At 38.3% G+C, this 72,089-nt stretch overlaps 3 protein-coding genes across 5 annotated transcripts in view; all 3 read right to left on the bottom strand.

The window, feature by feature from the left end:
• The window catches only part of LOC127420546 (cytochrome P450 2B4-like), a 13,114-nt gene extending 8,067 nt beyond the window's left edge, over positions 1-5,047 (bottom strand). Inside the window, exons 1-8 of one of the 2 annotated variants that reach the window (XM_051662918.1) lie at positions 4,734-5,008; positions 4,386-4,545; positions 3,661-3,813; positions 2,221-2,381; positions 1,722-1,895; positions 1,469-1,610; positions 181-368; positions 1-18 (exon numbers count right to left, since the gene is read on the bottom strand). The exon at positions 1-18 is cut by the window's left edge and continues 124 nt beyond it. In XM_051662918.1, the coding sequence (XP_051518878.1) occupies positions 1-18; positions 181-368; positions 1,469-1,610; positions 1,722-1,895; positions 2,221-2,381; positions 3,661-3,813; positions 4,386-4,545; positions 4,734-4,928 (1,191 nt within the window). In that variant the 5' untranslated portion in view covers positions 4,929-5,008. Of the gene's footprint in view, positions 19-180; positions 369-1,468; positions 1,611-1,721; positions 1,896-2,220; positions 2,382-3,660; positions 3,814-4,385; positions 4,546-4,733 lie in introns of both variants that reach the window. The other variant, XM_051662920.1, reaches the window with a different exon arrangement.
• A 7,937-nt stretch (positions 5,048-12,984) lies between these two features.
• Positions 12,985-22,966, bottom strand: LOC127420547 (cytochrome P450 2B4-like). 2 transcript variants are annotated; one of them, XM_051662922.1, is made up of 10 exons: positions 22,829-22,966; positions 21,068-21,153; positions 20,264-20,423; positions 17,518-17,670; positions 16,805-16,965; positions 16,517-16,690; positions 14,629-14,770; positions 14,194-14,381; positions 13,913-14,054; positions 12,985-13,822 (listed from the first exon to the last, which is right to left on the bottom strand). In XM_051662922.1, exons 1-10 carry the CDS (start codon positions 22,833-22,835, stop codon positions 13,632-13,634), a joined length of 1,404 nt encoding a protein of 467 aa, XP_051518882.1. In that variant the 5' UTR covers positions 22,836-22,966; the 3' UTR covers positions 12,985-13,631. The 2 variants fall into 2 exon arrangements, with proteins under 2 accessions (XP_051518882.1, XP_051518881.1); XM_051662921.1 differs by lacking the exon at positions 22,829-22,966 and having other exon boundaries at positions 21,068-22,331.
• LOC127420536 (terminal uridylyltransferase 4-like) lies at positions 22,565-71,584 on the bottom strand. The gene is made up of 30 exons (XM_051662900.1): positions 71,394-71,584; positions 62,250-62,721; positions 60,306-60,451; positions 59,326-59,442; positions 56,738-56,915; positions 54,918-55,006; positions 54,758-54,809; positions 52,562-52,631; positions 51,963-52,089; positions 51,747-51,866; positions 49,092-49,277; positions 48,841-49,015; positions 47,470-47,987; positions 47,098-47,248; positions 46,855-46,941; positions 43,005-43,108; positions 42,105-42,162; positions 41,903-42,006; positions 39,905-39,994; positions 39,549-39,662; positions 38,608-38,685; positions 35,308-35,485; positions 34,661-34,708; positions 32,766-32,848; positions 32,422-32,537; positions 31,858-32,012; positions 30,473-30,576; positions 27,340-27,916; positions 24,036-24,188; positions 22,565-23,526 (listed from the first exon to the last, which is right to left on the bottom strand). The coding sequence occupies exons 2-30, from the start codon at positions 62,656-62,658 to the stop codon at positions 23,444-23,446; spliced, it is 4,470 nt and encodes a 1,489-aa protein (XP_051518860.1). The 5' UTR covers positions 62,659-62,721; positions 71,394-71,584; the 3' UTR covers positions 22,565-23,443.
• Between the last annotated feature and the right edge of the window lie 505 nt (positions 71,585-72,089).

The raw sequence follows: 72,089 nt of genomic DNA, 5'->3' as shown, positions 1-72,089 counted from the left end.
GGTCATAATCTGAGTTTCCTGGAAGGACAAAGGAGTTTGTTGTCGGAACATATTTTTAAATAAAGGAAAGAACTTAAGGTCATACCAAATTTAGAGACAGTTTTCAATCTAGACAAACAGCACAGGCCACTAACATTACTTATATTGGATTTATCAATCCATTCATGCTCCATTTATTACCTTAGGAATGTTGTATCCTCGTAGTTTTGTGGGCTGAGTAGTTTCATGAACCACCCCAAGAGGTACAATGTTACTACAGCGCTGAATCTCATAAACAGTGGCGTACGTGTACGGTAGTTTGTCGCGGTCATCCATGCTGGGCAAGCGGTCATAACCCAGTACCCCTACAATCTCTTGATGACATCGCTCTGTATTTTATAAACAGACAGGTTGTGTGAGAAAAAGGGAAGTAAAAGAACATTTTGGTTAAAAACAACTTCTGCACTATGACGTCCTCGTTTACCACAGAAAATAGTTTTCAACTTGTCCCTGGGACACAAAAATGCACTCCCAAAGAAAATCCAGGGAGCAATTGGTTCAAAGTTGGCATGAAATGTAAATTGCGACCAACTTTTTCATCGTATTTTATTCATCGGTTGTTGATTGGACTGTGAAAAGTGGTAGTTGTATACCAGAATGGAGGCAGACCTGAATGCGTGATTGCAGTCAGCACACACATACAGTATACACCCTGTCCACCGTGCTGCTCGCGCCAGAGCCAGGTAAACTGAGCAGCAATCTCAATACTCGCCAGCTTTTTCAATGACTTATCCGAACGATGATCTAACTGACAAAATTAATTCATAACCGTCTTTGCTTAAGAGGCTTCAGCTGTTGTGGAAGTCCAATGCAGATGAATGAGAAACAAGCAAGTAAAAGTTCACAGTATTTCAATGTTTTGAATCACAATACACTATATATAAAGGGAAAAAAAGAACACTTACTCGTGTTGAACATCCCAAGATACCTGCATTAAAAATTATGAATAAACTCCAGACGCATCCGACTCGTGCTAGTTGTGATCAACTCTGGAAACATTCAGGCGTGAAATGTCTTGATCCCAATGGCAAATTCGGCATAATTCCTCAATCCTTCGAAATGTAAATTAAAGCTAGCGGGCCCGTACCAAGGTAGTTTGGGGTAGGGAACAGGATTTTGAGAGGGAAACAGCTGAAAATACAACTATTCATCTCTGGACTAGTTGACCATCGTGACCCATCTTAATTTTATAGCTAGATGAATTTCTGGTTATGTGGTATCTAACTAATTTCTGTGGGTGGGGTTTTCTCTATGTTAAAAGTGCTTTGTGGGTAGTTACTAGGTTTTACTGGTCATGACAAGATGAGTTTGAAAGACTGGAAATAACTTTGCACAGACAAGGTTGGAAAATGAATAGTAGTGTCATGCTAGCATGTGTTCATGTTAAGTCTAATGGCTATACTATTAAGCACTCACACTTTTATTTCACCTTGTACATCTTGGTTTTCCATCAAGAAGATGAGTCCCCAACTGATGCTGGTCCCCGTAGTGTCGGTCCCAGCCAAGAACAGGTCAGCTGTAGATATCAGCATGTTCTCCTCATGAAATGTAGAGTCCTCATTGGACTTTTGCTGTTTCAAGGAAAAAATGCATCTCAAATGTATGGAAGAGTGTCCTTTCAAGAAAACGTCTACCAGTCAACTGAATGGTTTCTAAAGAGGTTTATCATGGTGATATCTCACTTTTTCAATCTCCAGCAGGTAGGCATCTATGAAGTCTCGAGGACTGTCTGGATCCAGAGTTTCCCTGTGTTCGTTAACTGCTTCTCTGATAAAACCCTTTAACTTTTCAGCATTCTGGTAGATTTTTTGGTGTGGTCCAGGAAAGTGCTTGATGAAGGGAAGTAAGTTAAAAATCTAAAAGAAAGGGAAAAAAGGCTTTGGCTATGTTTTCACACAGCAGAATACAGATTCCATTCATGTTTAGGAGTGCTACATACACCTGTTCACACAAAGTTCAGTTGAGAACAAGAGTGATAACCACTCTCTTTAACCAAAGTGACTCTCTTAAATTACTCAACAGAATTTTGAGTGCAAGTTTGGTAAACCGTGCAGTATGAATAGAACAGCACAAGACAACTATATTCATAAAGTACATTACTTTTCTTGTGTGTATGTTCATATGTGTATGGCCATATATCAGATTTCTGTGTAGGAAGTCATATTTGGAGCTTGTTTGTACCTGTGCAATAAGTGACCCTGTCTCAATGATGTGTTTTTTCAGGATTTTCAGAAGGTATGCAAAGCGCTTGTTATTGTAGTCAAAGCGATCTCCAAAGATGATGGAACAGATTATGTTAGAAACTGCATTGTGAATGGCATGTTGTGGATCAAATGGCTTTCCTTCAACAAAGAAGAAAAAAAAAGTGTTAGTTTCTGTCAAAATTTGTTTTGAGATTTTTGCTTAACAAGAATACCAGTGAATCCCGATCCCTCATTTTTCAAGATATCTTTTCCAAAAACATTAGGTAGGCTTTTAGTTTTGTAAAGAAGATTAAGGTTAAATGAGCATTAGGGGTCAAACAATGCATAGCTCCTATTCAAACAAGGTGCAATCCTCTGTTGTATTTGTTAATATTCTTGTGGCACGGAGTCTCAAGCAGAAGCGTATGGTAAAAAGTTATGAAATTTGGCACACTGATTAGGGAAGGTCAGAACGTTCCTGATGCCAATTTTGGGGTCGGTCACGCAAACACTCTAGCGGCACCAACAGGTCAAATTTTGACTTGCAATTTTGTTTAGTATTTTGTACCGTGCGGTCAAGAAAGCTGCCATCTGATCTGTCATCTGTGGAAAAACACTGTTTCAGTATGGATGTGAGGCATACATGTTGTAAACACAATGTGTTTTCAACTGAAAACATATTAGTGTGGATAATCCAACAAACATTTGAAGCTGGAGTTTGTTGCCATTGTTTGGGGCAGTGTGAATTAGCCATAAAGAATTATTCCGGGTTCAATACAAGTTATGGTCAATCGTCAGCATTTGTAACATAATATTGATTACAACAAACATTCATTTTGATTTGCCCCTACTTTTCTTTTTTTTCTTTTAAATAAATAAATAAATATCTGGGTAACAGTGAAGCACTTACAATGGAAGTGCAATGGGGCCAATCCTTAAACTTTCAAATACTCACTGTTTCAAAAGTATAGCCACAAGACATAAACAGTATGCAAGTTAACATGATTTTAGTGTGATAAAATCACTTACTAACCTTTTCTCTGTAAAGTTATAGGCAATTTTACAACTTTATTGCCATGATGATGTAATGTCAACAAACCCTAAAATTACTGTAAAAAAGGATGATTTAAACAACTTTATAGCTGAAATAACACATGGGGTTTAACAGAAGAATTAATGTAAGTGTTTTAAGAAAATTATAAGCTTCACATTTCTGCCTTTTAACCCTCCAAAAATTGGTCCCATTCACTTCCATTCTAAGTGCCTCACTGAAACCTCAATTTTAATTTTTGTTTTTAAGAAAAAGAGGGATGGGTCGAAATAATTTTTTGTGGTAATCAACATTATGCCACAAATGCTGTCGATTGAGCTTAACTTGTATTGGACTCTGAATATTCCTTTAACGCATCAACAAATTTGAATGAAATCCAACTGAAACCTTCTGCTTTGAGCATTTCTGCAACCAAGTAACGTCCTTCCTCTGACACGCGTTCTTCTACCGACTTCTTCCCCAGGCCAAAGTTTCTGAGCGTGTGGAGAGCAAACCGTCTCTGTTGCCTCCAAGAGTGACCAAATGAGGTAAATATTATACCTGAGAGAGAAAATATATGAGAACAGATGTATATTTTTAAAGGTTGTATCTTCATTTCTTAAAGAGATGTTCTGGGTTAAATACAAGTCAAGTTTACAACAGAAAATAATTTAGGCTCGTGCCTCAAAGTTTTAATATTGGACATACTGTAACTTTACACTTAAAGGATAATAAAATCATGTGCACATCTACAATGTGTATGTTTTGTAGCTATATTTTTTAAAACAATGTGTATTTTGGCATTTATAGACTGGCCCCATTCACTTTGATTTTAAGTACCGTACTGCAGCTGCAACTTTTGTGTGTTTTTCTATTTTTCATTATAAAAGTGGGACAAGTTGAATTTTTTTTTTTTTTTTTTTTTTTTGAGGAAATCAACATTATGCCACAAATTCTGTTAATTGAGCTTTACTTGTATTGAACACAGAATATTCCTTTAAATGTGTGATTAGTAACGTGCTTGGTCTATGGGGCGAATGCACTAAAGACTTTAAAAGCTGTAATGTGAATATATTTAATTTTAGATTGAAGTACAGTATCTTAAATACATTTTTAAACAATGCTTTACTGACCATATCCACCAGTAACCCAGTCTATAAGTGGTACAGGTGGCCTTCCAGAAAAAGATGAAGCATTCTGGACCAGGGCTTCCTTAGTGATCTGGATTGTATTCAGGACTATCGTTGGCTTCCTCCCAAGATACAAAGTGGTCATCTCTCCATACTGTGACATCTGCACTTAAAAGTGTTTACAATACTTCAATGCAACTAATTGGCATTACACTAAAACATCTCTCCACACTGATATAATATTGTAAACTTTACAGTCAAGAGTACATAAAGCAATTTTTCACAATACTGCACATGAAATAAGACCTAAGACCTGTGCCCCTATATAGTATGACCACAGCAAAGACTCACCGATCTGATAAATTCCATTGGCTTCATCATAAAATATGGTAAACTTCCCACAAAAGGTAGAGGTGTTGGACCAGGTGGAGTTTTGGCTCCAGAGGAAATAATCCTGATTATCTCATACAGAACCAGTATGATCAAGCCCAAAGAGAGGGACAGACCCACAGAGTTCAGGTCTAAATTCTTCAGAGTAGTCCACATGGTGACAGGTTCACTCCAGAATAATCAAGAACACACCACACGGCTGGTGTGCTTTATAAAGCCAGAGCACAAGAGGAGAAGAAAAGGAAAGGGGATCAATTTGGATTAAAGTTCGCCAGTTCACTCATTGCAAAGAACAACAAACATGCGACTGGGTGACTTCAGTAAATGCATGACTGATTATTCCTGAACAGCCAATGGAAATGGACAATTCTAATCCCTAATCTCTTCTTTATTCATAATGATACCACAGGATTTGTAAAGGTGTATAAAGGTGAAAAACATAGTACAATTATGCCAAAGGTAGAGCATGAAAGAATTCACTTAATATGCAACCTCATGCAATACCTGACCTCCTATTTTATGTGCAGTTACATGAATTCCTTGAGGCACTTTGTTTATTCTCCTTGACAATTGTACCATTTTACAGTGCTGAATAATTGTAACTAAATCGAATGAAAATGGAACATAAGAATGCCGCGATCATGATGAGACTGAAGTCATTAAAATATTATTTGGCCATAGACCAATCACTCCACGAAATGAAGGCATCACAGAGGCACATTTTTTATTTATTTATTCTTGATTTGGTCTGCTCCTTTTTGTCTTTTCCCTTGGTTTGGTAAGGGGAAGATTTAAAAAATGTCTAACCAAAGCATTTGATCTCAAGCACAATATAACCAATTGAAGATCAACAGAATATATTTTAAATTTTAGTGAAATGTAGGAACATTATGCTAAAATCTGTTTTATGGAGTTTTGGAACAAAATAATGCACATCCCTTCTGAATGTAGTTCAACTGTGGGAGAAATATTGTTATGGTGTGGAGGACATAGCCTGCAGGAATATGGAAGGGAAGGTCTCAAACAAGTTTATTAGTTTGCTTTAAATCCTAAATCATCCATACTAGTTTGTGTCTCTGGATAAAAATAAAAGTCGATGTTAAAGGAATTTTTCAGGGTCAATACAAGTTAGGCTCAATCAACAGCATTTGTGGCATAGTGTTGATTACCACAAAAATCATTTTGACACATCCCTCCTATACAATGGAAGTGAATGGAGCCAATTTTCGAGGGGTTTAAAAGACAATGTAAAGATTATAATTTTATGAAAGCACTTACACCGATGAGACAAAACATAATGACAACTCACAGGTGAAGCAAATAATGTTGATTATTTCCTAACAAGGCCACATGTCAAGGTCTGGGTACATTAGATGGTAAGTGAACAATCAGTTCTAGTCAGCGTGTTGCATGCAGAAGAAATGGGCAGGAGTAAAGACCTGACAACTGGGTCAGAGCATCTCTGAAACGGCAAGGCTTGTGGGGTGCTCCCGGTCAGCAGTGGTGAGTACCTATTGACAGTGGTCCGAGGGGGCACAAACCACAAATTGGTGACAAGGTGTTGGGCACCCTAGGATCATCGATAAGCGAGGGCAACAAAGGCTATCCTATCTGGTCCAAACCGACAGAAGGTTTACTGTTACACAAGTCACAGAAAATGTTATTGATGGTTACGGGAGGAATGTGTCACAACACACAGTGCATCGAACCCTGCTGCGTATGGGGCTGCATAGCCGCAGAATGGTCAGAGTGCCCATGATGACCCCTGTCCACCATCAAATGTGCCATGCGATGTGTCAGAACTAGACCATGGAGCAGTGGAAGAAGGTCACCTGGTCCGATGAATCCTGTTTTCTTTTACATCACTTGGACAGCTGTGTACATGTGCGCTATTTACCTGGGGAAGTGATGGCACCAGGATGCACTGTGGGAAGAAGACAAGCCGGTGGAGGGAGTGTGATGTGATGCTCTGGGCAATGTTCTGCTGGGAAACCCTGGGTCCGGCCATTCATGTGGATGTCAGTTTGACACGTGCCACCAGCCTAAACATCGTTGCAGACCAGGTATACCCCTTCATGCCAATGGTATTCCCTGATGGCAGTGGCCTCTTTCAGCAGGATAATGGGCCCTGCCACACTGCACACATTGTTCGGGAATGGTTTGAGGAACATGATGAAGAGTTCAAGGTGTTGCCTTGGCCTCCAAATTCCCCAGATCTCAGTCCAATTGAGCATCTGTGGGATGTGCTTGATAACAAATTTCACCTCGCAAATTTCAGGACTTGAATGATCTGCTGCTAATGTCTTGGTGCCAGATACCACAAGACACCTTCAGGGTTCTTGTAGAGTCCATGCCCCTTGGGGTCGGCGCTGTTTTGGCGGCACGTGGAGGACCAACAGCATATTAAGCAGGTGGTCATAATGTTTTGGCTCATCAGTGTACATAAATTATTTGGTTAAAACTTGTGTATTATTTGAGATGTAAAGTTGTTTAAATATTACATTTTATATTTTTGTAGGGTTTACAGCATTACATCATTGTAAGTTGTAAAATTGGATATAACTGTACACAGAAAAAGTTAGTAAGCAATTTTATCACACTAAAATCATATTGTTTAAGTCTTGAGGCTAAACCTTTTAAACAGTGTGTATTTTAACATTTATGGATTGGCACCATTCACTTCCATTGTACTCACTAAAACAGATTTTTTTTTTGTAAGAATTTTAATTTTAATTTTTTGTGGTAATCAACATTTTGCTATAAATGCTGTGGATTGAGCTTAACATGTAGTCTATTGAAATATTCCTTGAACAGTAGCTACATTTGGTGTAAACAAACATGAGTTTTAGATAGCTTACAATGTGACTTCCATGTTGTTAAACTGGAAAGGGTGTTGTTTGTATGAAAGACAACATATTGAAGTAAAAAATGGCTAGTAGTGTTGTTCTTAGAAACAAAGGGAAAATGAAAGTGTTATGTTTTATTCACACATGATTTATTTCTTTGAATCGGTTCTTTTAAGAGTATTCTCTCACAAGCCAGTGGTTAGGATGTGGTAAGTGTTGATACGATTAAATACTAGAAGGGCTTATTCTATCGTTCTTCACAGTGAGCTCACATTTTACCGGCTGTTCCAATACAGGTTTGTCATCTCAGACGAGTCAGTGTTTAGGTTGATTTGCTTTCACAACTTTCGTAGTAATCACTTAGAAGATATCACTTTAAAGTCATTAAAGATGACACAGAACTGGATCGGATCGGACAAGGTGACACTGTACAGTGAAGTAGACTCTTCTGGACTACCACCATCATTCAATATGTGTGAGTTGGCCATTTATATCACTAATTACTCGTTTAGTTCATGTTTTTGTCCAAAGGGACTTCAGATTGACTTATTGGTGGGACAGTTAAATTCCGGGTTCAGTACAATTTAAGAGATAATTTGACAGCATTTGAGGCATTATATTGATTACCACAAAACTTTCAATGCATCCCTCCTTTTCTTAAAAAAAAAAAGTAGGAAAAAAAGAAGAGTAAAAAAAAAAAAAAGATGTTAAAGTCCCTGTGAAATCAAAATGAAAGTTTTGCTGCTTTTAGTCTATATTTATTCCTTTAAGGTCATCAATATTCTAGTGTACTTCCAAATGCTGACAAAATTCATTTTTAGGAGATATAAGCATTTTAAATCAGCAGTCTCTCTCTTCCGGCTTGACAGACCGAGGCATAGTCATGACGACACGAAGCGCCTGAGAAACTCTGTCCAATCAAATGCTTTCTAGAACGAGAACACTCCCTCCCCCTAGCATGTCTGGCTGTGTTCTAACTGGTGCTGATCATGCCTTCGCAGGGCACTTCGAAAAGAGCACAATCCATACAGTAGGGTCAATTCCAAACAGAATTTCTGATAAGAATCGCTTAAAAATTAGTTTTGACTTACCACTTTCAGCCTTCTGAAGCTCTCACAATGGAGGGTAATTGTCTTCGTATAGAATAGGGAATAGGAACATATAAGACACACTGACGCTGAAGCTGGACGAAAGGAAACTCGCTGGTGTATATTGATATTTTTCTGCAAACTGAGGTTTCTTGGATATACCGCTCGAGTAAGTGTTCTTTATTCTTTATGCTTAGTGTATTGAGATTCAAAACATTAATTAGAAATTAGCTTCTACTTGCTTATTTCACATTCATCTGTATTTGCACAAAGGCTCCAGCCTTGTCCTAATGTAAACAAAGTCCCCGCCCTACATTTTTTTCTCGTTCGATAAGCCGTTTCACTCAGAAATACATACGGTGGCCAGACATCCAGTTTTTCCCGGGACAGTCCCGTATTTAAGCACTTTTTCTAGTGTCCCAACTTATTCTGAAAAAATCGTGTTTTGTCGTGTATTTCCTATCTCCAAAAAACACTCTATCACCTATGCGGCTTTCTTAGTCACGTGAGTATTCTAATCAAAGGTAACCAAGGATACGGCTTGTAAAAACAATAATATCACACTGTGTTTTTGAAGTACATTATTGGATTAAACTATCCAATCACAATCCCCTATCAATAGACATACAGTTAGTGAAGTGATTGAAGAGTCAGATTGAAAGAGCACAGATGAAATTGCAGCTGGAAAAATGACAAGGAAGCGTGCATGTACAGTACATTTAATAAGGATCCTCAAAAAGAGTTTACATTTCTAAAAAAAGTCACAGACAGAGCCTAGTAAAGTGAGGTGAGATTTGTGGCGCTCGCTTTTCCATCGCCATGGAGGCCACACCGACATTGTGCAGCATGTTCATACAAAAAAGCATGTGGATGCTGCTAAAAGTAAATGTGCCACACCAAGTTGTAGAGCCGAGGAGGGCGGGGCCGGGCTGGAATGAGACACACCCGGTCCCCAGTCAGCCTGATGGGGTGCGTGAGGGATAAAGGCGGCCGGGGACAACAGTTCGAAAGAGAGAGAATTGCAGGCAGCTGTACTGTGTGTTTTTGGTTGTGTGTTTTGTTTAAATTGTTTATTAAATTATTATTTATATTATTAAGCCGGTTCTCGCCTCCTCCTTTCCACTGAACCCCCTTACACTGGTGCCGAAACCCGAGAGGAGGAGGGATTCCCGTCGCAGGGTCCTTGACACTGCCGTCCACCCAGGGGAGCGCCGCTGCCATCCGACGGGGGACGGAGTAGCCCGACCACCCGGACGCGGGGAACGGCCGCCTTCCGCGAGGCGAGTGGGGACGGGACTCCCCGACCGCCTGGAGCGAGGGAGCCGCTGCCGGGGGCGGAGGAGTGCCCTGCCGTCCCCCAGGGAACGCGGAGGGGTCGAGAGAAGACCGCCGTCCGCGGGGGGGGGGGGGAGGGAAGCGACTTCCTGACCGCCTGGAGTGGTAGGGCCGCTGCCAGGGGCGGAGGAGTGTCCCCACGGGACGCCGGGAACACGGAGGGGCGTTCTGTCCGCTGGGGGTCGGAGGTCTGACTCCGGTCCGCCCGGGGAGGAGCGGCTGCGGTCCGCCTGAGAGGGTGGAGTAGTGATCGAGGACCATGCGACGGCGCATCAGAGAACCGGTGAGTTTCTTTCTCTCTCTCCTCTCTCTCTCTCTCTGTCGCTCCGTGTTGGCCTTTCCCTCGCCATTTTGTTTTGTTGTTTTTCCCCTCCTGTCTCCTCCCAGGTCGGGGAAGGCGGGGATGACCCGCCGGCAGTCAGAGCATAAGGCACGCCCCCCCCGGAGAGGAAGGGTGGGGGATGTACGTCATGCCAGGGGCTCCCCGGCCTGAGGCAACGCCGGGAGGAGTGTAGAGCCGAGGAGGGTGGGGCCGGGCTGGAATGAGACACACCCGGTCCCCAATCAGCCTGATAGGGCGCGCGAGGGATAAAGGCGGCCGGGTACGACAGTTCGAGAGAGAGAGAGAATTGCAGGCAGCTGTACTGTGTATTTTTGGTTGTGTGTTTTGTTTAAATTGTTTATTAAATTATTATTTATATTATTAAGCCGGTTCTCGCCTCCTCCTTTCCACTGAACCCCCTTACACAAGTGTTAGCGATTTTTTTGTGAAGCAAAGTGCCGAATCTGACAAGGTGAATAAAAGTGAAGAACATTTTGCTTATCATTCTGTTGTGCACAGCCATAGCTTTGCACATTCATGACCTTAGAAAAGTCTTGCAGGCCAGGCTGGAGGAAGCATTCATACCCTCTGACATTAAAAAGCAGTTGGATGCCCTGGTTGAAGCTGGTGACTTGCGAGCGGATGATTTCTTTTGTGCAGTGAAAAACTTTTATTCAGCATCAGTGAATTACCTCCAAAATTGTAGCCGCTCATTGAAGAACACAGAAAAACTTGAGTAGGCCCTACTGAGAGACATCCCATAGTGGAAAGACATTCAGAGCAGCCTCGAACACTTCTACTCCAGAATCCTCTGTTTGATTGATGAAACCATGCTTTTTGATGACAGGGCTTGTGCAAAAAACATTGTTTTTCGCGAGCTGGGAGAAAGACCATCAACGTCAGAGTCTTAGCCAAGGTCATGGAGTTTGTTTCATGCCTGCCTGGGACATCTGTATCTTTGGAGTGTGTGTTCTCATTAATGAAGGCAGCATGGACACCGGATAAATCTCGACTCAGTGAAACAGTTATGAAGGCAATGCTTTTCATACGTCTTAATTTTGGACTGGACTGCTCTGCATTTTACGATAAACTCTTGAAAGATAAGCGCACACTGAGAAAAATTGCTGCCAGCGAAAATTACAAGGTGACAACAGTTACAGATGTGGATGCACCCTCTACTTCGCATTGATCTGTGCCTAGGTAAGGATACGTCAGTTTCATTTTTGCTGGGAGGGGGCTGTCCCATTTTCCACAAGCAGGAATCTGGTCAGCCTAGAAATATGTCATAATACAGTAATGAAATCGGTCGTAACTTCCGTTTCGACTCAATGGAAGTGAATGATGCCAATCCATAAACGTTACAATACTCGCTTTATCAAAAGTATAGGCACTACACGTAAACAATATGCATGTTAACATGCTTTTAGTGTGATAAAATCGCTTACTAACCTTTTCTGTATAAAGTAAGATTCAATTTTACAACTGTGTTGCCATGAAGACGTGGCACAAACCCTGGAATTCCACAAAACAATGATTCTAACTTTACAGCTCAAATAATACACAATTGTTAACAGAAGAAATAATGATAAGTACTTTTATAAAATCCTAAGCTTCACATTTTAGCCTTTAAACTGTCCAAAAATTGGCCCCATTCACTTTCATTGTAAGTGCCCCACTGTTACTCAAATTTCTTTTCTTTTTTTTTTTTTGTGCCATTGTTACTTGAGCTTAACTTGTATTGAACCTGGAATATGTATGGTATGTTTTATTGGACAAAATAACATGGGAATATATTATAAGTATAATATAAGTTCTGTATCATTTTTGGATGTGTACCATGTCATTCTTTCAAAAACCTTAGAGTACCATGTAAATAAACCTCATGAATATGGTAATCATTTAGTAAAAAAAGCTATTGTGTAATGCTATAGTCTTACATTCTATGTTAAATTCTATGTATCCATCCATCCACAGCACTAAACACTGACCTGTTGAAGCTGAAGCAAGCAGTTCGAAAACTGATGGCTGATCATTCTGAAGGTGTCTCTTTGAGTAAAGCGTGCAGGTTTTGCCCGCTCCTTCTCGAACCCAAAGTAATGAATGGGTACGCCTATGTCCGACAGCTCTTGGAGTCTATGCCTGATGTGGTGAGACTACAGGGACTCGGTGTCAGACATTCATTCTTCCCACTGTCACTACCTCAAACAAGACCAGTCTGGACAGTACCCAGGACTGTAGTTTCCAGGGGGGATGTCAAATCCCCCCTGGAAACTACACCCCAAATAAACAAATAATCCATAAACAAATAAATTATCAAAACAAGCAAGTACAACCTCCCAATATTTATACCATGATCAATGGAAATATGTAGATGCTTCAAGCCAAATCTATGCCCTTGACAGTACCTATTGTTTACAATGATTATCTCCACCATGGAAGGTGCCTAAATAACTTTCTACTAATCTGAACCTTTTTCTCCATTGCAATTCTCAACGTGATCCAAATGACCAATATTTCATACCACCACAAACTTTTTTATAGTGCCCAAGTTTAAATCAAGGAAACCTCACATCAATGTGCAAAATTAGGAACTGTTTAACAATAATTAAAATATGTTATACAAAGACTTAAAGATGCTTTATTTATATATTTAAAGAACACAAAAGCACTACATTTTTGTATGCAGTCATGCAAATGTCAGAAAAATAATAGTGAAATACAGACAGCAAACTGTGATTAGGCAACTCAGGGGTAATAAGATATATTAATACTCATATAGCATAATGCTATCATTGTATTTTAATATTTACATATCTTTTTTGACATCTGCTGCAGAATTATAGTTTACTCATTTGAGACACAAGAACCTGTACTTAAATGCATTTCTTCTACCAAAAGATATAGTGAACGTTATTTGATAAAACATTCAATACAATTACATTAAAACTTTGATTTTCAAATGTTTGTCGACTTGTCCACTTACATTTTTGTTGGGCATTTAGTACCATGACATCATCATTAGAACCTTACAAAAAATGCAACTGAGGCAACTCAACTATAATGGCAATATAACAATATAAATGTCAGTCACAGGGAGAATCTCATGAAGACATGTCCAAGTCAAGTCCAGGTGGGCAGAAATATGACCCTGTCATGTTCTTAACAGGCTTGGTGAGATTCACCCTGCAAATCTATGCCTTTGCCAAGAAAAGCTATGGGAACTTTAGAGTTCTCAACATTCTGAAGATGTTGGAAAGGTTACTGATGATCACTCTTTGGAACCTCTGCTGTGGCAGATGATGTTGAATGGCTGAGGAGAGCGAACCACACTAACAATCCCATCCATGTTTGGCAGTGGTTCGCTGGATGGCCATGAGAAACAAATTTGCTGTAGTAGAGAAGAAATGAAGAGGAAGAGCTCCATCTTTGCCAGGGTCTCACCAGGACATACCCTTGGACCTGATAAATGAAGATAAACACAACCAATATCAGCCTAGTTACGTTTGCGCTTGGTCATGTATACTGAATGTCACACACACAATGATTCACCCAAGGAGAAAGGTAGGAAGGCCTCTGGTTTATGGAAATGCCCGCTGTCATCTAAGAAATTCTCTGGGTTAAATGTGTCTGGATACTTCCAGTACTCCTTATCACTTAAAATTGCTGTTAAGTTCGTCAATATCTGAGTTTCCTGGAAAGGCAAAGTCAGAGTTTGTTAGCAGAAAGTTGTAATAAGTTAATACCAGTTGTAGAAACAGTTTTCAATTAAAACAAGCAGAACATGGCACTAACTTTCAAATCACTCCATCCATCCATGCTCCATTCATTACCTTGGGGATTTCATATCCTCGTAGTTTTACAGGCTGAGTTGTTTCATGAATTACGCCAAGAGGTACAATGTTTCCACAGCGCTGAATCTCATGAACAGTGGCATACGTGTATGGTAGTTTTTCACGGTCATCCATGCTGGGCAAGCGGTCGTAACCCAGCACCCGAACTATTTCTTCATGACATCGCTCTGGAATAAATAAGGCAATTAAAATAGGTTAGCAAGACCAACAGAAGAACCATAAATTGATCACTTGTGAACAGAAGTCTTAATTACAAGGGATCAGTTCCTTGGAAATCAGCTTAATATGCCAAGCAGGAAAGACCTTTGGACCTTGAATTGGGGTTACTTCCTTAAATCACTTATAATTAAATGTTCACATAAGAAGTTACAGAAGCTTATCTACATTATAATATACAAATGTATGACTTAGCACCTTGTACATCTGCATTTTGAATCAAAAAGATGAGCCCCCATCTGATGGTGGTCGCAGTGGTGTCAGTTCCAGCCACAAACAGATCGCATACTGACATCACCATGTTCACCTCATGAAACGTGGAGTTCTTATTTGACTTTTGCTGCTCCAAGAAAAAAACGAATCTCAATTTACCCAAGGATTGACCTAGAATTACCTGTCTGAAATAGATCTAGTTTCTAATGCAGTTTACTGTGATTTCTCAAACTAGGTCATGTTCCCGAATCAACACCCTTCTTAGTTCTGGAACAACACTTGTATCAACCAGGTTTTAGGGTTACAGTTAAGGTTAGACTTAGGGTTAGTGCTTAGGGTTATTTCAGTCTGATTTGAGATGTAGGTCTTGGTTAGAGTTAGGATTAGGGTAAGAATTGGGTTTAGGATTGATTTTAAAAGGAATGTTGTTCTAGGACCAAAAAAAAATATGTTGATCTAGGAACATGCCTTAAGGCTCATCACATTTACCCTTGCACTAAGAAATTCCAAGTGCGAAAAACAGTCGACTTCCGGTGGCGAATAATTTCCCTGGGTGAATTTCACATGAGATTCAAGTTTGGTGAACTCTGGCATGCGAATTTGCCATGTTGACCAATAGGAAATTGACTGTTTGGGCAGTGTTTCGTACATAGCTACACTGAGAATTCACAAAGGACGAGGCAATCATATGAACGGCAAGTTTATTTATTTTTTTTACTTCACTCTTTCAGAGTATAAAGTGCAGCATAACAAATCGGGTTGCCTGACAAGTAGTTTTTGTGGGTTTTGCACTCGCTTAACATCCACCCACACCTTCTTCACCTGCAGAATGTTACTGCGCAAAGGTAAATGTGACTGAGCTTTAAGGGGCCATTCAGACCAGACGCGTTCTTGCGCTAAAATTAAACACAACGCCTTTAACATGACATGGCAACAAAAAACACAGCGCTCCTGTACAAGATGTTGAAAAACAGTGAGGCATGCCACAACACTCAAAGACATCAGTCTAGTGCATGTTTACATAGAAAAACAATAGTAATCAGAGCAAAAACGCATTCGTATGAACGGTCCCTTAACAGGCAAAATCACTATTACATTTTATAGTAAAAAAAAAAAAAGAAGAACAAAAAAGAAAACCCATTCCCCCGTCAAATGAAGTAACAGTACCATTAAGACCTGACTGTACAGTTTCTAGGCCCAGTTTCCACCTGGAATTACTATGCGTCTCAGACGATCCGATCACATGTGGTTAGGTGAGACACATCGCTGTTTACACCTGATCACTTAAATGCATCTCCTGTGACCACTTGTGTTCGGGTTTGGAAGGGAAGGTTTTCTGTTTCATGACAACATACATCAATCACTATGTCAATGTGTTACTGCATGATAATAAAGCGCAATAAAGTAAAAAAAAAGATAAAGCGTGAAAAAAAAAAAACCGCTGCGCTGTTTCACGCAGATGCGGTTGAAATTTAATCTAAGAACAAAATGCAACATGTCAAGCAGAATTATCCATTGTTTTAGTGGATTACCTGTATTAAAGGAGCTTCAGGTGTTCGTGATTGTCATCTGTGTTGATATCAGACAGACTAAAGAAGATCCGTGAAGCTTTCTTGACTGTGTATGCAGCGGTTAATTGACAGGTGAGGGGTGGCCCTTCACTGATGCCGAGATGCTTACAGGACGGATTAGTGTTTACACCTCAAATGCCATCTGGTCACATGCGTTTTTGACCACATTCGTATATGTAACGGTTTAGACCCTGTTTAGACCTGTATTTAGGGCTGACCACATGTGATCATATCACCCAAAATGCATCTTAATATAAGGTGGAAACGGGGCCCTAGAGTGGTTTGTTATTGTGATATCTCACTTTCTCCATCTCCATCAGGTAGGCATCAATGAAGTCACGAGGGTTTTCTGGATCAAGAGATTCTCGGTGTTCTTTAACTGCTTCCCTGACAAAACCCTTTAACTCTTCAGCGTTCTGATAGATTTCCTGGTGTGGCCCAGGGAAGTGCTTAATGAAGGGAAGTAAGTTAAAAATCTGAAAAAGGAAAACAAAATTTTATGTTCCAGATTGTCAAGTTGTCCCATTCGACTCTTGCCCTTGGACAATCGTGTCTGGCTTGAACAAATCACGTTAAACGCTTGTTCATACCTGTCCAATAAGTGACCCTGACTGAATGATGTTTTCATTCAGGATTTTCAGAAGGTGTGCAAAGTGCTTGTTATCATAGTCGAAGCGATCTCCAAAGACAATGGAACAGATGATGTTGGAAACTGCATTTTGAATGGCATGTTGAGGATCAAATGGCTTGCCTTCAACAGAAAAACACTGTTAATATCTCTCAAGAATTGTTTCATACCCAAGACAATTTGAATAATCATAAATTTTTCTGAACAAGAATATTAATGAATCCTGAACTCTTCCTATGATGGTTCTAATAGCTGTTGCTTCCTTCTTTGCTACTCTTCGGACACTTTTGCTTACTGCTCCGTGCTTTGCTCCCTTGCTTTTGTAGTTTAACTTCTAATTTTTATATCAGATGTTCAGTACAGTGTTCAAACGACCTAATTAGGCACTCACACTAAAACTAGAGACTTTCGGGACTGGAATATTACAACCAAAAACTTTTTGTCAAAACGGTCTACCAGCCTCCTACACCCGGCAGTTTACATTCCTGAAACTGGACAACGCAGCTGCCTTTACACAGTTGGATAGGGGGAAAAAAAGCCTCATTTTGGTTTAAACTCCGCTTACTGCACAAACTGCCATAGTATGCTTCTGGCCTAAGACTCAAGAGAATGAGGTGCAAACTTCATCTAAACATTCAAAAACATATTCCAACAGGCACTGATATCCTCTGAAACCTTTTGCTTTGAACATTTCAGCAACCAGGTAACGTCCTTCTTCTGCAACACGTTCTTCCACCGACTTCTTCCCCAGGCCAAAATTCCTCAGCGTGTGAAGAGCAAACCGTCTCTGTTGCCTCCAGGAGTGACCAAATGTAGCCATTACTATACCTGAAGAGAGAGAGAACATACCTTCAGGAAACACTTTATGGAAAAACCAGTTCACACAAGCTTAGGGTGGTCAGGCTGGTTTTTGGAACATGATAGCAGCTAAGTTGGTCTACCAGCCCTAACCTGTTTTGACGTCCACCAGGTTAACTGCAGCCCCACCGGCTAGCAGAGTTGGAATCAACAGTAGCCAACCCTACAAGACTCCGACCATTAATAGACCTACTACGACCCAGAACGAGACTAGACTTCTCAAGGCTCAGACCTAGACCAGCACAAGACCAAAGACTTGTTTATGTGATCTTAAGCCAAAGACCACGTGACTCCAACTTTGCTGGATGGTAGTCCACCTGATCATCTATCTATAGGCTACAGGCCCGGGTATCATTAATTTGTCTGCGTTCCAGATTGTATTGCACCTGGCCAACCACATTGCCTGACCGCGAACGAATATGAACGTGTTAGACTCATGCCCACTACAACTGCATTGTGATACTCTTTTAGTACGGTCAATGGCCAGCACATGCACAGACAATGCCCACAGATGAGGACTGTGTCCGCGGATCAAGAAAATCTGGGATGCGTGGACTGCTAATGACAAAAGTTTGTTAAAAAGAAATTAGGTAGACCTATGACCAGCTGTATCCTACCATTGCCCAGATTACGAGGCTGAACTCTGGCCACCTTCAGGAAGTGCTACTTTTTTGTTTCTATTTTGGTTTTGTTTGAATATTCTTAATTTGGTCCAGCTGTTTTGTTCTTATTGTATTTTATTTCATTTTTGTTGTTTGTGTTCTCAATTTTGTAGTTTCTTTGTTTGGATATTAGCGAAATTACCAAATTTGTCTATTCTGTGGGCTGTGTGCTACTGAGCTCAACCCCTTAATTTGATGATTTGCTAAATCTTGTGTATATTGTGCCCTAGATGCATTATGTCCTGGGTTGGTTAAAGTGTTATCCAAAGGGCTTGTTTTTATTGTGTGCCAACTGGAGCTGTGTGCCCAAGGCAGGGAGGCTCATTTCTACCTCTCCTACCCCCTTCATTAGTGATGTTCTTCTTACTGAATACTATGCTTGTCACTAACATTCAACTCATTGTGTTTGCATGTACACATGTATGTGGGGAATGTGATTTCTGGCACTCATCGTCCCTTATGTTAGTTGGCCTCTATGAGGGTAAGCCTTAGCCCTGCAATTGTTTATATTGTGATTGTTTGTGATTTTCCTTTGTGTTGTGATATGCTAATTGCCCAGAAGATCTGGAACTTTACTTAAATATTGCATGTGCAATTACTAATGTTGCTGCTCTATTGAATTTGTATGTGCCATGATTTTAATTGTCTATTTGTTGTACCAAATAAAGAACCTTATTATTGTATTTGGTCAGCATGTCACAAGAGGCAAAGGAGGCTGAGCCTCCTCAAAATTGTATGTAAAGTTAAAGTTGTTTTTAATCGGTTTATCTACTAACATAACTCGGATGCCTTTTAATGGAAAAACATGTTTTTCCATTTATTTTTCTTTCAAGTGCAGTAGACAGAGTTTAAATTACTGTATGAATCTGTATGAATGCCAAAGGAGGCTGATGGCACAATGCCTCCTCTCCAGACTAATCAAAATGGATATTCAAGTAGAGCAATGTCAACTGTTTCCATTTAAAAAGCATCCAAAAAAGTCCAAGCGGAGGCTAAATGACATTTGCCTCCTCCTGCATTCATAACCAATCATTATCAGAGGTAACCATATAAGCCAATCGGGCTTTCAGTATCACGTTTACGCTTATCTAGCCTGCTTGTGGATATTGTGACAGGTGAAGAAAAACTTTAAAATATGCCAAAATATCGATGGAATAAAAGTATTGGAAGACCTAAAAACATGTCAAAGACTGAACAACATGATCATATATATATTTGACGCAATGAAGCAGTGGAGGATGGAGTTCTTCGACACGTACAGTTGGCCAAGGTGAGTAAATGTTACTGTACTTGGAATGGGGCCCCTCCATTCATTTATAAATGTTAGCATTGATAGTATTTTCACTGCATAATTTTTTCTGTTCGTTTGTTGTATTTACAAGAGCTTAGCTGATGAGCGGAAAGAGTATTATACATCTGTAGTTATCAAGACTATTTTAAGATATCAGGGGGAGTAAATCATTGGTGTACGGGAGCATAATTACCTGCAAAAAAAACATATCATATTACATGATACTTAGACCCACAGCTATCTTTTACTGGTTTGATCTTTCGATACGAATGTTATAATTTGCCTTCTCTGAAAAATCCGTCACAGGCCACCACTGATTGGACCCACATCTCTTGCCCTACTACATGCAAAACAAACCTATGTGAACTTTTTGGTTAAAATTGGGTATTCTTATTTATATTTCCCTGGATGAAATTCCCAGGGTTGCATTGTCGGACTTATTTGCTTAATTTAAAAATGTTATCTGGCATCGCTCTACTCTCTGCAACATGCCTCACTCACGACACGTCAAATAAGCTACAACCTGAAGCTGGTTTTTGGTTTTTAGCTTAATATGGCACCCTACCCTACTCATATTTCAAACAAAATTTCAGAACACCACGTGACTTACCATATCCATCAGTTACCCAGTTTAGAAGTGGTACAAGTGGTCTTCCGGAAAAAGATGAAGCATTCTGGACCAGGGCTTCCTTTGTGATCTGGACTGTATTCAAGACTATTGTTGGCTTTCTTCCGAGGTACACAGAGGACATCTCTCCATACTGAGGCATCTGGTCAGAAAAAGAGTTTAAAGCACTTCAGCACAAACTGAAGTGAGCGAGACACTGTTTCACTTGTGAACTACACTACATGAATTGTTGAAAGTATATGGACACTCAACATGGTGGTGATGGTTGAACATTTCAAAACCACTGGCATTAATTGGACATTGGTCCTCCCATTTTCTGCTGTAACAGCTTCCATTAGAATTTGGAACATGGTTGTGGGGATTTGCTCCCATTCAGACACAAGAGCATTAGTGGGGTCTGACACTATGGTTGGGTGAAGGGATCTGGCTCAAAGGTATTCAGAGGGATTCAGGTCTGGGTTTGTGCAGGCCAGTCAAGTTCTTCCACACCAGATTCAGTAAACAGTTTCTTTATGGACCTCGCTTTGTCCACAGTGGCACGACCATGCTGGAACAGAAAAGGTACTGTGCTTTCTACTTAAAATAAGATTGCATGGCTGTATGATTTGTTTATGCACCTGCTAGAGATTAGGTGTAGCTGAAATGGAGAAACCTGATAATTAGAAGTGGGTGTCCACATACCTTTGGCCATGTAGTGCAAGTTCCCACAAGAGTACATAAGACACAAACTGACCTGAAAATCAAGTCCTATAACCCTAAAGTATTACGGCTACAGCAAAGACTCACCGATCGAATGAACTCCATTGGGTTTTTCAAAAAGAATGGCAAGGTCCCCACAAAAGGCAGAGGTCTGGGACCAGGGGGAGTTTTGGCTGTAGAGAAATTAATCCTGAATGTTTCATACAGAACCAGAAAGATCAAGCCCAGAAACAAAGTTAGGCCTGCAGAATTCAGGTCTAAGTTCAACAGAGTAGTCCACATGGTGACAGATTAATTTCAGGATAAACACCACACAGATTGTGCTTTATAAAGTCAATGCTCAAGTAGGAGGAGCCCGTAAGAGAGAGAGAGAGAGAGTTTGACATGTCCTTTCATGTTTGTTGTGCAGTCACACCTGATCTGTCATCACTGTTAATGCTAATTGGATCTACATATTCAAAGCTTAAAATCTGCCTAGTTTCATATTTACCAAAACAACACTGGTTGCAACAAAACACTCCTCTCTCTACAAACACTAGTGTAAGTGAATGGATAAGGTTCACTCTTTGCAAAGGGGAATGAACATGGTTCAGAAGATTAGTAGGGTCAGTTTAGTAAATTAATGACTGACTATCTCAGAGATCTCTAATACTGTCAAATTGAATCTTCATGAAACTAAACCACAGCACAGTCAATGGAAACATATCCAACTTCCTAATCTTTTCTTCATTAATGTTATTATTTAAGAGGTCTGGAAAGGTGTGTAAAGGTGAAAACAAACAAACAAACAAACAGTAAAATTAGAGGAAAGGTAAAGTATGAACAAATTCTTGCAATCTCAAGCAATATTTTCACATTTTGTACCATATACACCCACTGAGCACTTTATTAGGAACACCTGTACACCTACTTATTCATGCGATTATCTAATCAGCCAATCGTATGGCAGGAGTACAATGCATAAAATTATGTAGATGAGGGTCAGGAGCTCCAGTTAATGTTCAATTGTGATCACAGTGATTTAGACGTGGCATGATTGTGGATGTCAGATGGTTTGAGTTTTTCTGTAGCTGCTGATCTCCTGGGATTTTCACGCACAACAGTCTCTAGAGTTTACGCAGAATGGTGCCAAAAAACATCTAGTGAGTGGAAGTTCTGCGGACGGAAACACCTTGTTGATGAGAGAGGTCAACAGAGAATGGTCAGACTGGTTCGAGCTGACAGAAAGGCTATGGTAACTCAGATAACCACTCTGTACAATTGTAGTGAGCAGAATAGCATCTTAGAATGGACAACACGCCGAACCTTGGACCATAGTGTTCCTAATAAAGTGCTCAGTGAGTGTATATATATATATATATATATATATATATATATATATAAGTGCATTCAAATCGTTTAACGCACACCTAGACGTGGATTATCCCGCTAATACCATGGCCACTTGCCAGCGTTGATTAGTTACAGCTATCATTTTTACAGCACAAATTTTGACTGGAAGAATGACAATAATGGTTTATTTTATCTACAGGTTGTTAGATCTAGAATTCTGCCCGTTCTAAATCAGACTCAGAGATAAAGTAGTGCAATAATAACACATTTATTTGAATGAATGAAATTATAAGTTGTACGAATAATTGGAAAAATGGACGTGAGTTTTTTGGAGACACCCAACACTCTTAAAACTGTGAATTTAAATACTCAATCCAGAAATAATAATAGCCACATAATGTAGAAAAGTTGGCACTCCTCATGACATGTAATATTTAATTCATATTCTTTGTCATTTTCACAAAAATGAGGAAAAACCAGCGTTGCTGACATGACAGTTGTAAAAGTGCCACTTACTGTTCATGATGAGGGGGAAACCAACCAAAATTCTCTAAACCTGTAAAATTAAAAAAATGATATTCATAAGTATGTCATATTTTGACCATACCAGTTCTAACACCATAAAACCCAACTTTGGCAGTAGACAAATCACTCTACAAAATAAAAGGCAAAACATAAGCATGTTGGTTTGCGTTTTCTTTATTTTTTTGGTCTTTTCTTGATTTTTTTTCTGATCTTTTTTTTTTTTTTTTTTGGTTCCTATTGGGAAGATTTTTGGCACTACATAATTATCTCATTGGGTGTTAAGTTTTATTTTCCTATCTAAACCTTTGTCCTTATGCAAGCAAAATAGGAATACAGCTAATAAAAATAAAGTGAATACATTTTAAATCCTTACTTTACACATAAAATAAAAACACTTTTTTGGACCCATCCAAAAATAGGGGTATTAAAATATTTGACATTTTGTATCACAATTTAATGTGATGATACACTGAAATAAAAGGAAAATAAGACATAAAAACAGTACAAAAATGATAAAATTCATTTTAAAAAGTCTCGACCAAATGATGCAAAGTTAGTCTTTTCTATAAACACGTTGGGCACTGGTTTAAAAAGTAAAGTGTCACTTCATTTCTTCTGTTGAATGTAGTTGAGATTGCCGTGCCGACCATGTTGAATAAGCGGGTAATGTTGATTTGACACCATCGAACCTGTAAGTGGGGCAAAAAAGAGCTGTTAAAAGTGGGCAATTGTCCCGATTTCGCCATAGCCCCTTTCCCACCTAGAGTTCTGGTACTCTCCAAATGGAAGGAAAACTTTTTAGAAGAACAACATTCCAAAGGAGACTTTTCCCTGTTATATTCGCACCCACAATACACCCCTGTGATGACAATATAATGTCGACCATTTTTCTTCTGTTGTTGCTCGCACGCATGATACAATAGTAACAACAACAAAAACAGCAACTCCGATGGAGGACGCTTGGATTGGAGATATGCTTTTGTTAGGGCTGTTTTACACAAACTGCTTCTTAAAGTTCCCTGTGCTCAAATAATGCAACAATGAAAATAAATAAATAAATAAATAAATAAAATTTCATTCATTTTCTAATGTTATTTTTTCCCTTGATTTTGGGGTGAAATAAGACATGTTTTCATGAGAGTCACCCTTGAATCTTGTCTGTTTTTTTTTATTTTGTACACACCTGAGACAATCATACCTTGTGAGATGTAGGGTTTGTTGGGCTGCTGTAGGTAAGTTGGCATATGGTAGGGCATGTAGGATGGAGACAATGAATACTGGGCAGCACTGTTGTGTTCCCAAGACCGAGAGCCCTGATTCACACCCCCAAGATGAGACACGAAACTAGGATCTGAGAGGATATACAGGACAGGTATGAATACACCTCTAAAACCCAGTAAAACCTGTTTCCATTGATCTAACAGAGGTGATGTCAACCAGTGGACCCAATACGCCCCGTGAGACTTACCTGATCTCACAAACACCACCTGCTCTTACACAACAAAACATTTTCATGAAAAAGGCACTGTACTTTTTTTTAGAATTGATCAACCACATAACATGTGACATATATAGATCAGCAAAGACTATTAAGCAGGAAATTAAGCCGAACGCAGTGTTAATTTGTACAAAAATCTTTGTCTTAGTCATAGTTTTAGTCTTTTGATGAAAATGTGCTTTAAAATTAGTTAATATTTCGTCATTTCACATTCATTCATTTTAGTCAGTTTACTCTGACTAAACTGGCATAGAACTTTAGTCAACTAAAATAATATCATTTAGTTGATAATAATGTGCAAAATGACAAAAATATGTGTCAAACTGTAACAGACCAAACTTTAATCAAATATTCAAACATTTAGGAAAAATCTATAAACTTTTTTCTTAATTTAAACATGTAGCAAATATATAAAAGTTAGGCTACATACAAAATACTGTGCAACTGTCCTGAAATAATAGCATATAATGAATATACTGCAGTGTTAGCTACTTTTTAGAAGTTAACCTAGTGTATTCTGAATCCTTCAGAGTTATTTATTTTTTGTGTTTAGCCAGTTAAGGGTTATTTACGGAAACAGCGTATTCACGACGCATGTTATGCATATTATGACTAGCGCGTCATTTAGTTCACCTGTTCATTCGCTTCATTGTCTGTGCAGATGTAAGTTGTAATATTACATAAATGTTGTGGACATAGTGATTAATCTCTTACAGTTGTGCTCAAAAGTTTGCATACCCTTGGAAAATTGGTAATACATTTTTAAAGAAAACATGAGTGAGCAGGCAAAACACATTTCTTTTATTTCAAAATCATTGCCAAAATATCACAATTTCTGCCAGGGTGTGCAAACTTTTGAGCGTAACTGTATATAAATAGGATGTGTTTGAGTGAGGTAATTAACAAGTTTTAAAGCGGTTCATTTTGCTGTTGTTTAGCACGTCAACAAACATTTACTTTGGTGATTTTGTTGATGAGATTAACACTGGCAGAGAGGGGCTTGATTTAGCTATTGGGATTTGATTGGATGGAAACACGCTAGGCTATAATATTACTGGTTGATATTTTTTTTAAATCAAAAGTTGTTTAAAAGGTGAAAAAAGTGACATTTTAAAGACAATTAAGAATATTTTCCAGGAAAATTCGCATTACTGTCATGAAAAAAAAAAAACAATTCTCATTACTGTAACACAGTTATGAAAATCATCCAGTGCAAATGCATTAATTCTTTTATAAATCAATATAAATTAAAATCAGTATAACAAATACTAGGATTATGTAAACTTACAATTGCCCCATACAAATGTACTTTACAATTTCAATTATGTTTTCCACATTACAGTAATTCAAATATATATAAGTATGAATTGCTCTTTAAAGTTTTTGTGAGATTCACCCAGAAATATGCATTTTGATGAAAAATAATAATAATAATAAAAAAAGAAATAAGAGTACCAAATACAAAAAAGGGGTCAATTTTGATAGAAATAAAATAAAAAAATACTATGCAATTGTAATATTATAGCATATAATTACAGTTTTTTTAAAATATGAATTATATATTAAAACAAAAATAGAGTCAGCTTTGAATTCGTTTTTTTCTTCTTTTTTGTATATACTATACAATTATAATATTACAGCATATAATTACAGTTTTCTAAAATATTAATTATATGTTAAAACAAAAACAGGGTCAGTTTTGATTTCATGTTTTTTTTTTTTTTTTTTTTTACAAAAAATACTATACAATTATAATGTATAATTATAGTATTACTAATTATGTATTAAAACCAAAATAGGTTACATTTTTGTTATGTTGTTTTTTTATTAAAACAATACTGGAAAATTATATTTTAGTAAATAATTATCATATTAGAAAATATTAATTATATATTAAAACTAGAGCTGTCAGAATAAATGCGTTAGCACATGATTAATAAAAAAAATGTAACGTGATAATTTTTCTTAATCATGATTAACGCACTGACAAGTTATTACACTGACGTACACACCACAGGGCCAGAGCACTCCTACCAAGTGGAGCCTACAAGCTTAGCATAAAAGCATAACGCGGTGGTCCCACAGACATTCTATGGGTGGTACTGTTGTAACACGCTAGCTGACCATTACGCTCTCTCCTATGATAGAGCTGCGAAGGTTGTTATCTCAGTAAATGAAAGAATCTCTGACAGCACTTCCCTGTCAGTGATAAAATGATGGAGAAATTACCTCTTAGCTCTATTTGATGTACATAACAAGCCCAGATGGGACTTGTGATAGATAGCAAGTATTTTTCAGCCTTTGTAAGTGTGTTTGTTTGCAAGCACTTTACATGGTGAGTTCAAAAAGGCACAAAAAGGCAACTCTGACGTTCTGACGTGAATAATGAACGCAGTCTACCGAGAGATTAATATTGTGGAGGATGAGAGTATAAGGTATTTAATGCCCATTGCAATTAATACTCAACCTATGTGGGGACTAGTTCTTTCAATTAGTCAAACTCCCAATTAGACTTTGTAAAATGTTTAATGTTACCAGAATTGGTGCTATTTTAGTGCATTTCTATCTTTATATTGTGGAAAGCTTTGTTTGTTAATAAAGCATTTTATTGCTACATATTGTTTTGTTTTCTTTCCTTAAATGGACATAAATGAAAGAAAAGAAGTATATGTAGTATATGTAGTGTCAAATTTCAGTACTTTTAAAATGTGCAATTAACCGTGATTAACTACAAAAAATTATGCGATTAATCGCGATAAAAAAATGTAATCGACTGACAGCACTTATTAAATCAAATATAGGGTCAATTTTTATTTCATGTTGTTTTTAAAAACACATACTACATAATTATAACATTACAGTGTATTATTATAGTATAAAAAATGTATTCATTATATATTAAAACTATTATAAAACTGTATATTTATAAAACTTTTAGAAGTACTCCTACAAAACACGCACACACACACAATAATAAGTGATTGTGAGCACCACATCCATTTACCTGTCTTGTTTACTGTGCCATTTCCAATGAGTGCACCTGGAGTGAGATGGTGATTGTGCCAGTGATGCCCCCTGTCTCTGCCCGGGCCCCCGACCCCACCGGGCACCCGCCCCGTTGACGGCTGGGCGAAAATGATGCTGGGGTCGTTGAGATTCATAGGGGCAGGACTCACCGCCTGCCCACCTCCGTTCCCGCCCCCACCGCGAAGCGCAAACTTCAGGCCAGGAGTCGAGGCATGCTGGCCGGGGTGGGTGGAGCTCGTGGAAGCCCCAGTGCCCTGGATGATGGGGCCGTGGACAGGCCAGGAGCCCGCGGTCAGGGCGGGTTGCTGGGTGTGGGAGGGCAGGAGACCCAGTGCAGAGAGCCCAGTGTGGTGGTACTGGCCTGGGTGTGAGTGTGGGAAGCTGAAGATGGGAAGTTGGACCTGTGAAACCTGCTTTTGTTGTGGTTGGGAAGGTTTGGGGAGGCCAACGGTGGTAGAGGAGGATAAGGAAGGATTGCTGTTCTGCGGCGAAATGGATGCCTGGCTGTACGGCGACGGCTGAGGAGAGTAGGGAGGAGTCTGACGTGTATCAGACTAGACAAAGACATTGAAAACAGATTGGAATGGAGTTAATACTTTGTAAACTTATGAGGACGAATGTTTTGATCCTAGATTAATGGTAGGACAGGCCAACATATTGAATATTTGCAATATATTTGCCATAATTTAGTTATCAATAGCATTTTAAGCAACACTGTGAATAAAGTGATGACTTTAATATGCTTTTAATTTGATCAGTTAAATTTCTTTAAAAAAAAAAACATGCCAGCAGTTTGTTACGTCCAATTCCTATACAAAGTGTTATTTTGAGTCTTTTGTCTGACAATTACTTTACATTATATTACAACTTTGTTGTCATGACATAACTTTACTTTAGTAAGCGATCACACTTACAAATGTAGTCAGAAATTTACATACACCTTAGCCACATACATTTAAACTCAGTTTTTCACAATTCCTGACATTTAATCGAAGAAAACATTCTCTGTCTTAGGTCAGTTAGGATCAATACTTTATTTTAAGAATTTGAAATGTCAGAATAATAGTAGAGAGAATTATTTATTTCTGCTTTTATTTCTTTCATCACATTCCCAGTGGGTCAGAAGTTTACATACACTTTGTTAGTATTTGGTAGCATTGCCTTTAAATTTAACTTGGGTCAAACATTTTGGGAAGCCTTCCACAAGCTTCTCACAATAAGTTGCTGGAATTTTGGCCCATTCCTCCTGACAGAACTGGTGTAACTGGAGTCAGGTTTCTAGGCCTCCTTGCTCGCACACGCCTTTTTTAGCTCTGCCCACAAATTTTCTATCGGACTGAGGTCAGGGCTTTGTGATGGCCACCTTGACTTTGTTGTCCTTAAGCCATTTTGCCACAACTTTGGAGGTATGCTTGGAGTCATTGTCCATTTGGAAGACCCATTTGCGACCGAGCTTTAACTTCCTGGCTGATGTCTTGAGATGTTCCGTCAATATATCCACACAATTGTGCTTCCTCATGATGCCATCTATTTTGTGAAGTGCACCAGCCCCTCCTGCAGCAAAGCACTCCCACAACATGATGCTGCCACCCCCATGCTTCACAGTTGGGATGGTGTTCTTCGGCTTGCAACCCTCACCCTTTTTCCTCCAAACATAATGATGGGCATTATGGCCAAACAGTTACATTTTTGTTTCATTAGGAAAGTAAGATCTTTGTCCCCATGTGCACTTGCAAACAGTAGTCTGGCTTTTGGAGCAGTGGCTTCTTCCTTGCTGAGCAGCCTTTCAGGTTATGTCGATATAGGACTCGTTTTACAGTGGATATAGATACTTGTCTACCTGTTTCCTCCAGCATCTTCACAAGGTCCTTTGCTGTTGTTCTGGGATTCATTTGCACTTTTCGCACCAAACTATGTTCATCTCTAGGAGACAGAATGCGTCTCCTTCCAGAGTGGTTTGATGGCTGCGTGGTCCCATGTTGTTTATACTTGCGTACTATTGTTTGAACAGATGAACATGGTACCTTCAGTCATTTGGAAATTGCTCCCAAGGATGAACCAGACTTGTGGAGGTCTACAATTTTTTTTCTGAGGTCTTGGCTGATTTCTTTTGATTTTCCCATGATGTCAAGCAAAGAGACACGGAGTTTGAAGGTAGGCCTTAAAATATATCCACAGGCACACCTCCAATTCAGTACACCTCCTATCAGAAGCTAATTGGCTAATTGTCTAAAGGCTTGACATCATTTTCTGGAATTTTCCAAGCTGCTTAAAGGCACAGTTAACTAAGTGTATGTAAACTTCTGGCCCACTGGAATTGTGATATAGTCAATTAAAAGTGAAACAATCTGTCTGTAAACAATTGTTGGAAAAAATACTTGTGTCATGCACAAAGTAGATGTCCTAAACAACTTGCCAAAACTATAGTTTGCTAATATGAAATCTGTTGAGTGGTAAAAAAAAATTGTTTTAATGACTTTAAGTGTATGTAAACTTCTGACTTCATCTGTAAATCACACATATTGTTTACATCTTGTAGCTATACTTTTAAAAAATTGCATATTTTTAATTTGTAAAGTTTATTTAATGGCTCCATTCACTTCCACTGTAAGTGCCTTACTGTACCTGTGATTTTTGCTTTTTTTTTTTTTAATAAATGAGGGACGAGTCAAAATGTATTTTTTGTGGAAATCAGCATTATGCCACACATACTGCTGATTGAGCTTGTATTGAACCCGGAACATTCCTTTAAAACCTAACTAATAGATATTGGTATGTAAATATTGCTGTTTATTATTATTTACTATTTGTTTTGGAACATAATATAAATTAGCAAATTAGCAAACAGCAGTTTTCTTGGTGTTTAAGTTAATAACAATTAGTCAAAAACATGCCTTGATAATTTTTTACGACATTTTTACTGTATATTAGCTATTGCATTAAACATTTTGAATCAACAGATAGTTTGGCCAGAGCAAACACTGAAATATCATTATACTGTCCATATTGAACATAATGAATATGGAGTAAAAAGGCTGAAAAATATCTAGATTTAATTTTTGACATATATACCCCAGCCCTTGTTGACTGTAGAAGATTTTAGTCCTTACACATTCAGAGGGCTGTCTGTTCCGGCCGACCCGATCCTGGACTGAAGTGCCCTGAGGAATGGGGATGGATTGAGAGCATGCCATCGTTCGGATCATGTGAGGGACTAGAAAAACAAACAATCAGAGTTAAAGGCTGCCCTCTGCAGGTCAAACCGCTGATAAATATTAACAGCACTCCTTCTATGGAGGTTGAATTTCTATTGGCTAATACAGCTTTTACAGCAGGAATTAATTAACAAAATAAATGCTTGCAAATGCAAAACCACTATAAAGATAGATACTGCTTAGTATACACTGTATACTGTCTGCTGTTTTAAGTAATAGTCTGTTAAACATCTTATAATGTGCAGATTAGGGTTACAACTAACAATTACTTTGATAATCGACTGATCTAACGATTATTGCAACAATTAATTATTAGCTCTTAACCGACAATTCAGCTTGTGCTTCGAGTTAAGAGGTGGTATTAAACGTGCTTCCTAAACATAAAAAAAAAAAGAGGATGAAAGAGGACAATTTTTCTTTTTAAATACCTCCAAATGACCTTCACTGAATTACAGAAACAAATACATGAGGATTTTATTAAGTTTAATTCAGGGAATAATTAAAAAAAAAAAAAAAAAATCTTATTGAGTGTTTGTGTCTTCAAAAAATCTGTATAGCAAGATTAATTGGCCTGAGAATGAACATACGGTGGTAAATATTTAGACTTGTTTTCGGAGAATATACTGTATCTTCAATATAAGTGTATTTTGTATTTAAGTGTATTTTGTCACTTGTTTATACTTTTGCCACTGCAGCAAGGTAAAATATACTTATATTCAACATTCAACATTCTCTGAAAATAAACTGTAATATTTTCTGCACTATAGCTCCTCGAGTAAATGTACACTGTTTTAAAGGATATTTAGATATTTATATAGAAAACAAGATTTAGAGTTTGTGCTTATTTAGATAATGCTCTTCCTTATTATTTGAACTTCAATAAAGGGTGCATTAAAGATAAAATGCCGGGATGTCCTTTTTTTGTTCAAGTATTGCTCCAGCGGAACGGCAGCTCTGCTTTATTTCACGACAAACTTTCACTATGTGATCTACATCACCTTAAGCTGTTTGGAAAGTTTGGAGTGTGTCTGGACTGTGAGCTCTTGACAGGCACTCGAGCAGCTGGACACTATTACCCTGCAGCACTCTCGTGCATCATCAGTAGAGTTTCATATGATCTCATGTTACATCCATTGAGGAAAAAACAACTATTTGACAACAAAAATATTTGTTGACAATTTGTTTTATTGTTGACATCGTCGATAATGTCAACTAGTTTCAGCCCTAGTGTAGATGAATGCTGCATAGTGTAAATCAACGGGAGATTTTCAAACTTGTACCTGGTCCAGGCGCTCCTCTCTGCCGCAGGTGTTTGTAATCAGGACAGTCTCTCCTCACGTGACCCATATCACCACACTGAAAACAGCGTCTCTCTCTCGGCTCTCTCTCCTCTTCTCTAACCTCCTCCTCTCTCTCATTCTCCTTTTTCTTCATTCTGAAAAAAAGAAGAAAAAAAAAGAAGGAGAGCTTAAAATTTGTTCTAGCTCTAAAATCTCATCGGATGATCCATGTCCACAGCCGCTGTAAAATCAACATGTAATTGCACATTATTGAATTCTACATTAATAGAGTGACTGTAAACAGACTACAGTTATGTTACTGAACAATATTACTTTGCAGAAGAATTGTTAATTGTTTATTATAAATAAAATTGAATACATTGAAGATTAGTTTCTTAAGTCATATCTCTGTTGACATTTTTTTTATAAAAGCAAGACACCACTCAAGGCTCTGCATTACAGTGATTTTTACCTTTATTTTTGGTTATTTGTATAGTAAAATCACTCTGCCTCTTATGGCTCACTGCTTTAATATATATTTATATATTATAAACAAACACTGACCTGCGCCTCTTTGGGCAATCCTTCATATAGTGACCGATCTTCCCACAGATCCGACAACAGCGGTCATTAGGAGCCAACTCACCATCTGTCAACACCTTTGAGTCAAAGAAGTAATCCTGAAAGAGAGAGAGAGAGAGAGAGAGAGAGAGAGAGAGAGAGAGAGAACATTAGACTCTGTGTTTGAATGTATAGAGGATGAGGGCTGTAGGTCACAAGCCTCAGCTGAGATGATAAATGAAGGTCAATAGCACATTTCTCTCTAACACTCTAAACGACACTCAAGTGCTTTTACTGAAGTGAAGCTTTAATGCATTTAGCTGTAAATGACTGTGTTTGTGACTCACTGCCTCTGTTCCAGGCTGAGGGTAGAACGGGGTGCCGAACAGCTTCCTGCCGTTGATAAAGGCCTTCATGATGAAGTTAGTCACTGTATAGAGAACAGATCGAACAAGTCAGACACAAAGATATACTTGGGTCAATGACGTGCCAGTTATTTTTTTGGTCCAAGCCTATTAATTTATGAAACCCAGATGACTTGAATACCTTTTTATGATGGACATGCTTTTCGTTTCTGAACCAAAATTCGTTTTTTGTAAGACTTAAAGGGGTAGTTCACCCACAAATGAAAATTCTCTCATGATTTACTTGCCTTTAAGCCACCCCAGATGTGTACGACTTTCCTTCTTCAGCAGAACCGAAGTGAAGATTTTTATAAGCACATTTCAGCTCTGTTTGTCCATACAATGCAATTAAAAGGGTGCCATCAGACTGCTGGCTGTTCGACAGTCCAAAAGGCATACTTAGGCAGCATAAAAGTAATCCAAACAACTCCAGTTGATAAATTAATGTCTTCAGAAGCAAATCGATAAGTTGGTGTAAGAAACAAATCGATAATTAAAACATTTTTAACTTAAAATCTTTCATTCCGGCCAGCGCTGGATTGCTGTTTGAAGTGACCTATCTCTCACGTGACGTTCGTTCCTCTGTTGTATACAAAGCGCGTGCTTCCGGCTTCTCGCATGAATTGCGCTTATGTCACTGATGCGTTGACTGCTGGCAGGAAGCGATTTTTTAAAGTTAATAAAGTTTTAATTATCTATTTATTTTGGGGGGCCTGGGTAGCTCAGCGAGTATTGACGCTGACTACCACCCCTGGAGTCGTGAGTTTGACTCCAGCCAGGTCTCCTAAGCAACCAAATTGGCCCGGTTGCTAGGGAGGGTAGAGTCACATGGGTAAATTCCTCATGGTCGCAATAATGTGTGGTTCTCGCTCTCGGTGATGAGTTGTGTGTGGATGCCGCGGAGACTAACGTGGACCTCCACAAATGCGCTATTTCTCCACGGTAAACAAGCCGCGCTCAACAAGCCGCATGATAAGATGCGCGGATTGATGGTCTCAGATGCGGAGGCAACTGAGATTCATCCTCCGCCACCCAGATTGTGGCCACTACGCCACCACGAGGACTTAGAACGCATTGGGAATTGGGTGTTCCAAATTGGGGAGAAGAAAAAGAAAACAAATTGTCTATTTATTTTTTACCTGTCAGTTTGCTTCTGAAGACATTAACTGATCGACTGGAGTCATGTGGATTACTTTTATGCTGCCTAAGTATGCCTTTTGGACCATCAAACAGCCAGCAGTCTGATGGCAACTGTTTACTTGCATTGAATGGACAAAAAGAGCTGAAATGTGCTTATAAAAATCTTCACTTTGGTTCTGCTGAAGAAGGAAAGTCATACACATCTGGGATGGCTTAAAGGTAAGTAAATCATGAGAGGATTTTCACTTTTGTGTGAACAAACCCTTTAAATGTAAAAAAAAATAAAAAAATGTCCAAGTGGTGTAACCATCTAAAAGTCATAACGAAAAAAGTAAGTCTTGTTAGAAGTTTGAAATTCTTGAAAACCCCTAATGCACCCTTAAAAGAATAAGAAGTCTTGAGACATTTTATATATATATATATATATATATATATATATATATTATTAAAATTTAAAAAGATTTGTCCAGCACATACATTTCCTTAAGTGCCAATGTGCATTTTTTTGTTGTTGGTGGTGGTAACACAATTTGACATTTCCAGAGATTAAATTAAATTAAACACAAAGATAAAATTTCCAACAACTAGATTAATAACGATTTTGTTTTCATTATCTTGAAAATTCTTATTTGTCAGTGGCCCATTTACAATAATTGCTGTTTACAGTGAAAAACACTGTAAAATGGTTTTCTGCTTACTTTTGCGAGAGACGCCAGCACCGAGGTTATGGTTCAAATCAAAGGGATCTGTCATTGGGAAAAAAAAAAAGCAATTTAAAGCCAGAATATATTTTTTGTCTACATTTATTGCAACACGTCATCCTAAACAAGTAAAATGCAACATATTTTCAATGTCAATTAACTTTCCTGTCCTCACTGAAAGCAAAATTACAGCACAAAGAAACAAAATCTTAGAATATCAGAAAATATTTGATTGTTTATGTATATGGATGTAGATTTGTGCCATAAGTATTAAACATAATTTTTCACAAAAAAAAATTCTCAAGTTGAAAGAGAATTTGAAAACAATCAAAAATCATTCTATGTTAAAACTTGCTTAATTAATGTTTTTCTACAGTTCCGTTGAGCTCCCAGAGTTTCCATTTATGCTGTACAATTTTTGTTTCACATTCTGACACAAACCTCTTGCGAGGCGGGGCCTAATAGGGGTAGGTTTTCATTGGCTAGTGAGTTCTGGGGTGACAGTGCCATGATCTTAAAGGAGGCAGTACACCTCCAAAGAGATTTTACTGTGGATGGAGCTACCCAGCATGAAACCAAGCAACCAACAAAACATCTTGTTGTCAATTTACTAAATTGTGCACAGATTTGACTACAGTTCCAACCTTCGATTGCGATGCATTTGGAGGTCCACTGCTTCTCGAATGTGGTGAGGCGCTTGTGTTGTCGGATGGAGATGACATGCTCTTTAAAATCAAACTCTTCTGTGTAAAAACGCAGCAGGCCGAGCCACAGCTCTCCAACTGTCTCCTTATTCTGATGGAGCTCCGGAAGACGCCTCCACTATACAAACACAGAGAAAAACCTAAACATGCTGCATGTACTTGAAACTGCATTGAGCATCATCATTTGTCATGCAATGACCTTTCCGGTCACTTAATCAATTGTCACCTTTAGACAATTAGCTTCTGATAGGAGGTGTACTGAATTGGAGGTGTACCTGTGGATGTATTTTAAGGCCTATCTTCAGTGCCTCTTTGCTTGACATCATGGGAAAATCAAATGAAATCAGCCAAGACCTCAGAAAAAAAAATTGTGGACCTCCACAAGTCTGGTTCATCTTTGTGAGCAATTTCCAAACACCTGAAGGTAACACGTTCATCTGTACAAACAATAGTACGCAAGTATAAACACCATGGGACCATGCAGCCATCATACCGCTCAGGAAGGAGATGCAGTCTATCTCCTAGAGATTAATGTAGTTTGGTGCGAAAAGTGCAAATCAATCCCAGAACAACAGTAAAGAACCATGTAAAGATGCTGGAGGAAACAGGTAGACAAGTATCTATATCCACTGTAAAACGAGTCCTATATCGACATAACCTGAAAGGCTGCTCAGCAAGGAAGAAGCCAATGCTCCAAAACCGCCATAAAAAAGCCAGACTACAGTTTGCAAGTGCACATGGGGACAAAGATCTTACTTTTTGGAGAAATGTCTTCTGGTCTAATGAAACAAAAATCGAACTGTTTGGCCATAATGACCATAGTTATGTTTAGAGGAAAAAGGGTGAGGCTTGCAAGCCAAAGAACACCATCCCAACCGTGAAGCATGGGGGTGGCAGCATCATATTGTGAGGGTGCTTTGCTGCAGGAGGGACTGGTGCACTTCACAAAATAGATGGCATCATGAGGAAGGAAAATTATGTGGATATATTGAAGCAACATCTCAAGACACCAGTCAGGAAGTTAAAGCTTGGTCGCAAATGGGTCTTCCAAATGGACAATGACCACAAGCATACCTCCAAAGTTGTGGCAAAATGGCTTAAGGACAACAAAGTCAAGGTATTGGAGTGGTCATCACAAAGCCCTGACCTCAATCCGGTAGAACATTTGTGGGCAGAACTGAAAAAGTGTGTGCGAGCAAGGAGGCCTACAAACCGGACTCTGTTACACCAGTTCTGTCTGGAGGAATGGGCCAAAATTCCAGCAACTTATTGTGAGAAGCTTGTGGAAGGCTTCCCAAAATGTTTGACCCAAGTTAAATTTAAAGGCAATGCTACCAAATACTAACAAAGTGTATGTAAACTTCTGACCCACTGGGAATGTGATGAAAGAAATAAAAGCAGAAATAAATCATTCTCTCTACTATTATTCTGACATTTCACATTCTTAAAATAGTGATCCTAACTGACCTAAGACAGGGAATTTGTTTCTACAATTAAATGTCAGGAATTGTGAAAAACTGAGTTTAAATGTATTTGACTAAAGTGTATGTAAACTTCTGACTTCAACTGTGCATAGACACTTTTTTAAGCAACTTGTTGGTGGCATTTCAGTGAAATTTCATGCAAAGAGCTTAGCCAATTAAAATGCAACTCATTTACAGTGGAAAGAAAAAGTATGTGAACCCTTTTGAATTACATGCATTTATGTATAAATCTGTCTTAAAATCTGGTTTGAACTCCATCTGAGTTACAATAATGATCAAAGACAATATGCTTTAACTAATAACACACAAACAATTGCATTTTTCTTGTACATACTGAATACATCATTCAAACATTCACAGTGTAGGATGAAAGTGCGTGAACCCCTAGGCTAATGATGTCAACAAAAGCTAGAGTCAGGAGTTGGCAAACCTGGCATCCAACTAATGTAACAAGATTGGAAGTGTGAGTTAGAGCTACTTTGACTTATAAAAAGCACTCAAACACTTTGAATTTGCTATTCACAAGAAGCATCTTCTGACGTGGACCATGCCTTGCAAAAAAGATATCTCAGAAGACCTGCGATCAAGAATTGTTGATTTGCATAAAGCTGGAAAGGGTTACAAAGTTATCTTGAAGAGCTTAGATATTCATCCGTCCACAGTTAGACAAATTGTCTATAAATGGAGACAATTTAGTACTGTGGCTACTCTCCCTAGAAGTGGCTGTCCAGCCAAGATGACTCAAAGGGCACACAGCAGAATGCACAGTGAGGTAAAAAAGAACCCTAGAGTGGCAGCTTAAGACTTGAAGGAATCATTGGAACTGGTTATCATCTCTGTTGATGAGTCTACTATACAGAAAACATTAAACATACATGATGTCCATGGTAGGAAACCATAAAGGAAGCCGCTGCTTTCTAACAAAAACATTGCTGCATGCCTGAAGTTTGCCAAAGACCACCTTGACACTCCACAACGCTACAGGGAAAATGTTCTGTGGACTGATGAAACTAAGGTTGAATTGTTTGGGAAGAACATGCAGCACTATGTATGGCATAAAAAGGGCACTGCATATCAACATGAAAACAGTGAAGTACGGTGGAGGCAGCATTAGATTTGGGCTGTTTTGCTGCTTCAGGGCCTCGGACCACTTGTCATCAGAAGGAAAAATTAATTCCCAAGTTTATCAAGGTATCTTACAGGATAATGTCAGGGTGGCTGTGCGCCAGCTGAAGTAGAAGTTGGGTGATGCAGCAGGACAATCACCCTAAACATCGAAGTAAATCCACTACAGAAAGCTTAAAAAAAAAAAAAGAAAATCCACCTTTTGGAGTGGCCAAGTAAAAGCCCAGACCTTAACCTAATAAAGATGCTGTGGAATGACCTCAAGAGAGCCATTCACACCAGACATCCTAAGAATATGGCTGAGCTGAAGCAGTTCAGTAAGGAAGAATGGTCCAAAATTCCTTCTAAACGCTGTGTAGGTCTAATCCGCGCATACCGGAAATGCTACTTTTTCTTGCCACTGTACATATAGTAGTTTTAAAGGTACAGAACCAAAAACAAAGTCCAAGCTGAAAAATGTAACTAAATTAAAATTGTTTTTGGTGTAATAAACCTTGACTAGGATTACAAATGGACTTATAATGGATTTATGGACAAATAAATCGCTTAAAACGTGTAGAATATGGCCCCTTAAATGTTTTTAAAGGCACAATAAAACATGCTTAACACAGAAACATTCTATAACACTCACCATCTCATCAAGATCATTAAAGAAGAAAGCGTTCCAGCCATCCACCATCCTCTGAGGAACAGTGTTGCCATCAAATATCTGCAGAACAACAAAAAGGACACTTATAAGCTGAACTCAATCATTCTGTCTTGTCTGTACAACCATAAAGATCGGTCTGAGCAGCACACTTTTATTCTGAAGCTTTAAAGGGATAGTTCACCCAAAAATGAAAATTCTCTCATCATTTACTCACCCTCATGCCATCCCAGATGTGTATGACATTCTTTCATCTGCAGAACACATAACATTTTTAGAAGAATATCTCAGTTCTGTAGGTCCATACAATGCAAGTGAATGGTGACCAAAACTTTAAAGCTCCAAAAAGCACATAAAGTCAGTATAAGAGTAATCCATAAGAGTCCAGTGGTTTAATTCATGTTTTAAGCGATTCAGTCGGTTTTGGATGAGAACTAACCAAAATATAACTCCATTTTATTGAACATTTGCCATTGCAGACTCTAGGCACAATCATTATTTCAAGCATGATTAAACTTCCAAGTGCTTGATGTGTGCAGAGTGCTACATGGCACTTTAGGAAGTATAATTGAGCTTGAAATCATGATCACCAAGAGAACCGCTGTTATATTTTGGTCTGTTCTCACCCAAAACCAATTAGATCGCTTCAAAAGACATAGATTAAACCACTGGAGTCATATGGATTACTTTTATGCTCCCTTTATGTGCTTTTTGGAGCTTCAAAGTTTTGGTCACCATTCGCATGCATTGTATGGACCTACAGAGTTGAGATACTCTTCTAAAAATCTTCATTTGTGTTTTGTAGAAGAAAGAAAGTCATACACATCTGGGATGGTATGAAGGTGAGTAAATGATGAGAGAATTTTCATTTTTGGGTGAACTATTCCTTTAAAAATATATCAGTGCAGATATGTATATGTGTGTACCTCCTGTAATACAGGGATGACAGGTGGTTGTCTCTGTTGCAGGAAATACAGCACCATGAGGATGTAAGCATAGGAGGAGAGACTTCCTCTGGAGGCGTCGCCAATGTCACAGCGCTTCAAAACACATGTTTAGATTTAGGTACAATTTAGCTGACTACCTGAATGACCATACAAAAATTACATACAATATTTGTTTTTTGCCTTTGCCTTTGCAAAATGACTGATGGAAAAAAATATTATTCTGTAAATACAGGGGCCTTTGGCACTAATATACATTTCTAGCTATTATGCTGCTGTCTGCATTCTGAAACACTGAACCAGAAACATAGGATTAATAAAGCAATATCTAGTCTTACCTTTGCAAATACTTTCATAGTGTAGCCCAGATACTGCACACGAGGGTCTATAGCAGCATATGTGGCCAACATCCGGGTGTTGTGTTGGGCCTGACAAACAAAATAAATATATAAACCTCATAAATATACAGGTAACTGCCGCATTCCATCTATTCTATTAACTGTTTTTGAACATCATCAAGATTTCAGATTAAACTTTATATACAGTGCATTCCGAAAGTATTCAGACCCCTTCATTTTTTTCACATTTTGTTGTGTTGCAGCTTTATGATAAAATGTTTTAATATTTTTATTTTTTTCACATCAATCTACACTCTATATCCCATAATGACAAAGCAAAAAACAGATTTTTGATAACTTTACAAATTTACTAAAAAGAAAAAAACTGAAATATCACTCAGTACTTAGATGAAGCACCTTTGGAAACGATTAAAGCCTCAAGTCTTTTTGGGTATGATGTGACAAGCTTTGCACATCTGGATTTGGGAATTTTCTGCCATTCTTCTCTGCAGATACTCTCAAGCTCTGTCGGGTTGGATGGGGACCATCGGTGGACAGCCATTTTCAGGTCTCTCCAGAGATGTTCGATTGGGTTCAAGTCCGGGCTCTGGCTGGGCCACTCAGGGACATTCACAGAGTTGTCCCTAAGCCACTCATGCATTGTCTTGGCTTGGCTTAGGGACATTGTCCTGTTAGAAGGTGAACATTTGGCCCAGTCTGAGGTCCTGAATGCTCTGGACCAGGTTTTCATTAAGCATATCTCTGTATGTTGCTGTGTTCAGCTTTCCTTCAACCCTGACCAGTCCCCCAGTCCCTGCTGCTGAAAAACACCACCACAGCATGATGCTTCCATCACCATGCTTCACCGCTGGGATGGTATTGCACAGGTGATGAGCGGTGCCTGGTTTCCTCCAGACATGACGCTTGGATTTGAGGCCAAACAGTTCAATATTTGCTTCATCAGACCAGAGAATCATAGTCTGAGAGTCCTTTAGGTGCTTTTTTATGTGTCTTGCACTTAGGAGAGGCTTCCGTCGGGCCACTCTGCCATAAAGCCCAGATCGGTGGAGGGTTGCAGTGATGGTTGTCCTCCTGCAAGTTTCTCCCATCTCCACACATGATGTCTGGAGCTCAACCAGAGTGACAATTGGGTTCTTGGTAACCTCTCTTACCAAGGCCCTTCTCCCCCGATTGCTCAGTTTGGCCAGGCAGCCAGCTCTAGGAAGAGTCATGGTTGTTCCAAACTTCTTCCATTTAAGAATTATGCAGGCCACTGATCTCTTGGGAACCTTCAATGCAGCCGAAATTTTTTTGTAGCCTTCCCCAGATCTGTGCCTTGACACAATCCTGTCTCTGAGCTCTGCAGGCAGTTCCTTTGACCTCATGGCATGGTTTTCGCTCTGATATGCATTTTCAGCTGTGGGACCTTATATTGACAGGTGTGTGCCTTTCCAAATCATGTCCAATCAATTTAATTTGCCACATGTGGACTCCAATCAAAGTGTAGAAACATCGCAAAGATGATCCAGAGAAATGGGATGCACCTGAGCTAAATTTCAAGCAAAGGGTCTGAATACTTATGTCAATGTGATATTTCTTATTTTTTCTTTCTTTTTTTATAAATCTGCAAAGATAATAACAATTTGGTTTTTGCTTTGTCATTATGGGGTATGGAGTGTAGATTGATGTGAAAAAAATAATAATTTAAAGCATTTTAGCATAAGGCTGCAACATAACAAAATGTGAAAAAAAAAAAAAAGAAATAAATAAAAAAAAGAAAGGATCTGAATACTTTCTGAATGCACTGTACATGTATAAGGCAAAGTGTATATTTTAGCTGCTGTAACTGAACACCATTTCACAGATTTTCACCATTTTTAATTACCCTTTATAATTAGCAAATGCGGTTTAAAACAGTTTCACAGGGAGTATATGATGCCACACTGCAGGACGGCAACTTCTCAAAAGTTCTACCCTTAGAGAACGACCGAGACTGACCAGTGTGTTGTAGAGACTGATGTCTCCCTCTAGTCCGCTCTGCCTGTGTTCAAACTTCACTATAGGCACTTTAGCAGTTGTTATAGGCAAGATATTCCTTAGACCTGTTCCAGACATAAAGCCATACAGACATAAAATGATCGGTCAGTGCTCAAAAATCAATTGATCCTAACTGAAGTTAAAAAAAAAAACACTTATGTACCTGTGTGTTTCTTCAGAACCTTGGCTAAACCCTCTATGATCTCCTTACAGTTCAGATTCTGTTAGAAAAACAAGACCGCAAGAACCATTAATCATAACGAAGCACCGATTTAGAAGTTTCGGTCATTAAAGGAGTATTCCAGCTTCAAAACAAGCTCAGCTCGATCCACAGCATTTGTTGCATAATGTTGATTACCACACAAAGCACTTTGTTTCCTTCCCTCCTTTTTTTTTTTTTAAAGAAAAGCAAAAATCGAGTTACAGTGAGGCACTTACAATAGAAGTGATTGGGACCAATATTTGAAAGATTTAAAGGCAGAAATGTGGATGCTTATAATTTGATAAAATAACGTGCATTAATCATGTTACAACTTGTTCATTATTTGAGCTTTAAGTTGTTTAAATCATAGTTTTTACAGTCGTTTTAGGGTTTAGTTTGTTTTGTCATCGTGGCAACGAAGTTGTAAAATTGGATATAACTTTACACTTTAAGGTTAGATAGTGATGCTATCACTTAAATCATGTTAAAACGTATAATGTTTGAAACTAAGAGAACACTTAAAATTCAAAGTAAGTGAAATTAGGTATCAAAACATTATACATTTACAGTATAGACACTTTAGTACAGTATATAACCTTTAAGTTATTTTTGAAACCTGGCATAAAATAAAATAGATCTAACATTTGCTTCCGATATTGGCCAAATTATCCCAAGATGCATATTTAATCAATGCTTTTAAAAAATGCTTATTTAGATCAGTTTTAATATTATATTATTATAGTATATTATTACACCCAAATAAAAACACGAAATATTCCTTAAAATGTGAAAAAAGAAAAGCAAAACAAACAAGACGAAGCATAAACAGCAACAACAGAAAATGGCCCCTGTCAGCAGTACCTCTGCTGTGTCATGACCCTCCAGTGTCATACAGATGTCTAGGTCACTGTCACGAAACCCAAAACCGTTCTTAGAAGAACCAAACAGACAGAGTTGAGCCTTATCTGAAGAGAGAGAGAGAGAAAAAAAAAGAAGAATCAAGAACTCCATCAAAAGTAAAGTAGCATATAAACTATAATTGGTTTTATTTGTAGGCTTAACAGCCCCTTCCTGGCAAGAATAAACCAAACGTCTGGCTAACTTTTGCCAGACCATCCAGCAATAAAAAAAACAGATGACATCAAATCTAAAGTCTTTATTTCATGTATAGAGCTGTGATGATTATGAAATTTGGCTGACAACTAACTGTCAAATAAATCATTGCGATTATGACAATTAATTGTCTGTTTTAGGGCTTTCACGATTATTACAATTAATTCTCATACAAATTCATTCACCTTAATAAGTCATTTATTCAAATTTAACTTGGAATCATATAATAAAATAGGGATATATGATGTACTTTAAGGCTTTAAAAACATATTAATGCTTAAAATATGTCTCTCCTTTAGGTCAACTTTAGTCTCGAGCCAACCTCAATGGCTATTATATTACAGCCTGGCCACAAAAAAAAAAAGCAAGTTGCATACTGTAATATTTAGTTGGACCGCCTTTAGCTTTGATTATGGCGCACATTCGCCGTGGCATTGTTTCGACAACCTTATGCAACATCAAAACATTTATTTCTGTCCAGAGTTGCATTAAATTTTGTATTGATGAACCACTCTGTAAAGTCTTCTCCAGCACATCACAATGACTTTCAATGGGGTTAAGGTCAGGACTCTGTATTGGCCAATTAATGTGTGAAAATGATTTCTTATGCTCCCTGAACCACTCTTTCACAATTTGAGCTTGATGAATCTTAGCATTGTCGTCCTGGAATATGCCCATGCCATCAGGGAAGAAAAAAACAATTGATGGGATAACCTGGTCATTCAGTACATTCAGGTCGTCAGCTGAATTCATTTTATTGCTGCATAATGTTACTGAGTCTAGACCTGACCAATGGAAGCAACCCCAGATCATAGCACCGCCTCCAGAGGCTTGTACAGTGGACACTATGCATGACGGGTGCTTCGCTTCATGCGCTTCCCGTCTTATCCTGGCACACCCATCGCTTTGGAATAGGGTAAATCTGGACTCACATGACCATTTCCCATTGCTCCACAGTCCAATCTTTAAGCTCTCTAGAAAATTTAAGTCGTTTTTTCCGATTAGCTTCACTAACAAGTGGCTTTCTTGTGGCCGCACAGCTGATTAGTCCCAATCCTGTAAGTTCTCGTTGCATTGTGCATGTGGAAATGCTCTTACTTTCAATATTAATCATAGCCGTGAGTTCTAATGTCGATTTTTTACGATGTGACTTCAAGTATTTTAGTGATCTCCGATCACGATCATTCATAATTTTTTTCTGACCACATTTCTTCCGTGAAGCTGACGGTTCACCACTATCCTTCCAGGTTTTAATAATGTGTTGGACAGTTCTTAACCCAATTCCAATAATGTCAGCAATCTCCTTAGTTGTTTTCTTTGCTTGATGCAGGCCAATAATTTGCCCCTTCTGAAACACAGTAACATCTTTTCCACGACCACGGGATATGTCTTCCGACATGGTTGTTTTAGAAATGAGCTACACACTGCATCAGTTAGGGTTAAAAGAATTGTAGCCAGCTGAAGCATATTAATCACTGCAATAATGATCCAATCATAGGCTCTTAAGTATCTGCTTATTTAAATCCAAACGGCGACTTTTTTTTGGCCAGACAGTGTAAGTATCCAATAATAAAATATTACTGTCCTAAATTCTTCACTTATGCATGTTATTTTAAGGCTCTCCGATTAAGCCCATGCCATACACACAGTCATTAACACTGCCTGTATGAACCCGCAATATCTAAGAACATTTGGCATTACACAATCGTTAAATTCGGTATTAATTTTTTTCACAGTTTTTTGTTTTAGTCATAGTTTTAGTATTTTGACAAAAATGCCCTTTAAAATTAGTCAATGTTTCGTCATCTCATATTCATTAGTTTTAGTCCGCTTTAGTCTGATGAAAATTACATATCATTTTAGTCAACGAAAATAAAATCTTTTAGTTGACGACGATGTGCAAAATGGACAAAAAAGTATGTCAAACTGTAACAGACCAAACTTTAATCAAATATTCAAATATTTAGGGAAAAAATGTATAAATATTTTCTAATTTAAAAATGTATCAAACATATAACTATATATAGCCTACTGCCCTTGTTGTGAAAAAACTGAGCTCCTAAAATAATAATGAACAGACTGAAGTATTAGCTACTTTTTAGAAGTTAGCCTACTGTTCTCTGAATTCTTCATGCTTTAGAGACTTATTAATATTCCGTGAAAGGATATTACATTGCGTGTAGCGTATTTCTTACGGAAACAGTGTATTCACAATGTGTTATGCAACGCAAATTACGCATATCCCGAATAGCACGTCATTTAGTTCAAATTCACTGTACAGATGTAAGTTGTTATATTACATACACTATATGGCCAAATGTTCTAATTAACGAATTTGGTTAATTCATTAAATCCAGCAAAGAAAAATTGTTAATGTTTCTTTATGTAATGGCTTGGGCTTTGTGTGCTTCCAAATTTGTGGCAACTGTTTGGGGATAGCTCTTTTCTGTTCCAGCATGACAATGCCCCTGTGAACAAAGTGAGGTCCATAAAGAAATGGTTTACTGTGTCTGGCGTGGAAGAAATTGACTGGCCTGCACAAAGCCCAGACCTGAACCCCACTGATCACTTTTGGGGTGAACTGGAACAGCAACTGTAAGTCAGGCCCCATCAACCAACATCAGTTCCTGACCTCACTGATAGCCTTGTGTCTGAATGAGAGCAAATCCCTGCAGCCATGTTACTACATACAGTATAGTGGAAAGCCTTCCCAAAAGAGTGGAAGCTGTTATTACAGCAAAGGGGGAAATTGATGCCAAAGGTTTTGAAATCAAATGTTCATCAAGCACATATGGTGTCCACAACCTTTTGGCCATATAGTGTATATGTTGTGGATATAGGCTACTATAGTGATTAAAATCCTGTATAAATAGGATGCGTTTGAATGTGGTATTTACCCTGTTTTCAAGTGGTTCATTTTGCCTGTGTTAAATCACCAATTATTAATGGGTTAGATGAATGTAAATCTAATATCTTCTATATACAGATGTTATAGATGTTTCTTCTCCTTTTCATATCTTGCACTGTTAATATCTTGCAGTATAATTTTTATCTCGTCATATTTTCATCAATAGTACGGCTTTAATTAAATCGTTTAATTATTGTCATGATGCGCCTTTTTCGTCTCGTCTTTGATATTGTTGACGAAATTTTAAAAAACGTTGTCTTCGAACGTTTTCGTCAGTTATTTCGTTGATGAGATTAACACTGGTTAAATTAAAGTGAAACTGGAGTACTTTGTGTTCACAATCAAAATCTTGGTTTATATTTTCATGGGAATTTGGCACGAACCTTCGCAGATGGCGAGTGGCTACTCTCCGCGATCCACGCACAACTTGCCACGCGCCCCATTGAGAGCGAGAACCACTAATCGCGACCACGGGGTGGTTACCCCATGTGACTCTACCCTCCCTAGCAACCGGGCCAATTAGGTTGCTTAGGAGACCTGGCTGGAGTCACTCAGCATACCCTGGATTCGAACTCATGACACCAGGGGTTATAGTCAACGTCAATATTTGCTGAGCTAACCAGGCCCCCTCCCTATAGTCATTGTTAACACTAATAGTTTTGGTGTGGTTGTATGTATGTGTGTACACACCATTGTACTCTTTTCTAATGAAGCGCTCCAGACTGGCTAAAATCTGTTCCCTCTTCTGCTGCTCTCCAAGAGACGGTGACAGCTCACCTACAAACAAGAAACATTGCATTTTAATTAGAAGTTAGCAGGGCCATACACAAATAAATGACCATATGATGCTTTGGGAAAAGAGTTGAAAAAAAGGTAGATTTTCTGACTGGAGTGATGACTATGGAGCATGGTAAAGTACTGTTTGACACATACGGTAACAGAGCACACAGAGGCCATCAAGGATATCTCTGAAGTGTTCAGTCATGGCAGGAAGAGGTTTCAGCTCAATCTTCTTGAAGTCTTCAGGACATTCGTCTTTAAGGTGACCATCTCGCTTGCAGATACTGCACACTACCGTTGGAGGCTGCAAAGCAAAACAACCACCAGAAACATCACTTTAGGATCATAGCACAAAATAACTATCCAAATATCCATTATGGTATCATGCCGCGCACGGTGCATAACTCATGAGGCGCATAAGACAACATAAGCATCAGAGTCATTTCTATATTTATTCAAATGTTGTCATGAATAATTCATTCATATTAATTCCTGTAATATTATTACTTTGACCAGTGTCTTTACCTTTCCTCCAGTGAAGATCATCCTGTCAAAGATATAGTGCATGTCCTCTGGAGCGATACTCTCCTGCTCCATCTCAAGTTCTTCATACGAATCCTCCTCCTCCTCACTGTCCATCAGCAGGCCATTCAGTGTGGAGGGGGATGCGGCGATGGATGACAAATCATCCAGCATTACAGTCACCAGAAGTTCTGTGAAACCTCTTCTCAGGCTCTTCTCTTTATCACCTGCCTCTTTATCTTCTTCATCATTACTACTGTGTCCATCCTCCTCGTCGCCGTTCTTCTCCATGTTCTTGCGCTCCTGGCTGTTGAATTTGGCAGTGTCGTGGCAAGCATGCGATCGCAATCTGGCGACGTGTCTGGGCTTCTTTCTCTGTAATCTGCGGCTGCCGTTCACTGCGTTTCTGCTCTGAGGACAGGCGAAGTACTTGTACGCCATACGGAAACGTTCCTGTATGTACTCAAACACCATCTGACTGTTCAGACTGCGAGCCACGTTCCTCTTCAATGCAAATGGGTCTGGAACATTCAAAACACACTGTTCATAATATAATATAATTATTATTGCTATCAGTTGATTAAAAATATTAAATAGCGATTAATCGCATAATTTTTCGTAGTTAATCTTGTTTAACCGCAGATTTTAAAAGTGCTGAAATTTTACTCTATATGTACGTTTTTGTTTTTCTGTCAAACTGCATTTATTTCCTATTTAGGAAAGTCCTATTCCGATTTAAGAAAACAAAACAATATGTAACAATATAATTCTTTATTAACATTTTCCAAACAAAACCTTCCACAGTATAAAGATAGAAATGCACTAAAATAGTACTAATTTAAGTATTATTAAACATTTCCCAAAGTCTAAGTGGGAGGATTAAATAATTAGTCCGCACATAGGTTGAGTATTCATTGCAATCGGCATTAAATCACTTAAATTCTCATCCTCCACAATTTTATTCAGCCAGCAAAATAATTTTTTTTTTTTTTTGCTAGAGCTATCGTGAAACCGTGTTCACAATTCGCATCAGAGCAATTATTTGTATTTTCATAATTTATCAAACTAAGATTAATAAATACTATAAAAGTATTTTGTTCATTACTATTGCATGATACCTAATGCATTTACTAATGTTAACAAATTTAACCTTATTGTAAAGTGCTACACTTATTTCTCACCAAACCTATATGCTTTCAGAAGACTTGGAATATGACACACGACTACTTTGGGAGTCTTTTTTGTTTTTTTTACTTTTTGAAAGAAAGTCATACTGGCTTGGAACAAAATGAGGGTAAATAAGTTGAAAGAATATTAATTTTGGGGGACAACAATTCTTTAAAAACTCCAGTTCTGTTCTCAATCGTCTCTCACCCTCGATGGCAAGTCTGCGTCGTGGCCAGTTCTTGAGTTCTCGCGGCAGCAGTTCTCTCAGGCGGATGCTGATGATGTGTTCTTCAAGGGCAAACTCTAGTGTGTAGAACCGCAAGAGTTCCAACCACAGCTGACCTAGAGATGCACTCTCCGGCACTTCCAAAGTCAAACGAGCCTACGAACGCATTCACAGTAAGAAAAAAGCTTTGGACTTTTCCCAAAGATTCTTTACTGTTGGACATAACAGTCACCTTGCCCATTGCGTGTTCGCCCTTCTTTTCTCTCTTCTCAGTGGGGTTTTTGGGTTCAGGTTTGGCTTTGCCCTCTCCTCGCCCCTCACCTGGAGGAGCTGGTCTGTGCTCCCACCCCACAAACAGACTCGACTCCAACCCAGTCAGATGATACTCATCCACACGCTTCACCTCAAAGCCCTTGATCTACCACATACACAACCACCAAAAATCATCAACTTTGCATCGCATATTTATGAAATAGACTAATTAAGCTAAGACATTTAACATTCACAACCTCTTTTGCATATTTCCAAGTGAAACCATGTTCAAGAACAGGGCTTGATATTATCCATCAGGATTTGACTGGATCACGAAAAAGTGGGGAATTCTACGGATAAGTCACTCCTACACACCTGAGTGTGATAAATCGTAATGCTGAATATGGCAGCTGTTTGGCTATTTGTTAAAATTTTCCCTGGTGACGTCAGCCGAAAAGGAAAGTCCTTTCAGATGCAGAGCAAGTCATTCGATTTCTATTTAAGACTACAGTGGTAAGAAAAAGTAAGTAAAACCTTTGGAATTTCCTTAATTTATGTATAATTTTGTCTTAAAATATGGTTTTATCTTCATGTAAATTACGATAATGAACAAACACAATTTGTTTTAACTAATAACACACAAATTATTGTGTTGTTCTTGTATACACTGAATACATCATTCAAACATTCACAGTGTAGGTCGGAAAAAGTATGTGAACCCTTAGGCAAATGATGTCAACAAAAGCTAATTAGAGTCAGGAGTTGGCAAACCTGGCATTCAATTAATGAAACAAGATTGGAGGTGTGGGTTAGAGCTACTTTGACTTATAAAAAGCACTCAAACATTTCGAGTTTGCTATTCACAAGAAGCATCTGCTGACATGGACCATGCCAAGCAAAAAATAGATCTCAGAAGACCTACAATCAAGAATTGTTGATTTGCATAAAACTGGAAAGAGTTACAAAGTTATCTAGAAGAGCTTAGATATTCATCCGTCCACAGATAGACAAACTGTCTATAAATGGAGACAATTTAGTACTGTGGCTACTCTCCCTAGAAGTGGCCGTCCAGCCAAGATGACTCAAAGGGCACATGCAGAATGCTCAATGAGGTAAAAAAGAACCCTAGAGTGACAGCTAAAGACTTGAAGGAATCATTGGAACTGGTTGACATTTCTGTTCATGAGTCTACTTTACGGAAAACATTAAACAGGCATGGTGTCCATGGCAGGACACCACGAAGGAAGCCGCTGCTTTCCAACAAAAACATTGCTGCATGCCTGAAGTTTGCCAAAGACCAGCTTGAAACTCCACAACGCTACTGGGAAAATGTTTTGTGGACTGATGAATCTACGGTTAAATTGTTTGGGAAGAACACGCAGCACTACGTATGGCATAAAAAGGGCACCACATACCAACATGAAAACATCATCCCAAAGGTGAAGTACGGTGGAGTGAGCATCATGATTTGAGGCTGCTTTGGGGCCTGGACTGCTTGCCATCATCGAGGGAAAAATTAATTCCCAAGTTTATCAAGATATCCTACAGGATCAATGTCAGGGTGGCTGTGCACAAGCTGAAGCTCAGTAGAAGTTGGGTAATGCAGCAGGATAATGACCCTAAACATCAAAGTAAATCCACTACAGAATGGCTGAAAAAAAAAAAAAAAAAAATCCACCATTTGGAGTGGCCTAGTCAGAGCCCAGACCTTCACCCAAGATATGCTGTGGACCAGTTCAAACCAGACATTCTAAGAATATGGCTGAGCTGAAGCAGTTCTGTAAGGAAGAATGGTCCAGAATTCCTTGTGAGCAATGTGCAGGTCTAATCCGCAGCTACCAGAAATGCTTGGTTGTGGTTATTGCTGCCAAAGGAGGATCAACAAGTTATTAATTCCAAGGGTTCACTTACTTTTTCCACAGCACTGTGGATGTTTAATGAGATGTGTTCAATAAAGACATGAAAGATTATAATTGTTTGTGTGTTGTTAGCTTAAGCACATTGTGTTTGTCTATACTCGTGACATTGATGAAGATGAGATCACATTTTATGACCAATTAATGCAGAAAAAGGATTTACATACTGTTTCTTGCCACTGTATAAAGCTGAACATTTTGCATGGTGGTTGACGTAACGGTTTGGCACGGCGCGATTACAAACCATTCTTGGCCAGGATTTCTCTTTACTTTCCTTTTTGCGACGTGGGACATGTCATCCATTTGCTTTAGCAGAGTAAAAACCAGGGGGAAAAGCAGTCCTAAAAACTAGAAAATACAATCATCCTCCTTAGCGCACTTGCTCCAATGTTTACCTCTCACGCCGTCGCCAACTGATGTATTGGTTATAAACATTCAAGCACCACAGTGGAAAAAGAAAACTGGCCTGGATCAGCATGGGACGGCATGGCTTTGCAACAGGTACGGTTCAGCACGATGGTGGAAAAGCGGCTATTGTTATATAATATCATGGCTTACTGATATGATAGCATTATATCATAAAATCAAATCCTGATGGATAAAATCAAGTTCTGTCCTATATCCTGTTGAATTATATGTTTCACTTGAAAATTAACTATTTAACCACGATGCAATAACAATTTGAGCCTCCTTAAAACTACTAAAACAATCATTATTACCCAGGGTCCTAGATAAACAGGCAGGACAGGTTTCTCCCTCTGTTGCAGGAAGAAGATGACCATCAAAGAGAGAGAGTAAGACGGGATTCCTCCCTCCGCCTGACAGTCAATGTGGCACAGCTGCAAATAACACACGTACACTAATTAGACCTCAACTACAATGAGAATCAGCTATAATGAGATAGTTGTGATCTTATGTGTGCTGGTGATTCATACATTGGCCCAGTAACGGAAGGCGAGCACCAGAGGCACCAGTCTCGGCTCCAGTCTGGCCAAAGCTGCAAGGTGATTGGTGGTGAGGCACGCGACATCATTTCCTGCACTCACTTTACAAATTAACCCACTGTAAAGACAAAAAAAAAAACTATTAATGTTACTTAAATTGGTGCTATTTTAGTGCATTTCTATCTTCATACTGTGGAAGGCTTTGTTTGGAAAATGTTAAAAGCATTATTGTTACATATTGGGGTTTTTTCTTTCCTAAGAAGAAAATAAGTGCATTTTGACATGAAAATAAGTATATATGACTGCCCCCTGCTTCCACAAATTCGCAAATAAATACAGGACATACATCAAGCTCGAATTGCTCCGGTGGTAGAAACATTCCTTATTATGGAATTAATATAGGTATGATTAATTGTGTAAAAATTTTTATGCATTTTTTTTTTCATATAATTAAACTCACCAATTTATCGTGTTTAATCGACAGCCCTAGTTAATTTTAATGTATTTTTGTGCTGTACATTTTTAGCTCAGTTTTATCAGCTTACACTTTTATCAGCTTATGTATGTTCGTTTTATTGCAGATAACTTACCTTGCCATATCTCTGCAGAAAACAACAGGAACTTTGGCATGAAAATCAGACTCCACCTCAACAAACTCCACTGGAAACAAAAATGAAACTAGAGTTAATCTGGGCTCTTGAAACTTAAGTATTTCATGTATCTGAGAGCTGAAAGTAAACAACATCTATGATACATGTAAAGTAGTACCAGTCAAAAGTTTAGACACACTTTTGTAGTTTTGGACATACAGTGCATTCAGAAAGTATTCATTGTTTTCACATTTTGTTATGTTGTAGCCTTAAGCTAAAATGCTGTCAATTATTTATTGTTTTCTCATCAATGTACACTCCATACCCCATAATGAAAAAGCAAAAACCAGATTTTTGATAACTTTGCACATTTATTTAAAAAAAAAAATAAAATATATATATATATATATATATATATATATATATATATATATATATATATATATCTCACATTGACATAAGTATTCAGACCCTTTGCTATGACACTTCAAAATTAGCTCAAGTGCATCCCATTTCTCTGGATCATCTTTGAGATGTTTCTACACTTTGACTGGAGTCCACCTGTGGCGAATTCAATTGACTGGACATGATTTGGAAAGGCACACACCTGTCTATAAAAGGTCTCACAACTGAAAATGCATGTCAGAGTAAAAACCATGCCATGCGGTCAAAGGAACTGCCTGCAGAGCTCAGAGACAGGATTGTGTCAAGGTACAGATCTGGGGAAGGCTATAAAAACATTTTGGCTGCATTGAAGGTTCCCAAGAGATCAGTGGCCTCCATAATTCTTAAATGGAAAAAGTTTGGAACAACCAGGACTCTTCTTACAACTGGCCGACCGGCCAAACTGAGCAATCGTGGGGAGAAGGGCCTCGGTAAGAGAGGTTACCAAGAACCCAACTGTCACTCTGGTTGAGCTCCAGACATCATGTGTGGAGATGGGTGAAACTTGCAGAAGGACAACCATCACTGCAACACTCCACCAATTTGGCCTTTATGGCAGAGTGGCCTGAAAGAAGCCTCTCCTAAGTGCAAGACACATGAAAGCCTGCTTGGTATTTGCAAAAAAGCACCTAAAGGACTCTCAGATTGTGAGAAACAAGATCCTCTGTTCTGATGAAACAAAGATTGAACTGTTTAGCCTCAATTCCAAGCATCATGTCTGGAGGAAACCAGGCACCGCTCATCACCTGTGCAATACCATCCCAACGGTGAAGCATGGTGGTGGAAGCATCATGCGATTGGGGTGTTTTTCAGCGGCAGGGACTGGGGGACTAGTCAGGGTTGAAGGAAAGCTGAACACAGCAAAATACAGAGATATGCTTAATGAAAACCTGGTCCAGAGCACTCAGGACCTCAGACTGGGCTGAAGGTTCACCTTTCAACAGGACAATGACCCTAAGCACACAGCCAAGACAATGCAAGAGTGGCTTAGGGACAACTCTGTGAATGTCCTCGAGTGGCCCAGTCAGAGCTCGGACTTGAACCCAATTGAACATTTCTGGAGAGACCTGAAAATGGCTGTCCACTGAAGGTCCCCATCCAACCTGACAGAGCTTGAGAGGATCTGCAGAGAAGAATGGCAGAAAATCCCAGATGTGCAAAGCTTGTTGCATCATACCCCAAAAGACTTGAGGCTTTAATCGCTGCCAAATGTGCTTCAACTAAGTACTGAGTTAAGGGCCTGAATACTTATGTCAGTGTGATATTTCAGTTTTTTCTTTTTAATAGTCTGCAAAGTTATAAAAATCTGATTTTTGCTTTGTCATTATGGGATATGGAGTGTAGACTGATGTGAAAAAAAGCATTTTAGCATAAGGCTCTGAAGGGGTCTGGATACTTTCTGAATGCACTGTACATACCTTAAAGAAATTATTTACAGGTTTGTGCTTAAATGCTAGAAATCAGTTTTGTAGACAAAAATAAATTGTGCCTATTAATGAATTTCTTTACAAGACTTTTACATTTTTTAAATGAATGAATTGGAGTGGATAGGGAAGGACAAGCAGTCAACATGTATCCAGCATACATGAGAACTTGTTTAAAATAATTTCCATAATTTCATGTGTTTTATTTTGTGGTTTTAATGAATTTACTGTTATTCTAAATGTGATAAATAGCACTTATAAAGAAAAAGTAGGTGTGTCCAAACTTTTGACTGGAGGTGTACATAAAGAACAAAGAAGGCTAACCAACCGCTGTTCTTTAAGATCTCAAGCACCTTGATCAACACATCAGGTTGAGTCATCTGCAGAACATAAATGTTTATTTGTTAACACAAGAGCGATCAAATTTATTACCATGCATTCACAAGTGCAGCAAAGGAAAACTCATTCATATGCACGTTAGCACTCACAGTGGAAGGATAAGACACGTTGATGTTGATGTCACTCGATTTGAAGGCGAAGCGGGTTAAGCAGGAGCCGTACAGATGCAATGAGCACACTACACCAGAAAAAGACAGAGAAAACGTTCAGAAAAATGACTTCTAAACAGTCTCTGTGAAACAGATGGGTGATGCTTATTGGGCTTGAGCCACAAATGATTTGATAGGAAACAAAGTTGTGTAAACAAGGTACTGGGTTAATACAATGAGCACTTTTGGAGGGAGGAAGAACTAGTTGAAGTTTTTGCCAGGTTAGTGGCTTCCATTCTTTGAAGGATTTATGTTTGAGGCACTTAGTAGCAACTAGACTTGATATCCCAGAGCAGAACTGTATATTCTGTATGCTCTGTTTTTAGATTTATGTCAGTGAAATTAGCAGTACTTCTGGATGTAAACAAATTCTACATGCAAAGCCTACATCATTCCTCTCATTTTTTTAACACGACCACCAGGTTTTTCAATGTCCAATGCCGATAACGATATCCAGAGAACAGGATTGCCGATATAAATGCAGATAAACATGATACAATTTAACAACAGTAAATCAGATGTACACACAATTTCTAAAGTGAAAAACACTTATTATGCAATATTTACTGAAATTTGCATAATCTTGAAAAGGAAAATAACCTTGAAAACAAAAAGTTTACTATCAATTGACAAATCTATTGGTAGATTTTGGAGCTGACACAAGGGCAAGTTAACACTTTTGTTAATCGGTCAAGCAAACACGGTTATCGGCCAATGACGATAATCGCAAAATGGCCATATATCACCAGATTAATTTTATCAACGAAAATTACTGATGAAAATCAGCACCCTCAAAGTAGTCACCCTTTGCCTAGAATTTGCAGACATGTACTCTTGACATTTTCTCAACCAACTTCTTGAGGTATCACCCTGGGATGCTTTTTAAACAGTATTGAAGGAGTTCCCATCTATGTTGGGCACTTATTGGCTGCTTTTCTTTATTATTTGGTCCAAGTCATCAATTTCAAAAACGTTTTATTTTTTAATTAAATTTTAGATTTATAATGAAATAAATTAATATGGTGGCACAATTATATTTTTGTCTACAAAACTAATTTCAAACATTTAATCATACGCCTTCAGATCAAAAGATTTTTAAGATCATATGAAACATTTCAGTCAAGTGTTTCAAAACTTTTGACCGGTAGTGTATGCTTAAATAATTGTAATTAGTTTATACATTTTTCAGAATATCTGAATATTTGGTTAAAGTTTGGTCTGTTACAATTTGAAACATGCTTATCATTGTGCTCATTATCATCAACTAAAATGTTATTTTTTTTGCAGACTAAAATTATATGCCATTTTAGTCAATAACATTTACTGAAATTAGTAAATGAAATGATGAAATATTGACTAAATTTCAAGGACATTTTCATCCTCTAAATTAAAACGGGATGAAAAAAACTGAAGAAAAAAATAAAAAATAAAAATAATAATTACCACCACCGTTTGAATTTGAAATTTGAAAACTTATATATTCCCTCAGAGTTCAATAATTGTTAGAACGGTATTATTTCATTTGATGTCTTATGTATATTTTTATATATCAACTATTTCTGATGACTCTGCCCTTAAACAACACATGAAAACAAAACAAACTGTGATTTGTTGATTTACATATCAATCAGACTGTCTCTTCCAAACTAAGTGGGTGGTTGTTGGACAGAATAAGCTGCAATATGGACCAGACTTCATGCTAATAGTCAAAATCTGACTATGTGAGACTACTGTGGTAAGTAATTCTGTTTTTATCGTACCTGAGAGCTGTTTACGTATAATGTCCTCCATTCGGGACACCACAGCCTGCCTCAGCTGAAAATCTTCATCTGAAATACCATGCAACTTTGCAGCCTCGAGCACAGCGCAGTCTAGCGCCCTCAACTGGGCAGGAGAGGGAGGAGGCAGCGCTCGCAACTCATTCTCTTCCTGCTTTTCCTGCAAAGAGACACGCACAACATAAACAAGATGCTCATTTGCAGATAAATAGCAACATAAAGCGAACTGCTTTTTGAGTGTGCCTGAAAACCTAGGCTATGCTCGGAGTGGAATACGAGCTTCATTCTTATAGTATACTACGCAGCACACTCAACACCAGTTTCATGTACAACAGTAAAGAGAAGACTCAGGAGTGCAGGCCTTATGGGAAGAATTGCAAAGAAAAAGCCACTTTTGAAACAGAAAAACAAAAAGAAAAGGTTAGAGTGAGCAAAGAAACACAGACATTGGACAACAGATAATTGGAAAAGAGTGTTATGGATCTTAAACCCATTGAGTTTTTGTGGGATCAGCTAGACTGTAAGGTGCATGAGTAGTGCCCGACAAGACAGCCACATCTATGGCAAGTGCTACAGGAAGTGTGGGGTGAAATGTCACCTGAGTATCTGGACAAACTGACAGCTAGAACGTCAAGGATCTGCAAAGCTGTCATTGCTGCACGTGGAGGATTTTTTTTGATGAGAAATCTTTGAAGTAGTTTAAGAAGTTCTGGAAATTTGTTTCAAATTGTAATAGTAATTTATCACGTTATTAATGTCCTGACTATACATTGTGATCAGTTGAATGCCACTTTGGTGAATTAAAGTACCAATTTCTTTCCATAAGAGCAAAATCTGTACATTATTCCAAACTTTTGGCTGCCAGTCATTAATAAAAAATAAACAAATAAATAAAGAATTATTGCTGTAAGTAACCAAGAACCCAAATGAAAAATTAAAAGTAAAATTATAGTAAGAAAGAAGATGTGAAAGTGAAACTAAACAGATGTGAAATTGGAGATTTATAGTAAAAAGGGACTTAAATATTGATCTGTTTCTCACCCACACCTATCATATCACTTCTGAAGATAAGGATTTAACTACTGGAGTCATATAGATTACTTTTATGCTGCATTTATGTGCTTTTTGGAGCTTCAAAGTTCTGGACTCCATTCACTTGCACTGTATGGACCTACAGAGCTGAGATATTCTTCTAAAAATCTGTGTTTGTGTTCAGCAGAAGAAAGAAAGTCATACACATCTGGGATGGCATGAGGGTGAGTAAATGATGAGAGAATTTTCATTTTGGGAAACTATCCCATTTAGTCATTTCTTTTAAACATAAGTGGTGTTACAGTTTGGTTTTCTGACATAGATCGGTTCTGTTGTCACTGTGATTGTCAACTAACAAACATCATGAGTGTTCAACATCACAGAGATGTGTTCAAAAATAAGAGCGATATATTCAAAATTAGCAGAAAAAGTCCTTCTGTGACAAGTCATAAACATTTGTTCACCCCCCTTAGCGTTTTGCACCGAAGTCACTAAAAAGCATTTGCGTAAACGCATCTAAACACCGTCACTGCTGGAAAAACTGTTATATTTTCCTGTAAATACTGTTGTCATGACAAGTACATATCTCTGATGAGCTATTCAAGAGATTGGACAGATTCGCGCCGTGTTGAACTGAGATTACGAGCACGCATGTTTGATTGACAGTATGAACATGCACGCAGTCCGACCGCCGCTCTCATAACATCAGCCATGCTCGGACATTATTTGCTTTTTTTTTTAACATACTCTTGCAGTTGAATTCCCTCCGTAACAAGATTCAGCAATGTAGAGAACTAGCATAAATCCTCATGAAAATGGACCCATCACAATTTATACAGATTTGACAGGCTGCAGATAAATATATTTCTGATGATGATATCATAACTCGGGCCACAAAGGATCGCTCGAGGGCCGCATGCGGTGTTGTATACTGTTGAGTAGCGCTGCTGTATACTGATTTTATGCACTGCACTGCTGCCACATGATTGGCTAATTAGATAATCGCATGGATGATTGTTGGTGCCAGGTGGGCTGGTTTGAGTATTTCTGTAACTGCTGATGTCCTGGGATTTTCATACACAACAGTCTCTAGAATTTACACAGAATGGTGCAAAAAACAAAAAACATCCAGTGAGCAGCATTTCTGCAGATGGAAACACCTTGTTGATGAGAGAGGTCAACAGAGAATGGCCAGACTGGTTTGAACTGACAAAGTCTACAGTAACTCAGATAACCGCTCTGTACAATTGTGTTGAGAAGAATAGAATCTCAGCTATTATCTAATGCTATTCTGAGATGCAGGTTGGCGCTGTTTTGGTGTTATGAGGGGGACCTACACATGTTGTGGCTGATCGGTGTATGTATATATAATATATATATATTACATACTGCAGCTATAGTTAGTATGGTAATATGCAATTCCATAATAGCCCTAGTGAGTTGCCTAACTGCACAGACTTTTTGCAATATAAATGCATAATTGCCCAAAAAAATGCTGGGCTTTCTATACAACACTGGAAGTTAAAAGTGTCGCTCACCATGATGTTCTTCTTGTGGCGTTTCTCTTTAATGTGCTTGTGTGCACCCTGGATGTTCTCCACATGGACTGAACACAGTTTGCATAAATACTGGAAATTTGGGTACTCAGGAGATTGCTGTGGGAATACACAGAGATGGAGAAACCAATCACAATGAGTGAGATCTGTTCACAGATACGTGTGTAAAGACATGCAAATGGCAGAGAAATCAAGAGACCCTTAATGGCTCATTGACAGAGTTTAGTTTGATTCAGATATCATTAACGACCTACTATTAATCTTCATTCAAAAGCGAAATCATCCTTTGAGTGAACATGCAATTATTGCATGTAAAACAATCTGATTTACATTGCCACTCATGCAAGTTTTTTGATCAAAGTTTGAGTTACACCTAAAATCATATGCAAGCAGTTGAAATAAAGTGAAAGCTGAAATACATTTTTTTATTTAATTAAAAAAAAAGAAAATTGGCACAAAGTGAAACTTGAACATGGCAAAAAAAAACTGTTTCAGTACAACAGTAAAGCCTGAAAAAGTACATTAAAAGTGTCCCGTCACAAACTTGAAAACAACACTGTAAACATGACAGATTACCTAAAGCCCTCCATATTATAATAGAAAAAATCTTGATACAGATAAACAATACTGCTGTAGATACGTCACATCACATCTTAAATTACTGAAAAAAATATATTTGTTGTACCTAATCACATTTACATATCTGTTGCTGTTCAGACTTCAAACAACTAAACAAATGAGAGTTGGGCACGACAAAACTTATAAAGCTGGATAACTCGCCAAATCAGATTTTTTTCACCATATGCAACTCAAATCTTTTTAGGTTTTTTAGTCAGAATGACAAACATCAACTGCGACTTTTCCAAACGAAATTCATAGTATTTTTAGGACTTCACATTACTTCCAATTACACTATTTTGACGAGACTCTAGTATTGTTTAAATGCAATAGTTATGTGATACCTTGAGCAGCCGGTGTATGTAATCCCTCTGCAGTCTCTCCTCAGCCTGTTTGAGTCCCAACTGCTGGTCAGAGGTCAAGTTTCCCACCTCCATGACCTCTGTGACCTCTGCTCCAAGCTTGCCTCTTTGTCTACCTGCCTCCACACCTGTGATTTAAAGAAACAGACACCATACATCCCAACCATTAAAATATATAAGTGCAAACCATGCAAAAGTTTGCATTAATTTATTTTTTGGAAATACATTTAAAAATCAATATATATATATATATATATATATATATATATATATATATATATATATATATACACACACACTGATCAGCCACAACATTAAAACCACCTGCCTAATATTGTGTATGTCCCCCTCCTGTTGCCAAAACAGCACCAACCCACATCTCAGAATAGCATTCTGAGATGATATTCTTCTCACCACAATTGTACAGAGCGGTTATCTGAGTTTCCATAGACTTTGTCAGTTTGAGCCAGTCTGGTCATTCTCCGTTGACCTCTCTCATCAACAAGGCATTTCTGTCCACAGAACTGCCGCTCACTGGATGTTTTTTGTTTTTTGGCACCATTCTGAGTAAATTCTAGAGACTGTTGTGCGTGAAAATCCCAGGAGATCAGCAGTTACAGAAATACTCAAACCAGCCCATCTGGCACCAACAATCATGCCATGGTCCAAATTTTTTCCCCATTCTGATGGTTGATGTGAACATTAACTGAAGCTCCTGACCCATATATACATGATTTTATGCACTGCATTGCTGCCACACGATTGGCTGATTAGAAAATTGCATGGATGATTGTTGGTGCCAGAAGGGTTGGTTGAATGGCCAGACTGGTTCAAACTGACAAAGTCTACGGTAACTCAGATAACCGCTTTGTACAATTGTGGTGAGAAGAATATAATATCATAATGCTATTCTGAGATGCGGTTTGGCGCTATTTTGGTGGCATGAGGGGAACCTACACAATATTAGGCAAGTGGTTTTAATGTTGTGGCTGATTTGTGTATATATATTTATATATAAAATCCACAAAACTGTATTGATAAAGACACAAGGATTCTTTTTACAAATATTTTATAGACCTAAATATATTAAAATATAAAAACTATTTGTCAACCAATACGGTTTTTCAAATGTATTTACAGTACGGTTCAATAGTCTACATTGAAAATCTGGAATTCAGAATTGAATTTAAACCTGGAAATTAACAAAGTTTAAGGATTTGAAACATTATCTTTAAAACTTTAAGATGTAAAATAATAAATATGTAAGATTCTGTACTACTATCATGTCACTAATCAAATGTAAGCAAGTTTGTGACATTGACACAAGATACTCTATGTTGATGAATAAAAAATGGCAAAACATTGGCAATTTTATATATATATATATATATATATATATATATATATATATATATATATATATATATATATATATATATACCCTTTTCTCCCAATTTGGAATGCCCAGTTCACACTACTTAGTAGGTCCTCGTGGTGGCGCGGTTACTCACCTCAATCCGGGTGGCGGAGGACAAGTCTCAGTTGCCAGTCAATCCGGCATCTTATCACGTGGCTCATTGTGCATGACACCCTGGAGACTCACAGCATGTGGAGGCTCACGCTACTCACCACGATCCACCCGCAACTTACCACGCGCCCCATTAAGAGCAAGAACCACTAATCGCGACCACAAGGAGGTTACCCCATGTGACTCTACCCTCCCTAGCAACCGGACCAATTTGTTTGCTTAGGAGACCTGGCTGAGTCACTCAGCACACCCTGGATTTGAACTCACGACTCCAGGGGTGGTAGTCAGCGTCAATACTCGCTGAGCTACCCAGGCCCCCAAAACATTGGCACATAAATAGCCCTGGATGATTGATTATTCACTAATAAAAACTAAAGAGTCTGTCTGTATTTTCTTACCAGGTGTCTTGTCTTCAGCTGTGATGATGCTGTTCTGCATTGAGGTATCCTGGCGTGTGCTGGGCAGTGGTGTTGATCCTGCGTCCTTGCCCGGCCCGCTGCCTCGGCCTGGAGTTTTGCTCTCCAGGGCTTGCTGACGGGCTTCGGTCTTTCCTTTCCCCCTCTCCCCAGAGTTGGTTCTGCCAGTCAACCTGCGGGCTTTACCCTTCCCCTGCTCCTGAGGGCTGCCGGTGCGGGTCCGGCCGCTGCTATGACTGCCCTGCTTCACATCTTCTTTCACCCGGGGAATGGTGTCCTTGCTTCGGCTTGGGGTTTTTGGGTTCTCCCTCTGTGGTTTGGAGGACGAAGTGTTGCCCCTACTTGAGCGGGAAGGTTTAACCACCTTCATGGGGCTCTTAGGGTCCTCCATGCCACTCCACTTCTCTCCAAACAAGATTGAAAAAAGGCCCAAAGGGCTTTTGGTTGAAGATACCTGGAGAGGAAACAGGACAGAATCAGAGATAGGATATTTCGATAATGTTTATCCATGGAAAGTTTCTCTTTGGAGGGTGAAAGCTGAAAATGGTCAAAATGTCATATCACTCACATTGTATTGTGGGATCCAGTATTCTGTACACTGAGATCAATTGTATACTATTACTCATCGTTAAGAAAATGTAGAAGGTCAACAAGGTATTCTATGCATTCAGATTCCCATACTGTGTACAGTAAACATACTACATATTACAAAAATGATGTCTTTTTTAAATGTTGTTTTAACATAGTCTGACTGAAATTCTACCAATGTGATTTAGTGTTAATTTCATTAACATTTTCATTAACTGAATTAAAGTTGATTGGGAGAAAAATTTAAACTAAACAACTACTTTTTCATAACTCCAAAACTAACTAAAATAAAATAAAAAAAATGACCTTGAACCAAATTTAGCTTTTGATACTTTTTTACTATAAAATTTGAAACAATTACAATCCACCTTAATTCAACTTGAAAATGCCCCTAGACAAGGTAACACAGAAATGTAATGACATTAGACATATTTAAATGATACCAGTAAATGCTTGATACCAGTAGATTTGGGAGCCATAAATTCTAAAACAAAAACCAAACTGAAACTAGGAAACTCTGAGAAATTGAAAACTAAACTAAAACTAGCAGTATGAAAACTAAACTGTAATGAAAAATTGAAAATATAATATAAATAAAAATGCAATTAAAATATAAAAACTATAATAACCCTTGCCCGATTTTGAAAAGTCCGAAGTACACTGCAATTTCCTCGTGTGGTGTGCCGTTACATCTCGCATTCAGTGTGTGTGACACAAATTGTCATCAACACAGTACACGCGGACTGTCCATGTGTCTATGAAAACAGCCATACACAATGCCCGCGACGTACCGAAACGAGTCCTCAACTGTGTGCATGCACCTTCTGTTGACTGTACTAAAAAGTAGAGATGGGAATTTTCGAGAAATTGTGTAGTATTAATTTGCGATATTCGACTAGTAATTTTTATACTTGAGTAGCTGGTGCAGAACAAGTACTCGTTTACTCGTGAACATCCCTACTAAAAAGTATCAGAAAGCAGTTGTAGTCCACATGCGTCAAACACGCACTTGCAGTCAATGAGTATACTTTAAAAGGCTGAGCACTCGAACATGTGCGAGACAGAACAGCACGAGGAAAAACAAAGTACCCCCGAGATTAAGGCTTCACGTTTCGCGTACTTTCGTCATCAGCGCAGTCCATAAGCAGCCTAGTTTTTCTAGACATGTGAAGAATCCTCGTCTGTGCACATCGTCGCCGCACGTGCCCGTCATTGTCTGTATTAAAGAGCATAAAGCAATGTGCATGCATTGAACGCATCTGTATGTGTTTACGGTTAAAAGAGCACACTTTGAAAGGCTGAGCGCTCAACCGAAGTACACCTGAGCCTTTAAAGTTTTCAGACGCAGTCAACATGTCTAGAAAAACTGGGCTACGTGTGGACTGTGCTGACGGCAAAATTTGCATTGCACATTTGAGTTGTTTTTGTTGAAAGACAAAAAAGCAATCCTCTTGTAAAACTTTCAATCCCCCCTTACCATCCCTTTTAGATCAATGGTGTCATGTATTACTTAGCACTAATCGTGCAAATGAAATATTGTAATTTTTCATTAAACTTCATAAAACACCAGCAAAAATGTTGAAGTTTAGCTATAGGTGGACATGTCCCCCTTCACGTTCAAAAATGGCCAAGAGAACAGTTAAAGGATCAATACAAGTAAAGTTCAATCGACAGCATTTGTGGTATAATGTTGATTACCACAAAAAATAAGTTCGACTCATCCCTTCTTTTCTTTAAAAAATAAAATAAAAATCGAGGTTACAGTGAGGCACTTACAATGGAAGTGAATGGGGCCAATTTTTGGCGGGTTTAAAGCCAGAAATATGAATAAAATTATTTATTATTTTTTATACCATGGTCTGTTAGAATACTCGATTCTGATTAGCTGGAATGCCTGCAGTTAAAACCGTTGAATGCACAGGTAGTTTTAATCACCGTTCGATATTAATGCACTGTTTGTAACCCTAACAACATAACATTACAGAGCAAGCACAGTGAGCTATAGCAATTGCAAATATTTCCTAACCACTTTCATCAGCATAGCTAATATAATGGAATTCAGCTTGTTTTGCACAGAGGGTGAAAGATGGAAATCAGGACCTATTAAATGCATCTATCCCTGTCCAGCAAGGCGATGCATGATGATTTAAACTGTAATGTGTTGTGTATGTTGTTGCTGTGCTGAAGTGACGCCTATAGCCACTAGCTAGTTGTGCATTTTGTTGCAACTGTTTAACGCACACCTAGCCGTGGATTATCCCTTACATAAAAGCACTTACATTTATTCTTCTGTCAAAACTCTTGTTTTATTTGAGCTGTAAAGTTCTTTAAATCGTCGTTTTTAAGGTCTTTTTAGGGTTTGTTGACATTACATCGTCTGATAGCAATTAAGTTGTAAAATTGGACATAACTTTACACAGAAAAGGTTAGTAAGTGATTTTATCACACTAAAATCACATTAACACACATACTGTTTGTCTTGTGGCTATACTTTTGAAACAATAAGTATTTTAACATTCAAAAATGTGCCCCCTTAATCAATATTATGCCACAAATGCTGTCGATCAAGCTTAATTTGTACTGAACCCGGAATATTCCTTTAAAGGAAATCTTCTGACTTTATTATTAACCTTTATTTAACCAAGAAGTCCCTTGAGATTAAATCTCTTTTCCGAGGGAGACCTGGCCAAAAAAGCACACCATACAAGGTAAAAAAGTTATAAGATCAACACAACAAAAACAGACATAAGACAAAAATAAGACACATCAATGAAAACAATGGACTACAGTTACAGAATCCAGCTTATGCATAGCAATTGCACTCTTCAGTCATACAATTTTTTATCAAAGATTTGAATTCATCCAAGGTAACAAAGTGATTAAGTTGTAATGTTTTCTGGAGGGAATTCCATGACCAAGGCGCAAAATAAGAAAAAGCTGTTTTACCAAGATCAGAGCAAATCCTGGGTACCCTGTAGAGTAGCCATCTAGAGGAGCGAGAATCATAACAGCTATTGATGAGTGACAGAAGATTGCACAAATAAGGAGGTAGTTTTCCCTGCATGGCTTTATAAATAAAATTAAAAAATACCCGTGATGCTGTCTCCTTAAGCTTAATGAAGGACAAAAGACCAAATTATAAAGTACACAATGATGTGTACTAGACAATGAACTGCTTATAAAACAAAGAGAACAATGATACACAGAGTCTAGACGGCGAAGTATAGAGGGAGCAGCATGCATGTAAATAATATCTCCATAATCTAGAACACTTAAGAATGTAGCCTGTACAAGCTTTTTCCTAGTTGCTAAATTAAGGCAGGCCCTATTTCGATAATAAAAACCCAGCCTAACCTTCAGCTTCTTCACTAGGTGTTCAATATGCACTCTAAAAGAGAGCCTATCGTCCACCCAGATACCCAAGTACTTATAAGATGATACTTTTTCAATTGAGTCCCCTCCTGAAGTATATATGCCAACAATATCTGAGGTCTGGGAGAAGGCTCTAGAAAAGATCATAAGTTTGGTTTTCTTAGCATTAAGTACCATGAGACGTGCAGCTTTTGAAAAGCAAGCTGAAGCTCAACAACAGCCTGGTTCAGAGAAAAGGCAACCGAGTTGACTATCGTATCGTCTGCATAAAGATCCATTTTAGCTGTGGACATGTCCCTCCCAATGTTGTTTATAAAAATAGAAAATAACACAGGGGCTAAAATTGAACCTTGGGGGACTCCCTTAGAGATTTCCAAAAAGCTTGACTTATGTCCATCTGTGTATACACACTGGGTTCTATCTGCAAGGTAGTTCTTAAACCACTCTATAGCCTTGGTCACCCAACCCGACATCACTGAGTCTCCCTAACAGCAGCTCATGGTCAACAGAATCAAATGCCTTTGACAGATCAACAAATAGGGCAGCACAGTGCTGTTTTCTGTCCAAGGCATCGATAATGTCAATCATAATGTAATCAATAATGGAGTGGTGGTGGCGTAGTGGACTAAAGCACTGAACTGGTAAGCAAAGGGTTGTTGGTTCAATCCCCACAGCCACCACTATTGTGTCCTTGAGCAAGGCACTTAACTCCAGGTTGCTCCAGGGGGATTGTCCCTGTAATAAGGGCACTGTAAGTCGCTTTGGATAAAAGCGTCTGCCAAATGCATGAATGTGCATTTATGCACATTTGTACATTTACAATGTAAATGTCATTTGTTACCAACATAGCTGCAGACATTCTTTAAAAAGAAAAGCAAGTAAAGACGCTAACTACCAAACCTGGAGTCGCAAGTTCGAATCCAGGGCGTGCTGAGTGACTCTAGTCAGGCTTCCTAATTAACCAATTGGCCCGGTTGCTAGGGTCGGTAGAGTCACGTTGGGGTAACCTCCTCGAGGCCGCTATAATGTGGTTCTTGCTCACGGAGGGGCGGTGGGTCACGTGGTGAGTTGTACGTGGATGCCGCGGAGAACAGCGTGAAACCTCCACATGCGCTAGGTCTCTGCGGTAACGCGCCACGTGATAAGATGCGAGGATTGACGGTCTCAGACGTGGAGGCAACTGAGATTCGTCCTCCAACACCCTGACTGAGGCGAGTCACTTTGCCGCCACGAGGACCTAGAGCGCATTGGGAATTGGGAATTGGGAATCCCCCCTCCTCTCCCTCTAAAGGTATGATATAGCATTTTAGGACATTTCAGGTGACTTAATAACAGAAGAATACACTATGGTTAAATATCCATTCATGGTTCACTTATTTGAGTAGAAAAGTTGCGTGTGTGTCTGTGAGCGAGCAAGCGAGGAACAAAACCTTTTTTATGAACTTATGTGGATTCTTTTAACAAACTTCAGCATAAAATACAATTACAGACGGTAACAGTGCATATTATGATCACTTATGGCATTTAGTTTAGAACACAGAATTACAAATTACACTTTATCTACTGCATATACAGTATATCATTTTAAATTATCATCACAGCTGTTAGTGGTTAAAACAGCTTCTTTTACTGATCTCATGGTTCTATTCAAAGAAAGAGGCAGAAAGCATATTATTTATATTTTATTTATAGAATATGCAGCGTGGAGCAAATTACAGCTGCGATAAACATATAAAAATACAAGAGACTGCTTTGAAAATATTGAACATTTTAAATGAGCAAAGGAGAATCCATCAATATGTCTGTAAATGTGCACACTTTTGGACTAAAACGTTCTATCAGATGTTGTTCACTGAAGCCTGCAAGAGACAAATCAATGGGAGTTTACACACCATTATCCCTGATGCTGTTTTACCCAAATTAATTAGGTACATACAATGAACATAAATACCTCCATTATGTAAATGTTTTGGGATAGGTAGATATTTTAATGATGTCTTTCATTCTATTGAGTTCAATCAAATAATCTGAGCTTGTTTTAGTAAATTCTCATTGAATCAGTTCATATGCTTCAGTGAAATTAACAAGCGTATTTGCGAAATCAACTCAAAAACATATGCTGAATCAATTAAAATCTGTGTTATTTAACTCAGCATCACTCACATAAAGTATGCAGAGTAAAGTAAGTAAAAAAGTAAAAAAGTGCAAGTAAAAAAAAAAAAAACAAGTTAAATTAATTATATGTAAGTTATTTGAACAAAACAGGTCAAGTCTACATTCCTTAAAGAGATTAGTTCGCCCAAAAATGAAAATTCAGTCACTGTTTACTCACTCCTGTGTTGTTATAACCCTATATGACTTTCTTTCTTTTTCTTAACACAAAGGGAGAAATTGTGAAATTTCACGGTTCTCGATACCAAAGAAAAAATTTGCTAATATGATAATGTGCTCTTGAACACACCCGTTAAGCCTAAAGTTAAATTTCAATGTAAATAATAAATGAAAAGAAATGCATGTTTCCTTCAAGTGTTTCTAGCACTTGTTTGTTTTTAAGTAGGGCCCTACGGAAATCTGTTATTTTTTCACCAAATCCTTTTTTCCTTATTTTTTTAATTATTTTTCCAGAATTCCAGCATGTTTTAAAGTTTAATTTAATTTCATTATATAAATGGTGTCTAATCAATAAATGCTCCTTAAACTTTTAATAAACTTTTAACAAGTAAAAAATAGAACAATTATTATCAACATACGATTGGATTTTTAACAAACTTTTATTCAGTACAAAAGCACTCTTGCTTGTGATATATTGCTTAATTTGTATTATTATTATAATCATTATTCATTAATCATTATTTACTATTATTATTTCTACAGTGAGGTTTACATTTGACTATACAGTTATAATATATTTCTATTAAAATGTCTTCAATTTCAGGCGTTTATCTTTTATTTTGACGTGAACTTTTGACGGCAGTTTAACTTCTCCGGATAAACAGTTCGCTACACTGCTCAGTGTGATCGTTAAAGCGCAAATGCTGTGATTTAATTATATAAATTATATAAAAATAACACTTCAGAGTGGATTAGTGCTCTGCTCTGTCATCTCATACAACAAGAATGATTCTCATAGTCTGTGGAGTTTCCAGTGTATGAGCGGACTTCTTCACACATTTATTTAAAGCTCACGCAGCTCAACAGACTAAGATTGCAACATTTTGTGGTTTATTAATCACACTAGGACATATTTTAATTTGATTAATTGTCCATTTCAGAGTAAAAGGAGTAACGGAGCACACACTCAAATAAGCGTGTGAGCATTTGAAAGCAGTCGTGTGTCAGTCAGACAGTGTGCGGGTACTGAATTAAGTCGGAGCTCTGTACTACCGGTACTGTAGAATCACTGGTATCGTTACATCGATTTGCATCTTTTTTATTTTAGTACCGATTAGGTACCGAAGTACCGGTACTTTTGACAACACTACCTACGATAAGGTTTGGTGAGAAACAAACTGAAATCGAATGTATTATTTAGTGAAACTGTTGACCGACCGTTGATCTCCTGCGTGCGTTTATAATAGGGCACGAGAGCAACAGTTCACGCAGCGCCCTCGCTATATTGGGACGTTCAAGCAAAAACTTGTTTATCTAAAAACAGGTCCGCCACAGCAATAGCGACAACAGAACACAACACAGCTGCATACAAAACAGAGAACATAACTTGCTAAACATGTCTGAAGAGTTTGTAGTTGAAGAATTGATGCATTTCTATGCCCAGCCTTATTTTTTGGAAAGTTTTTGGACCGGTTCATAGCGGACAGAGTTACCTGGCTCGATGTCGAAAACTGAAAACAAGCGATCGACAGAGTGTACTGTTGTTCGTCACTGCTGGTTAGACAAAAACCATAAAAAATATACCTTTTATCATGTGTCGTTTGCTGTCAGGTTAGGACAAAAACTCTGATTACCATAGAAAATATACCTTTTATTAGGACACAGTGTGACTGTGGCTGCCTGTAGCCTCCTCTATGTTTCTGTTTGATTTCCAAGTACTCCGTTCAAAAAAATAAGGCTGGGCATAGAAATGCATCAATTCTTTGACCTCAAACTCTTCAGACACGTTTAGTAACTTCTGTTCTCTGTTTTGTGTGCAGCTGTGTTGTGTTCTGTTGTCACCATCGCTGTGGCGGACCTTTTTCTTAGATAAACAAAACAAGTTTTTGCTTGAACGCCCCAATGTCGCGAGGGGGCTTCATGAACTGTTGCTCTCGTGCCCTATCATGAGCATGCACAGGAGATCAGCGGTCAGTGAACATTTTCACTACAAAAATGTCCCGAAGGTCGCACAAGGGTTAATTAAGCAAGCAGCATACGGTCACTTTCTATTGTTCTAATCAATTTATATGTTTAAAAATCACAGCTAATATTCCTTCTGGTTCATTCATTAGTCTACACTGGAAATTAAGTTCATCCAAGTATTATATGCATACATCAAAATTACATACTGTGCAAATAATACATACTTTATACAGCAGAAATAGTATACTGAGAATAGTATAAAGTAGGTCATATGCTATTCCAAACATAGCCTGCATTAGAACATAATATCAAAGTGGATATGACATTTCTGCAGTATTTGCCAGGTAACTCATTACCACCCAAGATCTGTCATGTAAATAACACTAATTACATATCATAAACTTGGCAATATTAAGGAAGCAGACATAGCATTTAAATTAGACATCGCCTTGGCAAATAAAGATAAGCAGTGAATAGTGTAAACTGGGTATTAGTTTCGGTGCACTGATGAGTTTTGGTTTCTGTGGAAATGTGCATCCGTTCACCTGGTCCCAACTGCAAGTCTATTGACTCGTAGGCCCGAACAAACACTAAACTACCGACATACAACCTTACACAAAAGTCACTTACTATGTGTGATCGCTTTAATGTAATATTCGGATTATTTCTGCCTGCTCAGAATATTTCCTGTTGTGGATAAACATATCTATGCATGTAACCTTGCAATGATGCAAACATCCAGAATGGTGTTATGTCTTTTTAAAGCCACATTTAAAATCACATTGTATGTACTTGCTCGCAGCTTTTGTGTTTTTATATGGACAAACGCTACACCTCTTGCTAACAGGTTTATTTACTTTTCTTCCTTACCTAGATTCACTAGTGTGCGGTAAATGAGCACATAAGGAGCTGTTTCTGTGCGCGGTGTCGGTTAAATGCCATGTATCCCGGTGCTGATGATGTTGCTGCTGATGTTGCTGATGTTATTGTTGTTGTTGTTGTTGTTGTTGTTTTTGACCCAGCTCGAGACAGCGAGCGCACGCGCCATGTTAACTCGCTCGCGCGAGGTATTGTGGGCCGCGTCAGTGCAGTAGCAGAGCCATTCTAGTTAGTTGAGCAATGCATAACGCAGCTGTACAGGAGGAGACAAGAGGCCGTTCTTTTTGAATGGATGTCTATGGGGAAGATGCTTCAGTGTGCTGAATAAATTACTTTTGTGAGGAAACACCTTCTAACTTAATGAATTGGCCGCCTGTGCGCTAATTTTTAAAACGCTGTACACTAAACAATCCTTATAGAGTGAACTATGTGTGGAGTTAACTACGATAAAATGGCTGTTTTATAAGAGAAGACGCGGATAATTTTGCGACAGATAGGAGTCAGTTTGCGGCTGTCCCCATTCATTTGTGTGGTATCCGCAAACGGTGACTTACTGTCGTAACACGCTAGTTGACCGTTACGCTCTTTCTCCTCTGGTAAACAGGTACCAAGTGTTATTTGGAAAATAAAAGAATCTCTGGTAAAACTGCGCTGGACCACAAAGTGTCACACGCACATTAAGATGAC

Source organism: Myxocyprinus asiaticus, chromosome 29 (genome assembly GCF_019703515.2).
Source record: "Myxocyprinus asiaticus isolate MX2 ecotype Aquarium Trade chromosome 29, UBuf_Myxa_2, whole genome shotgun sequence".
NCBI lineage: Eukaryota > Metazoa > Chordata > Actinopteri > Cypriniformes > Catostomidae > Myxocyprinus > Myxocyprinus asiaticus.
Note: the sequence above shows the minus strand (reverse complement) of the source record. Positions and strands in the feature narration are given on the sequence as shown.

Excerpts from the sequence above, each read along its gene's own strand:
- LOC127420547 (XM_051662921.1), bottom strand. The coding sequence starts at position 21,262 with ATGTGGACTACTCTGTTGAACTTAGACCTGAATTCTGCAGGCCTAACT. Across the intron at positions 16,966-17,517 it reads TGAAATGTTCAAAGCAAAAG|GCAAGCCATTTGATCCTCAA; the intron begins GTTTCAGAGGAT and ends TTTCTGTTGAAG. Across the intron at positions 16,691-16,804 it reads CAGGGTCACTTATTGGACAG|ATTTTTAACTTACTTCCCTT; the intron begins GTATGAACAAGC and ends TTCCTTTTTCAG.
- LOC127420536 (XM_051662900.1), bottom strand. The coding sequence starts at position 62,658 with ATGGAGGACCCTAAGAGCCCCATGAAGGTGGTTAAACCTTCCCGCTCA. Across the intron at positions 56,916-59,325 it reads GCCACAAGAAGAACATCATG|GAAAAGCAGGAAGAGAATGA; the intron begins GTGAGCGACACT and ends GTCTCTTTGCAG. Across the intron at positions 54,810-54,917 it reads ACGTGTCTTATCCTTCCACT|ATGACTCAACCTGATGTGTT; the intron begins GTGAGTGCTAAC and ends TATGTTCTGCAG.